Source organism: Nuphar pumila, chromosome 8 (assembly GCF_984573655.1).
Source record: "Nuphar pumila chromosome 8, dmNupPumi1.hap1.1, whole genome shotgun sequence".
NCBI lineage: Eukaryota > Viridiplantae > Streptophyta > Magnoliopsida > Nymphaeales > Nymphaeaceae > Nuphar > Nuphar pumila.
The window spans coordinates 110,110,545-110,174,224 of record NC_143256.1 but is presented as its reverse complement, the minus strand read 5'-3'; the positions used below and the strand labels follow the sequence as shown (position 1 = coordinate 110,174,224).

The following is a 63,680-nucleotide window of genomic DNA, read 5'->3' as shown; positions in this document are numbered from 1 at the left end:
TCATCGATCTTCTTTGGTTCAAGTTGAGAAATGAATGCCATGTTTGCAATCTGTTCAAGCCGAGCTCTAGTTTGAACCCCCTTTGTTAGTTCTCCCAAAATCTGCTTTTGAGGATGATCTTTGATATCGACAAAGGTTCTTTGATGATCATCTTCATTAGACTTAGCTGTGTTATCTAAAAATAAATCTGTACTTTCAACATCATCATCATTAGTTTGTATATGAACAGATTGATCAATAGATTCACAAAAACTAACATGCATAGATTCTTCAATAGTATTATGACTCTTATTGAAAACTCTGTATGTTTTACTATGACTTGAATATCCTAAGAATATGCCTTCAACAGATTTAGCATCAAACTTATCCAGGCTATCTTTTGTGTTTAGGATAAAGCATTTACATCCAAAGAATTTGAAATAGTCTATTCTTGGAGTTCTGTCATAGAATAGTTCATAGAGAGTTTTATTTAATAAGGGTCTAATGAGAACTCTATTTGTTATGTAGCATGCAGTATTAACAGCTTCTGCCCAAAAAGATTTTGCAAGATTATTGTGTTGGAGCATAGTCCTAGCAGATTCCTGAAGGGTTCTATTCTTTCTTTCTACTACACCATTTTGAGGTGCAGCTCTAGGAAAGGCAAAGTTATGAGAAATACCATGCAAGTTACAAAAATTTTCAAAGAGTTCATTTTCAAATTCTCCTTCATGGTCACTACGGATATTAACAATAGAACACGATTTTTCGTTTTGTAATTTTTTACATAAGATTTCAAACTGACAAAACGTGTCACTTTTGTTTTTCAAAAATATTACCCAAGTAAATCTTGAGTAATCATCTACAATGACAAAAGCATATATATTATGATTAAGGCTAGCTACCCTAGAAGGACCAAAAAGGTCCAGGTGGAGAAGCTCTAAAGGTCTTTTACTTGAAATGACATTTTTTGATTTGAAAGAAGATTTTGACAATTTTCCTAATTGACATGCATCACAAAAATAATCTTTTTTAAAAGATATGTTGGGTAACCCTCGTACTAACTTATCTTTAGCTAGTTTAGACATGTATTTAGAATTGACATGGCTCATTCTCATGTGCCATAGATGTTGAATGTCATTATTAGCTATGAGGCAATGTTCTGTGATGTTTTCTAGGTACAATTCATATATATTATTCTTTCTTATACCTTTTAAGATGATGTTTTCATTGGTGTCAGCTATGAGGCATGCATCATGATTAAAGCTAACATTATAACCTGTGTCACACATTTGACTGATACTTAGTAGGTTATGTTTTAAGCCTTTAACAAGGAGAACGTCTTTGATAAGAGGTTTGTCTATGTTACCAATATTTCTAATACCAATTATCAAACCTTCGTTGTTGTCTCCAAAGGTGACGGTTCCTCCTTCTTTATGATGAAGAACAGCAAAAAGGTCTGGATGTCCTGTCATGTGCTTTGAACATCCACTATCTAGTATCCATCTGTTCTTCTTCTTTGGAGCCTGCAACACATTAAGTAAATCTTCTTTTTGGTACCCAATCGGGTCCTTTTTTGTTAGACTTTGGAACCCATATCCATTTGGATTTGGGTTTGTCTATCTCTTTAGAGGAGTTAAAAAGATTATCATTATAATACTCCTTATTTGGTTCAGATGAACTTTTCACAAACGTGGTCGTTTGATTTATACAAGAAGGTTTTTTGAAATGAGAATAGCCAATACCATTCTTGTAAAAGGAGACCTTCTAAGAGGATAAGAGTTTATCCAAGTTCTCTTTACCTTTAGTAAACTTGAAAACCGTTTTCATGAGGTTCTCAGTTTTACTTTTTAGCTCTGAAATTTCTACTTGCATATTTTTAGTTTTGAAGCTAGTAGAAGAAATTTCAGACATAAGCAAAAGATTTTTCTTTTTCAACTCAGAATTTTCACTGCTGAGTTTTTCATTCTCTTGAGAAAGCTTTAAATTTTCAGATTTTAAAACTTTATTCTTGAAACTCAATTTTCTAGATTCTTCAAATAGTTCTTGAAAAGCATCTAGAAGTTCTTCAAAGGAAAAATCAGAGATTTCACTTACCGAACTTTCGTTTGCCATGAAGCACATATTTGCAGTTTCGGCTTCATCATCATTTGACTCTTCACTAGTGGATGGTTCTGAATCATCCCATTGAGCATGCAGAGCCTTTTTCATGAAGAACCTCTTCTTTGGTTCCTCAGTTCTGGACTTTCTTTTGAGAAGGGGACAGTCACGTTTTAAGTGGCCTGGCTTATTACACTGAAAGCACATGGGATCTTCTTTAAGATCTTTTCTTTCCTTGTGCCTGTTTGGAAGCCGGTTCCTTCTCATGAAGCGCTGGAATTTTCTGGTAAGTAGCGCAATTTCTGATTCTTTATCTGAGTCTTCATTCTCAGATAGGGCTGGGAAAGCTAGAGTTTTCTTTACTGGTTGCTCTTCTTCCCTTCTTTCTTTCATGTGGACTTCATAGGCCATAAGATTGCCTATTAAGTCGTCAAATGTAAGTTTAGATAAATCTTGAGCTTCTTCAATAGCAGTAGTCTTTTTCTCCCAATCAGTTGTGAGAGATCTCAAGATTTTCTTCACCTTTTCAGTCTGGGAATATGTTACACCCAGAGATTTCAGATCATTGGTGATGTTGGTGAATCTGGTAAACATCTCTGTGATGGGTTCATCTTTGTTCATTTTGAACAACTCATATTTTCTAACAAGAGATGATATTTTGGCTTCTTTTACTTTGTTGGTTCCTTCATGAATAACCTCCAAAGAATGCCAAATGTCATATGCAGATTCACATATAGATATTCTGTTGAATTCATTCTGATCAATGGCACAATATAAGGCATTCATAGCCTTTGCATTTAGGTTTGCCATTTTCTTTTCTTCATCAGACCATAAGTTATAGTCTGCGGATGGAGATGTGTATGGATGCTCAACAATTTTCCATACAACAAAGTCTATGGATTTGAGAAAGATAGCCATTCTGCACTTCCAATATCCATAGTTGGAGCCATTGAAGAAAGGAGGACGAGATGCGTGTTGACCTTCAATATCACGAGCATAAGCAGTAGATGTCATTTGTGCTGGAAGACTTGTTACGTCGAAACCAGCAAACCTGCTCTGATACCAAATGAAATTCCACTAGAGGGGGGGTGAATAGTGAAATATGATAATGATCGATAATATAAAATAATTAAGCAATAAGGCACAACACATAAAACACAGAAGTTATACTGGTTCGGTCAATATCCTGACCTACATTCAGTCTCCAAGCAAACCACTTGAGATTCCACTATAACATCCGAGTTACCGGATAAATAGTACAACACCCTCTTCCCAAGAGGTCTTCTTCTCTCAACAGAGAAGGGGCACACCCTCTTCCCAAGAGGTCTTCTTCTCTCAACAGAGAAGGGCAACACCCTCTTTCACAGAGGTCTACTTCTTTAAACAAAGAAGGAATACAGTGAATAACAGAGTTACAATACTTCCTATAAAACCTTCAGAATGATATGAATGCACGAATGAAGGATTCTAAGAATGTTCTGTTTGTCACTCAGAGGATACTCTTTGTCAAAGAGCTAGACTTGACTTTTTCTCTTTTCTTTCTTTTTCTTTTTCTCTTTCTTTTTCAAGGCTCTCTTTTCAAATCACGAATAGAAATTTTTCTCTTTGTAAGCTCACACGTCTATTCCATTTCATGTTTGAATAGTTTATTTGAGTGTGTTTATATAGCTTTTAAAAAGTAGTCGTTACATTTTGGAATTGTAACTTTTTGAGATGTGAAATGTTATGTCATTTCAAAAATATCTTTTAGAGAAGATCGAGAATGCCTTTTTCCATAAGAGTAAAATAGAGGGTACACTAGTCGTTGTATTGTTTTAGGTAATACATATTTTATGTAAAAAGTCTATTTCTTACAATAGTACATTGAACGTTGGGTTGTAGTTTTGTCTTTATTTTAATTAATGATTTGAGGTACATTAGTACTTCTTTGCTTTAAATGAGTGTAAGTACTATGAGTGTTTTGAGATATTTATTTGTACATAGTCATGTCAAGTGTTTTCTTTATGTTGTGTTTTTCAAAGTCTCCAGAGAGAATAAGGACCAAAAGAAGGTCGACATTCTTTGAGAAGGATATTAACAAGGATTTGTTACAGAAGGCATTTAATGCTTTGTAGAGAGAATGATGACTTCAAGTAAGTCGACATTCTATGGTTATGAAAAAAAAAGGTAACTAGAGAGAATGATGACTTCAAGTAAGTCGACATTCTATGGTTATGAAAAAAGGTAACTAGAGTCCTTTTTAAAACATATTTTATTTGTTTTTCTTATGTGTAGCCGATTTATGTTTTTGTCTTCTTCTTGTATTAAGAAACATTTCATTAAAGAAGATAACTAAAGTCTTTTTAAAAACATATTTTATTTGTTTTTCTTATGTAGTCGATTTTATGTTTTTTGTCTTCTTCTTATAAAAAATATTTCTTTAAAGAGGGAAACTAGAGTCTTTTCAAAAACATATTTTATTTGTTTTTCTTATGTAGTCGATTTTATGTTTTTGTCTTCTTCTTAAAAAATATTTCTTTAAAGAGGGAAACTAGAGTCTTTTCAAAAACATATTTTATTTGTTTTTCTTATGTAGTCGATTTTATGTTTTTGTCTTCTTCTTATAAAAAATATTTCTTTAAAGAGGGAAACTAGAGTCTTTTCAAAAACATATTTTATTTGTTTTCTCCATGTAGTCGATGTTATGTTTTTGTCTTTTTCCTACATTCCTTTTTCATGTTGTCTTGTATATAGTGTAAGGTACAATGACAAAATGTCTTTTTCATAAAAGGTTGTAAGAAGGTACAATTATTATATGACAAAATATCTTTTTCATAAAAGGTTGTAAGAAGGTACACTTATTGGTTTTCAAAAAGGAGCTTTTTGAAACTATCGTATACTTTTATGATATAGTGTTTATGAATGAGTATGTAATATGTAATATGCAAGTTCCTGAAGGTTCTGTTACATATGACTCTAAAGAAGAAAAAAATCTTCATCTTGAGGTAGACGATTTCTTCATTTGAACTTTAGGAAAGCATGGCCCATCAAGCTTTTTCTTCAAGGAGTATGATTGCACCATAGTTGTACTTGAACAGGAAGTCTCCATCCTTATTGGGTGAGATATCCTTGCATCAAATACTCGTTAGTTTTATGGCAACACATATTCAGTCATAATATAACATTATTTCAAGAGAACATATTATCATATATAAAATCAAATGAGACAGTGTATCATATTATGTGACATCAAAACCGAATTTCTCAACATATCTGATCTATCCAAACTATTTGATTCAAATCCAAACTTAAAGCTAAAGTAATAAAATAACATGCATATCCCTCTGAGGCCGACTAAATATTTTTTTTAAATATTCATATGGAGTCCACAAAATATTTTTATGAGATATTTATGTGGGCTCATGAAATATTTTGTGGGGCCTGTGCATTTTTGGGGTTGCGTCGATATTTTTTTGCAAAAAAATTGAGTATGTCATTATCTTCATCTCGACGAGACAAAATAGATTGGCTTTGCGAAATTCTCTCCATTGAGTGAAATAAGCCTCCTTAACTATTTTAGCATATATCTCTGAGGACATAAACATCGTAAGTATAATTGGCTTTGCAAAATTTTATCGTTTCGCATTCCAGGTTAATACGATGAATTTATATAAAATATTTTTTATTTTTATTCAAAAATTTACTGAAAAATTGCATATCTTACAATAGCCCTGGCTGATATAAAAATATAAATAAGAAAAACTACACCAAAACCCTTTTCTGAAGAAAAACATTTTTTGAAAACCTATATAACTGCTGGTTTGAGTTGTTATATTAGGTCTGACCTTCCCTCTCTCTCTCTCTCTCTCTCTCGTTGCAACCCTGCTAGAGAATTGGGAGGTTGACCTTGCTTTCTTGGTTTCTTGGTAGAAGCAACTGGTGTATACCTCCGCTAATCTTTAAGTGAGAGAGGAAAAACATATATGAAAATGCCCAGAACCAGATTTTCCTACATGCGTGATACAGTGTCGTGTTTTGTAGGAAGTAGGTACTTTCTCAGCTGTGGCCTTGGTCCTTACAATTTAAAACACACCATACCACAGAGAGAGAATGCCATTCTTTGTTTGCAGGGTTAGTAAATTATCTCTGTAGATTTCTAACTTTCCTAGGATGAGCACTAGGTGTTAATGGTATCGTGATATTCTGAGACTTCTGTTGCATATGTTAATTTAATAGAAACTCACTTAAGGTCTACGAATCATCCAAGACAGCAGAGGTTGTACCCTTAGAATATTGCTCGTAGATAGGGTCTCATACAAGGCGACTTGAGTGACATAACCATAGTAGACTCTTTTAATCATGTAATTGATTTTTTTGCTATCTTGTTTTCTGGTTTGTATAAAAGTGTTGTTCAAACATGTTTAGCCTGTATCAATTGATTCACAAATGCACAGATCAGATGCTTGGTTGAGTGAAAGATTTCCTAAAATTCTTAGAATCTGTGATGCAAGCAAGCATTGATATTATAATAGCAATTAGATATATAATAATTGGATCAAGATCCATCATTAAATGCTGTCATAGACGAGGAGGAGGGAGATAACTTGTTCTGGTTAGTGGAAGGGACCTCCTTGATTAGAATCAAGGATCACTATGATGACATTATATTTCCCATTCTGCTTGATCATTTATTCATGATTCATAGTGCAGTCACTTTCCCATTTCAGGATATTTATTTTCATAGGAGACAATGATTACATGGTTAAAGATTCCCACTGTGAGCTAACATGCAACCATGTATTGTACAGGATGTCTATGCACAGTCCTTTGTTCTCTTTTCTCTTTGGGTTTACCCTGCGTCAATCCTTGAGTCATTGCACACTTTATGAGCATGTCCTTGAAAAAAAAAATGTAACAGACGCTCTGAAGGTGGCAGGAGCTGTTACCTTGTGGAGGGACGTTACGAGTTCAAAACTCAATAACAGTTGGGGGTCGGCCTAACCACAACCAACCTGTTTAAAAATAAATAAATAAATATAGAATATATATATATATATATATATATATATATATATATAAGGACGTTGCTGATTCAAGACCCAATAGTATAGCTTTATAACTGGTAAGGGTCGGCCTAACCCTAGCTTGCCTATAAAAAAAGGAGGGTGGTTTACAAATTTAAAATTGGGTCGGTTTAACCCTGGTTGCATATCCTTTGTGGGTCAGACCGAGCCAAAAGTTATACTTCTGTCATGTTGTTTAAAACAATCAGCAGTTCATGAGTTGATGGGTATGAAAGTCAATATCTAGGTATTGCCCTAGAGTAAATTTTTGGAGTCGATTATGCTCGCAACATGTTTTAGTGAATTTTTTTTCCCAATAAATATATCCAGTCCCTGGCGAGGGACATGAATTATGTGGGTAATACATGTGTCAAAATACCATGTAAATGTGACATGATAGTATGCATGATTGTTAAATGTACGCATTCATGACAAGTTAATGAGTCACATAATCCAATGAGCAAGCATAATATGGTAGATGCATGCATCATATGATAGTTTGCACGCATGGTTTATGAGTAATGATGTGCTGTACATGTTCATGATTGCATGTTTTCAACGTGTGGCATGTAGTAGGTGAATAAGATTTTGTGATATTTATGCATTCACATGTATTTGGCTCCAAGGTGAGCCAATGGTTAAAAAAAGAAACATTGTGGTGCTTAAGTATAGTTGGTTGTGTGTGTTGCATTATGTATGATGGTACAATAAGGCATGATAGTATGCATGTACCGGTAACATCATGATTGAGCTTACCATTATATTAAACCCTTAGGGTGTTACAGTTTACATCAAATAATAATAATTAGTGAATTCATGCATAACCGTGAGTTGAGACTCTATGTATTGTTGTATTGTTTCTCTATATTTTGATCAAGAAATAAATAATTGGTGAATGCACACATAACCATAAGTACAATTTTGTGTATTGTTTCTCGGGTTTTGGGATTTTGTATATCATTTTTCTGGTTTTGGGATTTTGTGTATTGTTTTTCTGAGTTCTAGATATATCTTAAAGATGATATATAGCACCAGACACTTGGTTTACCTTGAAAAGGATGGATGGTACAAACTCCATGGGACCATTTTGTTTTTCTCGTAAGAGCTAAGCATTTCAATGGGTCTCCAGTCCTTAGATTTAGAAAACCAAGACTACCAATGTATCTTAGGTTGTAGATCCATGTATTCTGCGGAAAGTCTTGAGATGCAACCTTTTTTGGTGGCTTCTGAAAAATTCTCTCTTGATCATTGACCATCCTCTTTGAATTTAGTTTCATCAATCACTTGGGCATTTAAAATATAAAGCATAATAAACCTCATATGCGCTCGGTTTGATTTGTGATCCTATCTTGTGCATACCCGCATGAGAAGTTAAATAAAGAAATTTAAATGTTATAACCGTGTAGTTCACTTTTACGTAATGAGATGTTATGCCTTAGATTTGTGGATGTATTATATTTAGATTTTATCTATGCAATGAAATATTTTAATTTCAGAATTTGTTTGCTTAGTGAATTAATGGTTATATTGTATGTCATGTATATGATTTGCATGGGTTAATAAATAAAATGCCTATTGTATACTAGAAAGATGTACGCATATTATATACCCTTGATACTGTGAATATACATATTGCTATTGTGTTTTATACTCATTCTGGTTGCAGTCTGACTCTTATATTTTATAAAAAGGGCTCTCATTTTTGAGTTGTTTGAGCAATTTTGAAATAAAGTTGACCACACAGTAAACAGAAGCACTTATTTGAGCAATTTTGAAATAAGTTTGTGAATATTTGCATTTTTTGATAGTACAGGTTGTAATTTGTAAAATTTCCATACCTTAGGTAGTTAGCTTATACTTAGGATTTCACAAATTTTTTAGCAAATTTTGCATAAAAGAGCCAAGATTTTGTGCCTAATTAAAAAAGGCCTCACATTTTTAAATTTCAAATATGAGCTGGTTTTCGATAAACAGCCAAACAAGGGCCTGCATTTAGTACTGTCCTTTAACTGAGGTTAAATCATAAACCAAATTGCCTTCATAATTAAAAGTTCAAACGGTTTACCTTTCCTTTTTATGAGAATGAATATTTTTCAATTTTCAAACGACAATACAAGAAACTAATATGGATCACTTTCAAGATGATAGATGTTGACCCGAGGACTCTATTTGATTTTTAAAAAAAAAGTATGCTCTAGAAAAGTAAGCTCCTTTTTGAAATTAGGATCAAAAGGTTGGTTGTATATAAAATTTCCTTTTTCTACGACTCTTATTGTACTATTTTCACATGTAAGATTCTTTGTTTTCAGTGCTTTTTTATTTAAACGAGATATTATTGTTAATTTTCATATCTGAATTCAACTTCTTGTCCCCAACTTTAGAAAAGAACTTCATGTTTCTGAATTTTCCCATGTGATATCTGTTTGGATGGAAATTACCAAACAAAGACCTACTCTTAACATTGACCAGTATCTTAATTAAAAAATCAAATTAACAATAATACCCTCAAATAACTAACAATTTAAAATACATACACTTATCTTGTCTATAAGGGTATAATAGGTATCTTTCAAGCTAAAGTACAATATAAAAAACTCAAAAAATCACGTCTCATTGAGTGACCCTTGAGACCTCTTTGGCAGTTTTCAAGAAAAAAATGAGAAAAGCAAGTCCTGTTCTTGGGATTAGAAGGTTGTCAACTCTCATTTGTTGGCAGTGAGAGAGACTATAAGGCTGGGGTTGTAATTGGGTCGGGTCCAATCCAAACTCAAATTCTGGCTTTGACCTGAATATTATTCTAATTGGAATAACCCAGCTGGCTGGCTCAAGTAAATATATGGATTGGGTTCGAGTTATGTTTTTTGTCGAATATCAAGCTCGAGTTTACACCCAATTGGACTAGTATTTTGTATGTATTTTAAAATGAAAAGATATGAACATTTGAAATGCTCTTCAAATTATATGATTCAAGTTTGGGCTTTCAATTTTATGACCCGGCATAACATGAACCCAACAACATTTAGGGGTGCAACTAGGGGTGTCAACGGGCCAGGTTTACCCAAACACGACCCGGACCAAATCCTATAGGATATGGGTATGGTGATAAATAAGAAGACCTGGGTCGGGATCTGAAGGTATGATTAATACATGGATCCAAGTACAGTTTATGAAATTGTTTATCAAACCTGGGTCAGACCCGAGTTCCAATTAAGACTCACAAATTTTCAATGTAAAAATGATAAAAAATATTATTTTATCGGGTATGGTACGAGTCTAGTTCATGTAGTTTTTATCGGGTCTGGGTATGGTTTCTCTTATCATGGACCCTATTAGACTCAGATTCAAACATGATACCATACCCAAAAATCGGGTCCAAGTCTGGTTCTACGTGGGTCCAAACCAAACCTGACCCGTTGACACCCAATGATAAATAAGAAGACTTGATTAAGACCCAAGTCCGAACCCAAATGTCTGATTAATACATGAACCTGGGTATAGTTTGTGAAATTTTATACCAGACCCGGGCCTGGCCCGAGTTTCGATTAAGACCCACATTTTTTCAATATAAAAATGCTAAAAAATATTGTTTTACTGGGCATGACCCGGGTCTAGTTCATGTAGTTCTTATCGGGTCTGCGTATAGTTTCTCTTATGATTAGGGATGGCAGTGGGGCGAGGCGGGGCGGGGGACAAGGTTTCCACCCCCGCCCCGCCTCAAAATTTTATCCTCCACCCCCGCCCCGCCTCTGCGGAGGGGATGAATTTTATCCTCCACCCCCGCCTCCATCCCCGTTTCATACCCTTCATCCCCGGTCCAAACGGGGATGAGGCGGGGCGGGGATATTGCGGGGAAAAGTGGTCGGGGCGGGGTTGGGGCGGGGATTAGGCGATGATCGTGGCAGGGACGGGGCGGGGCGGGGAAAAGTGCACGTCCACCCCCGCCTCGCCTCCGCAGCGGGGATGGATTTTATCCTCCACCCCCGCCTCCATCCCTGTTTCATACCCTTCATCCCCGGTCCAAACGGAGCGGGGCGAGGCGGGGAGGGCCCCGCTTTCCCCCGGTCCACTGCCATCCCTACTTATGATGGGTTTGTTTAGACCCGGGTTTGGACCCGATACCATACTAAAAAATTATGGCTAGGTCTGGTTCCACCTGGGTTTGAACCAAACCCGACCTGTTGACACCCCTAGGTGCAACATGATGAGTTGGGTACCTGACGTGTTGACAGTTGTACACAAATGGATAGTGGGAATTGTTTCCGGTGAGATTCGAACCCAGGATCTCTCAACCTATGTCACAGGAACACTTAGGGCTGTCAACGGGTCTGGTCAGGGCCAGGTCAAGGTTGACTCAGACTCGCCCATATAAGTAATAACCGGTTCAAGTAATTGTCAGGTCAAGGTCAAGCATAAAAATAACCATATCCGACTAAATGCATTTTTTCAAAATCCCAAGCCTTGGTTGATTTGTTAAGGGGCAGATTGGGTTTAGAAAGTGTAGAAATAAATTTTGTTCCTTGTATTCATAAAGATAGGTGTGTTGGTGTGTTGGCCAGTATACTGTGTGGGAAGTATGCGGTTAAGGGTTCAAAATGAGAGGGTGGTGTATGTTCGCCCCCGATGATTCACTGAATCCCACGTCTGTGTTCGGGGCTTTGAATGAGCACCACGTATACAAGCACATGAGGCTCGTATTCCCGTGTATGTTGACATAACTTTGCATCGAACTCTGGTGTTGTTGCAAAGACTTAAGTACCCTTTCTTGCTATTCTTCTCATAAAGTGATGGTTTGAGAAAATGACAAAAATGCCCTTCATTCAAAAAAGAAAAAACAAACAGTTCAAAAAAGGACAAACATGTCCTCCATCCAGAAAGTCGAGGATGATGTTGACTCTTCAAAGTCTTCTTCTTCTTTCTCTGTTCAAAAAAAGGACAAACATGTCCTCCATCCAGAAAGTCGAGGATGATGTTGACTCTTCAAAGTCTTCTTCTTTCTCTGTTCAAAAAAAGGACAAACATGTCCTTTATCCAGAAAGTCGAGGATAATGTTGACTCTTCAAAGTCTTCTTCTTCTTTCTCCGTAAAACACTGTAAAACCCTCTTTCTCTCTAGAGAAGAAATCAAGGGAGGCAAAGAGTTCTTCCTGGAGAAGGCCATGAACATCAACCCTCTCACTCTCTCTACTTCTGTGCACATCCAACACACGAACCTACATTGCTCCATCGCCATCTTCTTCTTCTTTCTTCTTCGTAAAACACTGTAAAACCCCCTCTCTCTCTCTAGAGAAGAAGTCAAGGGAGGTAAAGAGTTCCTCCTGGAGAAGGTCATGAACACCAATCCTTTCACTCTCTCTCCCTTCTCTCTCTACTTATGTGCTTGATTTAGAGTTTTTGCCCTTACAGAAGGGGGGTTCGGGGGCTCCCCCCCGGCGCGAATCCCGCTGCGCGGTCAACGGGCGAGGGTCCAGGGGGGGCCGCCCCTGGCGGGGGGCTCGGGGGGCAGCGCCCTCCGGACCAAATTTTTTTTGGGCCTTCCAACAATGATTTGTAGTATTATCGGGCTTTCCTACAACAATTTGTAGTATTTTCGGGTCTTCAACGAAACACTATAGTGATTTGCGGAAGACACTACAAATCGCTATAGCGATTTGTAGTGTCTTCCGCAAATCGCTATAGCGATTTATAGATTCTTCCGCAAATCGCTATAGCAATTGTGTCTTCCGCAAATCGCTATAGCGATGTGTAGTGTTATTCAATAAGCAAATCACTGTAAATCGCTACCCGAATTAGGATCAACTTGTCAGGGCCATATCTCCCTAACCGGAGGTCATATTCCAAATCCGTAAAAAGTGATGTCTTTGTTATTGAGTCTAGTTTATTTCTGTAAATTTTCAGCGATTTCTATTGTCATTTCATTGCCCATTTTAACTTCAACGATACATTATAACCACAATCATCAAAAGAAAGATTGCCCAAGCTAAGAGTCTTGAGAGTGTAGAGGAGGGCCTCACCACCCACCGAACAACAAAAAATACAACGACTCAACTTCAAGTGCAGTAAGGACCAAGAGTCAAATAAATTTAGAGGCAGCTCATCAGTAAGAACCCACAACAGTCAATGTGCAGGTCAGTCGGTGCTTGATGGAGCAATGTAGGATCTTCTGATGGACCTCCCTCCTGTAAGGGCAAAAGGTCATGAACACGCTGGGAGGAGCCCTCAGACCCCCCTTCTGTAAGGGTAAAAACTCTGAATCAGACTCCATAACTCTTCAAGTTGAATGATGCTACTCACACTGGGAGGAGCTCTCAGACCCCCCTTTTTGTAAGGGTAAAAACTCTAAATCAGACTCCACAACTCTTCAAGTTGAATGATGCTACCCCAGACCCCTCTCATTTAGTTGAATGATGCTACCCATGCTGGGATGAACCCCCAAACCCTCCTCCTGTAAGGGTAAAAACTCTGAATCAGGCTCCACAACAGTCAATGTGCAGGTCAGCCGGTGCTTGATGAAGCAATGTAAGATCTTCTGTTGGATGTGTATAGAAGCAGAAATAGAAGGGAGAGAGTGTGTGAGAGGGTTGATGTTCATGACCTCTTTCAGGGGAGATTTCTTTCTCGGATAATCCTCCAGTGCAGAGACTAGGTCTTAAATAATCATCTTTGGGGCACTTAAGTCTTTACAACCACTCATTTTCAAGAATCATCATTTTTTTTGGCACCAATGGAGGAGAGGGTACTTAAGTCTTTGCAATCGCATCAAACTCCAACGCTAATTAATGCTGACAAACATGGGGATACGAGACACACATGCTTACATACGTGGTGCTCTTTGGGACCCCCCGAGCATGAGATGTAGCTAACTGCCCTGTTGGGGGGGGGAACATATAACCTGCTTTGGTTCAAAACCCTCTGTACGTGTTTATCCTTTTTTTTATGTAAGACATAGTTGACCTTTATGCTGTATCGGTAACCTGTCTGAAATAAACCTGACCCATTGACAACTCTAGGAACACGCCTCTTTGAGTGTCTGTGGTCCTGGGGTGTTTGATTACACAGACAGCGGTGTCTGGAGGTCGCTACTGTCTGTGCTCCGCACCCCCAACACAAACAGCGGACGAATGAGCTTTGCTCACATACATGGTTTTTCAGTGTTTAGAATGATAAGTGATGGACTTTTTCAGGGTGGAGACGTGGACGAAGATTTTACTCATGAGGTAGGGGTAGAAGTCCAGAGATGGAGGACAAAATTTTAAGACAAGCGGAGTTAGGACAATTTTTTTTTTGTAAAGTCGAACGGGCATTCAGTGAAGAAGGTTATTGATGTCCTTGACTCATATGAAAGGACTATTTTAGTAAATTAGCTCCACTCATGCTCAGTAGGGTGATAGGGCAGCTAGCGCAACCAACCTTTGGCTTCAGCGGGTCTCTATCGTCAGGCCAATTTTTCGAGAGTCCAAAATATCGGATTTACCCTTTTCAGCCGCGACCCGTAACGCACTCGCCCAAGATATCATCCCGAGACCGACGGCAGAGTACTCACCATCAGAACAACCGTTGAATTCGGGTCGTCGGATCGACTCCATCTACCTTCACCGTCCGATGGGCCCACGACCGACGATCTCACCGTAGAATATTATGAATTCAATTTCAAAAGGCTGAGAGGGAGGAGAGAAGGCATACTGGTGCTTCGGCTCGTTCCTCTTTTTTTCTCTCCTCCCTCTTTTTCCAAATTTCGACGCGAAATCCCCTCCCTTTTTATCCCCGCCACGCCCCTCCGTCGATCGGAATCCGCCGGCTTCCGGTGTTTCCTGCCGTTCTCCGGCCTCATTTTCCGGGATTCCTGCGAAGGCCTCCCACCTCGCTGCCGGATTGTTTCCCTTCCTGCCCCCCTCGCTTTTGAGCGATCGCTCAAGGAATTTGGGTTTCCGATTGCCGTGCTGTGAATTCTCACCTTTGGATGAGAGAATCGTCCGTGCCAGGCATGCGAATTCGGCCACCCCGCTGAGGTGGAGTCTTGATGGAGCAAGGGCTCCAGCAGGTGGATTTCGGAGGGAAGAAGCTAGCTGCTAGGCAGCTGGACTTCACCGGAATCTGCAGCACCTCCGTTGCTGTGTCCGAGCCGCTGTCTCGCCCTGCCGCGATTCCCGTGTTGTGAGTACCCTCGTCGTCCTGCGTCATCCTCGCTCAATTTCGTGTGCATCGTGTTCTCTTTGTTGATGGGGGTTCAATTCTTTGATTTAATGGAGTTTCTTTCTATTTCCATGTGTTTTTGGGAGATTCAGAAAGTATTATGGCGCAGAGATTGTCGGGGATAGCTGCTTTGCTTATCTATTTAATTTTTTTGTTTTCCTGAGGGAATTTCTGGATTTGTGCAATCATTTTGATCTTTAGGTGTTTTTATAATGTCGGTTTGTGTTCCTATTTTTCTCATATGATGGCTATTTTGTAGCACTTATTTTGCATAATTTGATTTAAATCGTTGCTTTGTTTCGGTCTTAGATTTCAAACTTACTGAAGGAAATGCATAGCGAATTGTGTGAAGTTTTTTACCGAGATGAATGTCTTGTTTTCCTCCATCTTCTTCGTTATCTCCTTTGAAAATTTATTTCTTCGTTTTTTCTCCTGGAAATTACTGCGATTAGCGTAATAAGATTATGAATTAAAAGAGAATTGATTTTTTTATATGCATCACAGGCGGACTTCTTCCTCTTCTCGTTTTATTTGCTACAAATTTCAAATGATTTTTTTTCTTATTTTTTCTTTTCTGCTTTGGTTTTCAACTGACAACCCTTTTTTAATAATTTAAATGACTAGAAATATATATTTATTCTCTTTTGAAAATCCTTAGCGTGGATAATAATGATGTAATACACGCCTCTGAAGATGTAATTTGAAATATGCATCTCTGTCGTATCTCCTTGTCTTGTTTTCCCCCTTTTTTCCTATTTGGTTTTCTTTCTGTACTAAAATAATATGCAGTGTGCTTTTTGAAGCATGCTGGTGGTGGTCAAAACAGTAAAGCTTTCATGGTAATTTGGACATTAGAGGTTAGACGCATTGAAAGCATATCTAAGAAGAGAAATCGTTAACTATTGTTTGAGTATGATAGTGTTGAGTAGTCCCCATGGAAAGAATTGATGTTGCTTTGCGAAGATCGATAAGCATCTGTTTGATTGGATTCATAAATAGGCTCCCATTGATGAGAAGTTGCATCTTGACCAAGGCAATATCTGGTTTTATGGACCATCTTATATTCATATGCAATTAGTGTGATAATTATAAGGATGAAGTTGGTCCTTGTCAATGAATGTTATGGTTCACTATCAGAGGAGTTATTATTTACTAATTACTATAAGCAGTGTAAAAGGTGTGGCTTTGTAGCATACATGTGTCTTACGCACTAATGGTGGATAAAACCTACCTAGTTGAAGTACTTGCCCTGTAAATGCCGCTAGAGTGTCAAATGTTGGTCTTTTTATTTTCCTATATTTCATATGCCCTTTTGAAATTTGTGCCAGATGTTCCATCATGGTTTGTTTTAGTGTTGCAATATTAGATGTGCTACCAACAAATTCAATCAAATCAACTATGGTCACAGATATTACTTGTATGTCCTTGACTTGGATCCAGCAGACCCAGCCTAGAAGGAAACATTATTGTGACCCTCAAGGAAAAATCCTGGATCTGCCACTAATCTAGTAGGTTGTATTGTTGCACACTTCTCATTTCTCAATTGAAACTGCATCTTACCATTGCCTTGTTTTGTGATGCATGCTATTCGACAACTTATTTCCAAACAGAGATAAATATTGTATAATTGGTTGGATTTAAATGAAAGTGTTAGTTAATCAGAACATCTAGGAATGTCATTTAAATGGTTTGCACATGTCTTATAGTGGCATGAAACCATTTCCTACACAAAAGGATGTCTGAGATGCACTGGATGGAACTAGCAAAAGGAGAAGATGATCAAAGGAGTGGAGGGAGGCGAGGTGGCACAAAGGAATATAGAAAGGTTGAAAGTTTAACACAGATATACAAAAAATGAAAAAAAAAACATTGCAAACCTGAGCGAGTGATGATTTCTTTAATTTCTCAATCAAATAGTTCTGTTACACCAGTTTCTTATCATTTCCTTTTTTCCAACAATCTATCTTTTGGTATTATTGTCAATATATTTACAATCTTTTCTCTCCATTTTGTTAATAATTGTTCTCATTCACAGTTTGCTGAGATTTTCCCAAGAAAAACACAGAGTGCTTGCTTGTCAGTCTGAAATGAAAAAGTTCTATACTTTAGACGTTTTCTGCAGAATAGCTCACATAGATGCTTTGTTTCTTTTGTTTGTTTGAATCCATAGTTTTCTATTTGCTGTTAATATTGTCAGTGATTATTTGGCACTAATATTTGTGTTGTAGGTTTTCTCTATCATGTATTGGAAGTAATTATTAAGGTATTTTTCCAATTAGGCAGCAATTGGTTGTTTTTCTTCGTAGAGCCATGAAAAAGGCTGTTGAAAAACTTTAGTTTTTGTTTAAAAATGTAAAATAAAAATTTGTTTTCCTGATCTTTTTCTTTTCATTTGGTGTTCGTGATATGCCATCTTTTTGCATTCTGATGTTCTTTTAATACAGAAAGCCAGAATCACCAAGATCTTCAAGACCTCCCCGCCCGATTTTTGATTCAAAAGATGGTACTCCAAAGAAATCAAAACAGTGCAACTGCAAGCATTCAAAATGCTTGAAATTGTAAGTGCCTCGTGTTTTGATATGTTTCTACAAAAGTAATTTTTTGTACTAAATTAATTTTTTGGTCATGTTGTGCAAACCTATGCGTGTGTGAAAGCTGAAATCCGAAACAACTGAGGATGCTGCATGTGTATCTGACACTGTGAGTTTGTAGAGACTGGAAACTGCTGAAGAAATGGTTATCGTAGCACATTGAAAATGCATAGGAAATGATTCCGATTTTTTTTTGTCCATCCTGAAGTCATTTGATGACTTTGGATCTCATGTCAAGGATTTGGAGCCTCCATGAATCCAAAACAAACCAAACACAGGATCTCTAACCCCTAGAACTAAGTATTTTGATTTTTTAGAAGGCTTTTCGTCCCCATTTTTTTGTCTTTTCCACTGGGATTTAAAAGCCAATGATCTCTGAACTCATTATATGAGACCCTGGATCTCTAATCACTGGAGTTTTAAGACATGAGGTAATCAGATCCACCCTTGAGGAAGCATACTTGCGTCAAAAAGAAGCACTTTCATAGGAAGGATGATTTTCTTTAGAAGGGCATGATATTTTTTGTATGATTAAAAATCTCCCCCTTCTGTGCATACAAATTTTTGCTCCTTGTCAAATTTTATTTATCATGATTTTCTTAACGAACGCATGCTTTACTGTTTGATATTCATGTTTTCTGTTAAATTGAAGTGTCAGTAAAAGGTAGTGCAGTTGAGAAGTGTGTTGCCTGATTTGAAAACTGTGATCTCTTTCATGATGCTTCTAGTGCACTTCTCACATTTTCAGGAAGCATGGTGAGTGCATGGTCCTTGTCAGCATGCACTTCCAGGCATACTATAATGCTCACAGTGCAACTTTGGAGTATACTTTTATATTCATATCTTTGACTAAACATTTGATTTAATGTCAGTCAGCTATCTATGTGTATTTATTACTAGACAATTGCTTTTCTTAAGCTGTCTTACTGCTGTTAGAATTCTGCGCTGAATTTGCAGTAAATACCATTAACATGGTGACTGCTGAAATATAAGTTCTGTTTTCTTTTTCCACATGTGACAATTGGGGTGGTACTGCTTGATTTCTCCAAGATTTGATGATGGGTGCTTTTAATTTACTTTGGTCATGTTGTTGCTAATTCAGAATATGAGTATGTGAGACTTTGTGTCAGTTTTCTCGGTTGAGTTTACTGAATCATGCATAGGAGTGACACTAATTTATTTTCTCCCTCTGCCAGGTACTGTGAGTGCTTTGCTGCAGGAATATACTGTGATGGATGCAACTGTGTTAACTGTTGCAACAATGTTGAAAATGAAGCTGTTAGATATGAGGCTGTTGAAGCTACACTAGAGCGTAACCCAAATGCATTTCGGCCAAAGATTGCTAGCAGTCCTATTGCTTCTAGGGATAGTCGGGTATACCTCTTGCATTTCACAATATTCTCAAGTATAATTGCTCAGCTTGCCCTTTTGAAAAAAAAAAGGTGTCTTGTGGCTGTTTTCTTGATACTTTTGGCCATTGTGTGTGTATGTGTGTGTGTCTGTGCCTGCATGCGTATGTGCGCTGGGGAGGGGGGTGGGGGCGTGCTTCCTGGCATGTGTGTGCGTGCATGGGGGATAAGTCTCTAGAGTGGATATGAGTGTTGTATCAATGTATTAGCGTGGTTTATTTACTAAAATTCATGTTTCACATCTAGTAATTTGGTGGGGAAAGTCATTTTATTGGAAGTTTCAATCTAAACACCCATTTTTTACTTTGAAATATATTAGTATTTAAATTTATTGATCCAGAGCACTTTCATGGTAAATCAACCATGACAAATCCATCTATATGGTCACATCTGCATAAAAATACATTAGTAAGATTCTACCAATTATATATATATATATATATATATACGGAATCTTAGTTAGTGAAAATCTTGCAATAATTTGAAAATTCTAGTTTTTCTTTAGAAATTCTCAGGAAAATATTGGCATGCATTACAATATAGAATATATAAATATATGCATAATATAAGAGCACAACAAAAATTGTTCTTATTGTATTAGTAACATGATAAAAAATGTTGATATTTTCAAAATAGATGATATCCTAGGAATGTCATATTTTTTAGGTATTATATCAGCCTTCAAAATATCGATTAAACAACAATTTTGAAACATAGGCAATATTTGTGTTTGTGTGCATGCGTGCGTCTAACTATATATATGTATATTGCAAATGCTGTCAGAAACTGACTTTTGTAGTTTTATTGTTGGATTTTGAAAATTCCTTGCCCCATCAATTGCACCCTTATAGTTGTGATTTGTCATGAAGTATCAGAGTCTGTTGTCTAAGTGATTTGACCTTTCATCACTCCACTTGTAAGTAGATGTTATCCTTGACATTTTGTCAATTGAGGAAACACCTCATGGAAATCAGCTTCATATGACAATAAGCCTTCTATTCAATGGTCCATTTGTGTGTTAGTTCAAGAAAGGAAAAAAATTCAGGCCTGAAGAACAAGTTGATTGGAGAATTGAAGGCATGGAGTTAACAACCTCTGTGGGCAAGGAAAATGGAGGAATAGTTGATGATGGTGGTTCTTCTAATTAGCTTCTATCAAGTATTTCTTTGAACATGTTTAATTCTTCATTATAGTTATTGAGGAAGAACGGTGCCCATTTGTTGAAGTTTCTTGTACGGGGCTTATCTCTGGATGTGGTTGTGGATTAGAGGAAAAAGTGGTACACAGTTGACATTGTTGGCTGTTTACTGCTTGGTGGAAGTCATAAAAAGTGAAAAGGAAGACCTTTTGGTGGTAGCCCTTCTAAATTAGTTGCCTTTTGCATGGATTCATGCTTTGGCACAAAAGACCTTGGGATGACATCAAAGCCCCAGACTTGGAGTAAATTTTGTTTGCTTATGCCATATAGGTGCAAGTTTCTGATTTCATAACTTTAGTTGCTCCAGACTCCTATTTTTTCATTATCTGTTTCATATTGCAGCAATTGACATGTCACCTCTCCACCCCCTATCTTAATTAATAATTAATGGAAATTCCCCTTGATTGAAAATAATAAAGAAGAAGAAAGAATGGGACAGTTTCTTCTTCATGGTGAACCTGTTTAGGTATGATCATGAACTGTAAATTATATTTTTTATCTGTGGAACTGTGTTAGGTAGTAACTAGAACTTGGTAGCAAGTAATTGCAGTTAAATTGTCTCGTGGCTGCGATATTGTAAGCATTTCACTAGCTGTTCACGTTTTGCTTGCTTTCACATAGTGGTTGTTAATGTCTTTTTTCTTTCATTGGTGCTCTAATCTTATACTTTATGCACAGCTTACATTATAAGCGATTCTTGATGCTCTATATTTTTGGAAATTTGCAACAGTTTTAAAAGGACTGCTATTTGTCATGAAATTAATTCCACCATACTTCTTCATGCTAGAACTTAAGTAAATGGTTATGTCAGGGATTTTAGCTTTCGCAGATGGTAGACTTATTGAACTGTTGATGTCTTAGCCAACAATAGAAAACTCATTGTGACCAGTTCATCTACTTCCTGCAAGAGCTTCATTCATTGTTCTGAACTTAGGCTGTCAATAGATTCTCCCTTTTTTTCCCTATGTATCTCACTAATATACTGCATGGCTTGACATTGTTTCAGGAAGAAACAGGGGAGATGCCTCTGGTAGGAAAACACAACAAAGGATGCCATTGCAAAAAGTCAGGGTGTCTCAAGAAGTACTGTGAGTGCTTCCAAGCCAGTGTTCTTTGCTCTGAAAACTGCAAATGCATGGATTGCAAGAACTTCGAAGGTAGTGAAGAGAGAAGAGCTCTCTGTCATTCTGATCCCAACATGGCCTTGAACTATATCCAGCAGGCAGCTAATGCTGCCATCACTGGGGCTATTGGATCATCAGGTTTTGCCTCCCCTCCACTGAACAAGAAGAGGAGAAACCAAGAAAATTTCTATGGCATGGCACTTAAGGATCCTTCTAATCAAAGGCTTGCTCAATTTCCTCAGGTATGTTTGAACTGGAAGGCCTTTGAAGATGTGTCTTTTTTATCTTTTTTTGTTGCTGTTGTTTCTGCTTTAATTGTCGAAAAGTTTGCCAATCAGGTAGTTGAGAAAATGTGATGATCAACTCCTCTAGTCTTTATGTCCTCTAAGGGGTGTTTGATGGCAAGGAGACAAACTTCCTTTTTTCTTGAAAATGGGTAGGCCCACCTAAAATCCAAAAACTTCTTCTCATAGAAGTAACTCATCCATTTTTCTCTGGAAAAGTCATAAGAAATGTGGGATCTCCATCCATGTTCAGATCCAAATAAATACAGTTTTTATCTATCCTATTGGTCTGCCATGCATCTGTTATTTTATATATATATATATATATATATATATATATATATATATATATATATGTGTGTGTGTGTGTGTGTGTGTGTGTGTGTGTGTGTGTGTGTGTGTGTGTGTGTGTGTGTGTGCGCACTTAAGTAATATATATATTCTTTCAGTCTTGTAATAGTTAATGCTTTATAGGGGCATTTTGGTCATTTTACATACGATAGTAACTGTTTACTAGAAACAGTATTTTCTTATTTTTCTTTTTCTTTTTTGTCATTTCATTTGGCCATTGGGGGCTCTATGGTCTTTTGACCATAGAGTACTCCCCAACGGACATAAATATGACCGAGCTCCCAATGGCCTCCCTCTCTTGTGTGTTATGTATATATAGGGGTGGTATTCCCCCTATTTCTTAATGCTTTTAGCTCAAGCATTTACTCAATAAAACCCTATTTTTTAACTCTTTGTGTTGCCATTATTGGCTCTTGTATTGTCCCATTGTGGACTTGTGCTTATGCATTTTGTAATTGTGTTCTTGTAAACCCTTAGAGGCCTTTGTTTACGGTTTTCACATATCTCATTACAGCATCCTATGTTCTATAGTCTCTGGAGTCTTTTTTCAATCTGCTTTCAAAGAGAGAGGATGCTTTCACTCGACCCCAATCTGTTTTTTCAGTGGAACTTCATTAGAATTGGCCACATCTTCCATTCACCATGTTACAAATTGATTATATGTAAATTACAGTACATACACATATATATTTATATATATATATATATATATAATATATAATCTGCTGAAGTACAATATTATATATGCTGAAATACAATGTATATAATATATAATATAACTGAAATACAGTGTAATTAACAGGAAGAAGAAGAAAAAAAAAGGAAGAGGAAGGAAAACGAATAACACACAAAAGCACAGTAACATATATATATATATATATATATATATATATATATATATAATATAAACAGAGAGAGAAGCACAAAAACATATCAGTATAATCAACAAATTATGAATTCGGCCTTTCACAGAAAAAATCACGAAAAACACACATGCATGTAATATATTACATAATAAGTAATGCTAAACATGCTTTGGGGCTTTTATAGAAAAATTCATAGAAACAAATAAAAATTCAGAAAGTAATTACTATGCATATATCAACAAAATTAACATGCTTCAGGCTTTTATATAAAAAATTAATCAATAAAATTAACTATGCATGCTTTCAGAGAAAAATAAAAATCAAACTAATAAAATTCAGAAAAATAAAAACATACAACTAAAAATCAAACATATATCAGAGGCGGAGGAAGAAGAACAGGGGAGAAGAAGAAAAAGAACATGGGAGAACAAGGGAGAAAAGAAAGAAACACGGGGAGAAGAATAGACAGAGGAAGAAGGAGAAGAGAAAAATGAAGAGGGGGAGAAAGAAGGAGGAAGAAGAGGGAGGAGGAAGAACAAGCGAGCGGAAGGAAAGAAGAACTAGGGGAGAAGAGGAAGAAACAATGGGGGAAGAAGAGGCGGAGGAAGACGGGGAAGAGAAAAATGAAGAGGGGGAGAAAGAAGAAAGGAGAGAAAGAAGAGGGGACGAGAAAAAGGGGGAAGGATGGAGCGGAAGGAAAGAAGAACAAGGGAGAAGAAAAAGGAGAGAGAGAAAAGCATACGCCACCTGTAGGTGAGTCGTGAGCTAGGTTTTCTTCTTCTTCTTGCTGAGAGAGAGAGAGAGAGAGAGAGAGAGAGAGAGAGAGAGAGAGGCGCGTACGACGTACCTCCTCCTCTTCTTCTTCTTGCTGCAAAAGATGAAAAGAAAGAGCGAGAATGAGAGAGAGAGAGGAGCTCATACGGCGTACCTCCTCATTTTCTTGTTCTTTGTCTTCTTGCTGTGAGAGAGAGAGAGAGAGAGAGAGAGAGAGAGAGAGAGAGAGAGAGAGAGAGAGAGAAGCATGTACCTCCTCCTCCTCTTCTTCTTCTTCTTCAGGTTGTAAAAAACTGAGAGGTGGAGAGAGAAAGGGAACGCGAAAGGGCGACAATGGGAGAGAGGGTGAAAAAACCCTCTTTCTCCTTTTTATAGGGTCCACCGTGGTCAACAAAAAAATAGGCAAAAAATGTTACAGTGCCTAGGCGGTAAAGTAGGGCCTCATTGCCCAAACCTAGTTGCCCAGGCGGTGGGGCTGTGCTTAGGTCACCTAGGTGCCGTCTTTGACAACCAAGGTAAAACTGGATGATATTAATTACTTATTTTGGTTTGACTTTATGCTGGCCATTGTTGATGGCAAGGGGTTGTGGGGCTTTCTTGATGGGGCTGTAGTGAACCCCAAATCTGGAGACCAAAACTATGAGAATGCAATCAAGGAATGAAAAATGAATAATGCTAAGGTTAAGTCATGGATTCTTGGCTCAGTAGAGCCAAGAATTGTTATGAATATCTTGAAATTTGTGGAGGCTAAAGATGCTTGGGGCTAACCTCAAGCAGGTCTATATGCAAGAGAATTAGGCAAGGCAATATCAGTTGATGCAAGACCTGAGAGCTCTAATACAAGGAAGCAAATCAGTCGAAGAATATCACTCTGAAATGCAGTTGATCTAAGACTCCTTGGTTTTGATAGACAATAATAAGAAGTGTGAAAAGTGTATGGACTGCAAGGTATGTATTAAAGCAGAAATACAATCCAGGGAGACAATGAGAGTGATTGAGTTTCTTATGGGATTGCGTACTGAGTTTGATAGTGTTAGGAGTGCTATCATTCACCGAACATTTCTTCCTTAGGTTACTTAGGCTCTTTATGAAATTATTGCTAAGGAGATTAAAATAAAATCACTTTAGTCCTACTATAGTGACTTAGTCATGGTTGCAGCCAAGCAGTTCAATAACTATGGTGGAGCAAAGATGGGAGCTCCCAAGTATGATATGAATAGTGTGCGTTGTCAGTATTGTAAGGAGATGGGACATATGAAAAAATCATGTCCCATATTAAGGAAGAAGGGAATGAAGATGGGAGGGAGTGCAAGAGTGTTAGGGATTGCAAGGGGAGAAAAGAATGTTGCGAAGGAGGAAATTCATGTCTCGGCTGCAACTTCTACCTCCACTGCCTTTTTTTGATGCTCAGGCCTCTGTTACCTCTAGACTCGAATAATTAGCTTAACAAGTCCAGCATCTTCTCCTCTTATCTACTTCCTTCAGCTTTGTCTGCTTTCACTGGTACATTTGGTTGTGCCTATGCAAGTATTCCTAACTTGACTTCGAGCTGGTTGATAGACTCAGGAACATCATGTTATATAACTGCAAACGAGTATGTATTAACCAATTGTAAACCATGTTGTGGTGCCTTTCGCATTGCAGATGGCTCCTTAATAACCATTTTAAATGTTTTATGTTACCTTTGAGTGTATTATGTGTGAAAAACTTAATGGTTTGAAAGTATTTCTTGTTTCTTCTCTTGTCATGAGCTTACTTTCTGTTGGTAAAACTACCCAATATAACTGTGATGTAAAGTTCACTCCTGATGTTTGTTATGTGCTTGATCGGTCATCAGAGAGGAGGATTTGGACTAGGCATAAGTGGGGCTATATTTACTTTCTGGATCAGTTGGATTAGAGTCCGGGAGTTGTTGGTGGATGTAAAGATGGTGCTGCAGTTTTGGATTCTTTGGGATTGTGGCATTGACGGTTGGGTCATGTTTCTAGTTCTAGGCATCAATTTATGTTATCCTTTGGTTTACTTGAAAGTATTTGTAAGTATGATGTTTGGATTGATGTCTAGTGTTGTGAGAGCTGTAGGTCGTCTAGAAGTCATTCTCTCTCATTTAGTTCTAAGGAAATTAAGTTTGTACTTCCCTTTGATATAGTTCATTCTGATGTATGGGGTCCTTCTCCTCTAGTGTCCAAAGAAGGGTCTGCGTATTTTGTGACATTTATTGATGATCTTACCAGATCTACATGGATATATTTTATGAGAAATCTAAGTGAATTGTTTGATATTCTTAAAAGATTCTATGTGTACATTGAGGCCCAGTTTGCAGCTAAAATGAGAACCCTACGTTTTGCCTCAGGGGGAGGATATATGAATAATGAGCTACATGATTTCATATTTGAAAAAGGGATTGTGCATCAGAGGACCTGTCCTGACACTCCAGAGAAAAACGGGGTGGCAGAGAGGAAGAATAAACACATATTGGAGATCACTAAAACATTGCTATTTAATAGTGGAACTCCTAAGGAGTTTTGTGTAGAAGCAATAAGAACAATTGTGCACTTGATAAATCGAATGCTCTTCAAGGTGGTTGGGAAAGTTTCTCCCTATAAAAGACTATTTGAAAAGGAACCAAATAATGACATATTGATAGTATTTGGGAGTATATGCTTTGTTAATTGTCCCCTAACGTTCTGAAGTGTTGTTTTATAGGATATTCTGAAGGACAAAATGGCTATAAATGCTTTGATCCTGTGAGCAAGAAAGTATGGACATCAAAACATGTGGAGTTCTGGGAACATGTGCCATTTTATAGTCAAAGTGATCTATCTAAGGAAGAAAATGAAGTCTACATTTTCCTTCTTTATACCTTTTTCAGAGGCTTTAGATAAAGACAATGACAAGGAATGAGTTATGTATATCAAGAGACCGTTGGAGGTTCATACACAATCATTTCTTGATCAACATGATCCAGAGGAAGATCCCTTGCCTGAGTTTGGTCCCAATGTCTCTCATACTGATCCTAACGAGTTAACACCTCCATCTTCTCCTATTCCTCAGGTGTATAGAAGTTCTAGATAATTTATTCTTCCTTCTAGATTTGTTTCTTATGAATCTTTTTCTGCTACTCATCAAGCTTTCCTGGTCATGATTCAATCTTATTATGAGCCAAAATCTTATGTGGAGGCTACGTTGGATCTAGAGTGGCAAAAGGCAATGACAGAGGAATTGAAGGCTTTGAAAAGGATGAAAGCTTGGGAGCTAGTCAAACTATCATATGGGAAAAATGTGGTTGGATGCAAGTGGGTTTATAAAATCAAGACAATGGAAGATGAATCCATCGAAAGATATAAGGCTCGTCTTGTATCTAGAGGTTACAGTTAGTAATATGAGATAGACTTTGCTGAGACCTTTGCATCGATGACACACATAACTACAATTGGAACCCTGATGGTAGTGGTTGTAGTCAAGGAATATGAAGTTACCTCAAGGGGTTGTCGATGAGGAGGGCAAAATGTGCAAATCGAAGAGGGTTTTGTATGGGTTGAAACAAGCCCCAAGGGCTTGGTTTGAAAAATGCAGTGCAACAATAGTGAGATTGGGATTTAGACAAAGCTATCATGAGTCGGTTTTGTTTGTAACATCTTCTGATAGGGGTCCACACCTTCTTTTGCTTTATGTAGATGATATGATCATCGTTGGAGATGATAGGGTAATGATTGCCAAAGTGAAGACAACTAGCCCAAAATTTTGGGATGAAAGAATTGGGAAAATTGAATTATTTTCCAGGTCTTGAAGTTGCATAATCCAAGCGAGGATATTTGTTGATTCAACACAAGTATGCACCCGATTTGATTAGTAAAGCAACACTTGCAAATGATAGAAAACAAGTGGACACTCCTATGAAAGCCAAATGTAACTTTAAGCATACTGATGGTGAATTACTCAGTGATCCTACAATCTATAGGCAATTAGTTGGGAGTTTGATTTATTTGACTATTTCAGGACCAAACATTATTTTTGCAGTTCACATGGTAAGCCAGTTCATGAGTACTCCTAGGTCATCTCACTTGGCTGTTATCCTAAGAATTATCAAATATATTAGGGGTACTATTCTCTATGGCTTGTTATTTTCTGCTACATCATCATGAGAGTTGAAAGCTTACTGTGATGCAGATTTTTGGGGGAGCTTCTCAGGATAGGCATTTCACCTCTGGATTCGGTGTAGTTTTTGGTGAATCTCTGATATCGTGGAAAAGCAAAAAACAACAAAGGATTGTTCTATCAACTACTGAAGCAGAATATCATGCTATGACTTAGATGACTGTCATTTGGTTGAGATAGTTGTTGCAGGATATGGGAGTGAGCATAGCAATTGCAATTACTTTGCATTATGACAATCAAAGTGCTATTCACATTGCCAAAAATCTAGAATTGCATGAGAGGATTAAGCATATTGAGATAGATTATCACTTTACTCGCCAAGTATATCAAGATAGAATCATCTCTTTGGGATATATTGGGACTTAGAGTCAGATTGTTGGTTGTTTTACGAAAAATTTGCCTTTAAAGGCTTTCCAATAATTCATTTTCAAGCTTGGGTTGATTGTGTTTTCATCACCTCAAGCTCGAGGGGGAGTGTTGAGGAAATGCCGAAGTATCATTTTGTGTAATACCGCTCTCAATTAAGTATTGTGTACATGCATTCTAATATAGGGGCATATCTGTAAAATAGCTTGTACACCACTTCAGTAGTTTTTGTCTTTTAGTGTACTTTATGGGGGTCGATCCCTACTCTTAATGTTGTAACCCTAATTAGTTCTCATTGAATAAGCTTCAAGTTCTTCCTCTTTTCTCTTCCTTCTCCTTCTTGAATGTATGTATGCCTCCATAAGTGAGCTCTATCACTAATAGGAATTGAGATCTTAACACCATTGGAAACACTTGTTCTTGCCTCCATGTTCTATCCATGAGGGTGAACACATGCTCCTGTGAGGTTGGTGCTGAATCCCAACTCCTTGTAATAGACCTGGTGTCAAAGGTGTCTTTTGCACATAATAGGGTTCACATGATGAATGGACCATATCTAAGCAGGCTTTCCTTTGTTGGAGAAACACTTAATACCTATTTGATAGTGAGTTGGTTTCCTCACCATAGTAATGCTTTCTCCAACTTATCTTGTGGGTCTAGAATCTGAGGTGACTGAGTTTTAACTAGCTTTTAAGGGATAAGATCATGTAACAGGCAACCAACTTTGTTGGTGATAAGAATTACTTGCTACTCAAGATTATGGAAAGTAATTTATTTCTTTTTTACTTGTTGTTCAGGCAAATCATCCAAAGGTGTCATCTTCCCCAGCATCCTCTTCCATGGTTTCTGCTTCTGCTTCTCGTGTGGCTGCTCCTACGGTCTTGGGCTCTTCAAAAATTTCTTACAGGTAGTGCATTTTTTCTTGTTGTCTTATTCTTTGTTTTATTTCAAAAGGTAATGGATCCAATTTCAAGGGTATTGGCAATTCATGTCTTCTTGTACTGTATCTAAAATGTGGTTTGTCTTAACCTTTGATTTAGGTCTCTGTTAGCAGATGTTGTCCAGCCAGAGGATGTGAAGGAGCTCTGCAAGCTTTTGGTAGTAGTTTCAGGAGAAGCTGCTAAAACATTTGCAGGTATTTAAAATGCTTCCCTATAAGTTTGTCTTCAAAATTTTAGGTTGTTTAGGTATGGTGCAACTGTAAAAAAACTCTAGGATTGGCTATATAAGTGCAGAAGTATGCACATTTCTCTGCCACTTCTCTAATGTGTTTATAGTCTGGAGCAACTCTATTGACAAAGAGAAATTCATGATTACAGCAAGCAACAAGCTGCACTTTGCATGAAATGGTGCTGGTTTTCCTTTATAGTTACTGAAGCTAAGCATAGTCTTGAGTTCCAATGCTGTTGATTACTAATTGATCTGAATTTTACAGGGAAAAATAACCAAAAGGGAAAAAAGATAGAGGTAGGTGGTCAGTCTCATAATCCCCAGGAGTTGGCCACAGAACCACAAGATGATTCTTGCAAAGCAGCTGAGGGCTCAAGTGCAAGCCAACCGGATGAAACAGGAGCAGATGAGTCAGGCTCAGATGATGCTGATGTGCAGAAGAGCAGGCCTATGTCACCTGGAACGCTAGCGCTCATGTGCGATGAGCAAGACACTATGTTCATAGCACCAGCATCTCCATCTGGAGTTCCAGGCCACGGCAGTAGCATGGCTTCACGGTTCCCATACAATGAGGGATCTCTGGAACTTTATGGAGAGCAGGAGAGGTGTGTTTTGACAGAGTTCCGAGATTGCCTTCGAAAGCTCATCACATTTGGAAGAATGAGAGGTAACCCTAGAGTGAAACTTTGTCCTGGAATTTGATGATGGTTGTTCAATGGTTGCTCAGAAATCAAATTTCTACATTTGTGCAGAATCACAATACTCTATGCATGCAGAAAACTCCGAGCTTTATGGAAGTCATCAAGAATCAGGGACTACAAGAGCTGCAGCATCAGCATGTGCCGAAATGCCCCAAACAGCAAACCTGGTTCCTCCGGCAAATCCGGTTACAGCAGTTCATAGCAATGGTTTGCCCATGAAGGTTGGGCGTCCTGTTGAGAACGGCGAAATGCATATAAAATTGGAGACACCAGATCAATGAAGGTCGGTTCATTAGCAAATTTGTTATAGTCTCCTGTTATCTTGAGCTGCTGTGTTTTCTCATCAGCGACTAACAGAGTATGAGCCAATGATGTTCGCCAATTGAAGGACCCCTTTTTTGGGGTCCATTTTTTTTCTCTTATTGTCATTAATGTATTTATATTTTTCTTTCAAGTTCTATATTTCAATCTTTTTCTTTTATATTTGGTCGACAAATAAAAATGAACAGAGAGGTACAGGATCAAGTTGAGTTTTGGCCTTGAAAGTGTCAGGATCGTGGTGTGTCCTGCCCCACTTTGATGTCTTGGGTATTATTACTGATTTTGCTGACCATGGACTTGTCGGTGAGTTTCCACACAGTGGCAGGCCTTTGATTGGTAAAACCCTTGATATACTTAGCTTTGACCTTGCAGCAAGAGATGCCCCTATGGGTTTCCACCCATTCAGGTGAGAAACCACGGCCACCTCTAACCAAGAAGGTGGAGCCCTTGTGGGCATGAATGAGTTTTTTGTTTGTGGTAGCGTGACTTAGTTGCACCATCGTGAAACTGCATGAAAAGAGAAGGAAAGAGGCTCGCAGGACACAGAAATCCAGAAACGAGTGGCTCAGGTGGGTTTGGTTCCGAAGTGGATTTGACTAGTGTGCGCCCAGGCCAAACTGATGCCATGCTAGTGAGCGTTGGTCCGCTGAACCTCATTGATCGAGAAGCGAAGATAGATCGAACGAGTGGAGGGGCGATAGCTTGAACGAGCATTGGGTGAACCACCTTTCTCGCAGCGCTGCAATCGCCACACAATAGAGTTGGTTCAGCGAAATGTTGGTCGTCCATGAATGAGTTCAGCAATTGGGGTGGACTCCATGGAATTATCTGGTTCACTGATTGGCTTTCTGTTGTATGATATCTGGTTTGGCGGATTTTGTTGTAATTAGTGGCTGAGCCAGAGATGTGTATTGCTCTTGAAATTTTGATAGTCTAAATTTACCTGTCGTTGGTGTGCTTGAATCCAAAATTGAATGGGGCGTTTGGTTTCAAGATCACCTGTCCAGATTGTGAGCTCACTAGATATATAGGATTATGGAGGTTGATATAGCGCGCTTGGAGAGAAACTTAATGAGCTAAGTTTTGCGATTATGGAACAGAATTATCACTTCTCTTTGTAATTAAAGCTTGTTAGATGAAAATGTCTGCCCACTAACCCAGAAAGAAATAAAATATGGGTGGCCTAGAGTGTACCTTTTATCAAGCCCACTGGTCCTGAAGCTTCATAGAGGATCCAAACTTGAGCAATCACACAATGAAGCTCATAATGGGCAATCACATGGCAGCATTGCATGGGGTTCACGGTATCTCAATGTGGGATCCACTCAAATAGATGCCTGGTGATTGACGTTATGAGCTTGCTTATGAGATTCCTGAGGATTGGATCCTGTCATGTCTGGGTTTGAATTTGTTGGGCGCTATCTCTAAGCTTTGCTTATGTTCATTAAGCCAACAAATGTGCTTTTGGGGTCAAATTTTACATTACAAACATGATCTAAAAACCTGTCACCATGTCATGTTTTTCAAAATTTCATCGAATCAATGTCACGTTTACAAGTCACGTACATGTATGTATCCATATCTTTGTGGCATGGGAACCACCAAGTCTCATGTGCTCAGGGGGTATGCTATTCTAGTCTAATGACTGTCAATGGATACTTGGGTACCTCAGATTGGACTTTGTAGAGATGGACACTTTTGAGATTTGAAACTCCAATTTGCATCACATTTTTCCTGGTCACTTTGGTTGGAATCATAGTGGCAGATATCGGCGATGTTTTCAAATATCACGATATTATCACTGTATTTTCACTAATCGATATTACAGATACAATATCGTGATATTTTGAAAATATCACCATTTTGATAATATTATCACGAGAATATCATGATAATATCAATTATTGTTACTGTTTTTATTTATTTTCTACATCTCAAATGTGGTTTTCTTCTTTATTTTGTATTTTTTACTTTTTTTATTATATATTTATTTTATTATCTAAATATAATAATTTTTATTTTTGTTATTTTTATATATTTTTATTTTTTAAGCCTTAATTTTTTTTTGACATTTTATCACCAAACCTATAATATCACAAGAAATAGCTTTGCCCAAATATAACCAATACCAATATTTGTAACTATGATTGGAATTCAGAAACTATAGGGTTTAGAAAGTCTGCTATTCTTTAACACATCTATGGCATAGCTCATCATGGTTTTTGCATTCACCCTGAATTAGATCTAAAGTGACCCAGTTAGTGACAATTCATATTCAAAACTGGAGAAGCCCGTAAAAGTGGACGAGCTTCTCATCTAACGAGAGTTGAACGATGCTCATTAATTGATTTTTAACAATATATAGTCATTAGCCACGGTCACGACCATCATTAATGACCTGGGCAGAAAAACAAGTCTGGTGACAAGTTAAAAAATGGAAAATAATCATATTGTATGCCAAAATTGTTGTGTTTCCTAAAATGCCCTATAATTTTCAAAATGCACCTAATGTTCAAATCCATAATTTTTTGGTTGTAAAAGAATACTTTTACCCTTCACACAAGCCAACTTCTTCCATATATGCGACCTTCCTCCCAAATATCCAAATATGTGAATTTTTTCACACATGAAATTTATTTCTTAAAATATATGAATTTTCTCCTAAATATGAGAATATGAAAATTTCCTCTCAAATATGACAATATGTGAATTTTTTCTCAAATATGTGAATTTTCTATTAAATACATGAATTTTTTCCTAACGGCTTTAACAATGCTTTTGAAGGGTGGTTAAAGTTTTTTTTTTACCTTTAACGTCACTTTTGCAAATACCAGGCACAAGGTCTTTTGCCTGTCAAGTTCTGACATTTGCAAATACACTGCGACATTTACAACCATGAGTTGCAAAGGTCCCTAAAATGTGCTAAATCTTTTTACTAAAATTACATAAATGACACAAGCAGGTATACATTTGCAAATGTGAAAGTATTTAGTTAAAAAAGGTGCACACATTTTGGAGACCTTTGCAATTCATGATTGTGAATGTCTCCAAAATGTGCAAGTCTCTTTTTAATAAAATTGAATATTGGGCACAAACATGAGAATATTCACAAATGTATAGGAGAAATTCATATGAAGAAATTCACATATTTTAAAAGAAATTCACATATCTGAATATTTGGAATAAAGTTTGCATATTTAAAAGAAATTCACTTGTATAAGGGGTAAAAGGGTCCTTTTATATATCTTTTTGTGAATTTGAACATCAAGCAGATTTTAAAAAATATAGGGTATTTTTGAGAAACATGTTAATTTTGTTATACAATACGATCCAATTTTGTAAAAAAAATTGTAGCCGCAAATCCGCACAAAATCAACGCCGCAGAAGCGTCCACTAACAGTGGCGGGCTACTCTTCAAAACAAAATCAGATCAATAAGCTAAACACAAAATCAGATCAATAAGCTAAACTTGATTAAGGCTCTCCGTTTGAGAGTTGCGTTGGAGATGAAATGAGAGTGAAGATGAAAATGGAAGATGAGGTTAGAGTTGTCAACTGTATCCTTTTGAGAATATTCTCATCTTCCAAAACAGGGTTCCCAAACATCTATAGGGGCTGTGAAATTAGTTGACAATTACTTATGCTGATACAGATTAGATCTCAGGGAGCAGCGAAGCAGAACTCATGCAGGCACTCTGCACCCCGTCTATTGGCGCAGGCGTCGTCCGCACCGTAACATCCCTCTCTCCGCTCGTCCTCGGCCGCCCCTGCAGAAATCCCGTTTGGGGATCTCGCAGAATCGCGCTCTGCGAATTCCGGTCCGGTGCGAGGAATCGATCTTCGCTACTCTTGCAGACGATGGAGACGGCGAGTCCCGAACGCTTCCGATCGGAATTCATGGAAGCGTTGCGCTCCAGGCGTTATGAAGAAGGCTAGATTCCCAATCCCTCTAAAAATCCTGTTTTTTTCCTCTCTTTTTTCGTCCCTCAATTTTTATCCTGATTTTCTTTCATGAATTTCCAGATAATCCGAGATCTTAATCGCGAAATTTTCATTTTCTTTTCGCTTTTTTAGTTCCTCTTTGTGTGGAGCACTCGTCTCCCGTGACTGATCCGAACTACCAGGGGAGTTATTTGGGATCTCGCGAGGTCGGGAACTCTTCTTATCTAGAAATTGTTGTAATCTGTTGCAGATTTCCAATTTCTTCTCCTTTTTTCCGCTTTTTCTCTTAAGAAGTCGATGATGAATGCAGACGATGAAGTCTTTCCCTAGGAAGGACGCAGAGGATCCAAAGGAAGCGTTTGAGGAGGAAAACTTTTACTTGTTTACCGAGGTAATTTCTTATTTCCCTGATTTAGATACTGTTCTGTGGCGGATTGGGTAATGGACAGGCTGGTTTATCGTCGTGGAGAAATTTGGATGAATTTCATAATCCAGATGGTAGTTTTAGTGATTATGAATGCTGAGCGGGTTTCTGAGTGAACACGTGCTTTAGATTTCGTTTCTTCTGTTCGATCTTGATTGGATTATTGACATTTCAGTTTCAAATTCTGCTATTTTGGATCAATTTATTGCACCTTGGATTCTTGAGTGAAAATTCTTCACATAAGTTCAAATATACATGCATAATTGGGTTTAATTTTTGTTGAGAACAAGAATTCTAGCATAGATATAGTTGCATGGAAGGTGAATTTTACACCCTACCCTTCCTGTAGACCTGGCTTTCCTCATATTGAGTACCATTAGTGTTCTTGAATGCTATGATCCATCTCTTGAACTGAGTGTGCTGCATTAGTTTGCGAGAATGTGAATTAGTCCCACAGTTTGTTATATCATGATCAAAAGTGTTGCTTCGATTTTGGTTGTTAGGCAGGTGAACAAGGGAAGATGTCAGTGCTGGTTGTAAGATTGAGAGAGAAGGTGGAGAAAATGCCTGCTATTGTAGTTCTTCATAGCTCTAACAAAACCAAGGAGTGGGTGCAGCCATTGCTTGAGGTAAATGTTAATTCCCTATGTGTTGGTGATTCATTAAAATGTTATAGTGGCATCACCATGTGTGACAGGTCCGATGCCCATTTATAGGCTTATGCTTCACAGGGTTATGTTGCTGTTGCTGTTGATTCACGCTCTCGTGGTGAACGGGCTAAAACTATAACCTTTTATCGAGATGTATAATATCTTTTTTTATCCCCTATGTTTGTTTTATTTGGACACACATATTCTTAACCAAGAGCTGATTTTCTGTATCTTGAGTCAATTCATTTTCTATCTCATGCAGGCTCTTATATCTGCATGGAAAAATGGTGATACCATGCCTTTCTTATTTGACACGGTATGTAAATTGTTTCTTTGTAAAGTTCTCTCTTTCTCTCCTTTGGCTACAAATTCCACCATCAAAATAGACATACAGGGTAATCTTATTATTCACCACAAGTAGCAGTATATCAAGCTTGAAGTGTAATCTGGTGGACTGTAGATTGGTAAGGCCAGAATCATGTGGGTAGTGTAATGAAAGAGAAAAAATGATAAAAGTAGGTGCCTCTTATGGGCTTACAAAAGCACAAGAACATAACCAAACAAGGATGAATACATAAACACATGCACACAAGCCACTTAGGGGCTAAACACAAGTAAAAAATATGATTTTATTGAAGGTGCTTGAGAAAGGATAACCCAACCAAGGAGGAACACCCCTTTATATACACACATGAGGCTCTATAGAGCCGCGGGGAGCATCCCAACAGCTATAAATATAGCCATTGGGAGCTCCCAACGACTATAAATAGATATAGCTGTTGGGGGCTCCCAACGATTATAAGTGGCATTTGACAATAATGCCCATTACAAAAATAGAATGTACAAAATCAGAAAAATAAAGAAAAAAAAAATAAAATGACATATGTGCCCCTAAGGGCAGTGTTGCCAGTATTGGTGCACATCGGCGTGTATCGGCCTACAACAAACAACAACAACAACTACGCCTTCATCCCAAAACAATTGGGGTCAGCGATATGAACCAAAAAAGAAATTCATTTTGGGTCTTCCACATGAATCCTTTTCCTCCAATCATTTCTATCCAACGCCATGTCCTCGGTGAGGTTCAAAGCATTCATATCCTTTCCTATCATCTCCATCCAAGTCTTCCTAGGCCTACCCCGACCTCTTTTAACTAATATATTTTCCCATTTCTCCAACCTTCTAACTGGAGCATCATTAGGCCTTCGCCGAATATGTCCAAACCATCGTAAACGATTCTCTCGCATCTTATTTTCAATGGGTGCAACACCTACCTTCTTACGTATCTCTTCGTTCCGAATCTTATCTTTTATTGTATTTCCACACATCCATCTAAGCATCCGCATCTCAGCTACACTCATTTTTTGAATATGATGTCTCTTGGCAGCCCAACATTCCGTACCATATAGTAAAGCGGGTCTAATAGTCGTCCTATAAAACTTTCCCTTCAACCGCAATGGCATTCTACGATCGCACAGCACTCCAGTAGCACTTTTCCATTTCATCCACCCAACCTTTATCCTATGATTTACATCTCCATCAATTTCTCCATACTTTTGAATGATGGATCCCAAATATTTGAAATAATCATTCACCGGTATATCTTGCTCACCAAGCTTCACTACACTCCCATCACTACTCCGTTGCTTACTAAACCGACATTCCATATATTCAGTCTTACTCTTACTCAACTTAAAACCTCTAGCTTCCAATGTCTGTCTCCATAATTCTAACTTAGCATTAACCCCAGCTCTAGACTCATCAATCAAAACAATATCATCAGCAAACAACATACACCACGGTACATTTTCTTGAATTGATCTCGTAAGCTCATCCATCACAATCGTAAATAGGAAAGGGCTTAAAGCAGATCCTTGATGTAACCCAACCGTTATCGGAAAATTGGTTGTCACCCCTCCACAAGTGCGGACATTGGTTACTACTCCTTCATACATATCTTTAATTATACTAATGTATTTGAGAGAAACACCTTTCTTCATCATAGTCCACCAGAGAACGTCCCTAGGTACTCTGTCGTATGCCTTCTCTAAATCAATAAAAACCATATGCAAATCTTTGTTCCTCTCTCTATATCTTTCAATAAGTTGTCTAAGAAGATGTATAGCTTCCATAGTTGATCTTCCATGCATAAAACCAAATTGATTCTCCGATATCATGACAACCTTCCTCAATCTAGACTCAATCACCCTCTCCCAAAGTTTCATAGTATGACTCATGAGTTTTATACCACGATAGTTTGTGCAATCTTGTATATCACCCTTGAAATGAAATAGGGATCTTCGAAACACGAGCTTTGATTAACAAGAGCAAGTGTCAAGAATGACACTAAAGCATAACCCTTAAAAAGGGTATAACTGGAAACAAAATAAAAATAAAAATGTATTCTTTATTGATATGAAAAACCAATTGCTTAAGAAGCATTGGAGTGAAATACAAGAGGGGCTGCACCCCTTTATATACACAGCTGAAAGAGGACTCAATGGAGCTGTTGGGCACAGTCCAACAGCTCTATTTAGAGCTGTTGGAATGTGTCAGTCCAACAGCTCTATTAAGAGCTGTTGGACTGTGTCAGTCCAACAGCTCTATTGCTAGTCAAGTCTGGACAGGACTTGACTAGCAACAGTCATTCTAGTTCAAACTGAACTAGATGACATAAAGACAAAAAATAAAAATAAAGGAAAAAAAATACAGAAAAGAAAGAAATTAAAAATGTATTTATATATATATATAATAATATAATATTATTATATATACATATATGTACAGTTTTACATTTTAACACTCCCCCTCAAACTTACGGTACAATGAGCGAAAGTTTGTCTAAGAGAAAGTGAAATCGGGGAGCAGCGAGAGGCTTTGTAAAGAGGTCTGCTAACTGATATTCTGAAGTGACATATGGCAGATCAATTATCCCGTGTAGATATTCCTCTCTGACGTAGTGACAATCCATTTCGATGTGTTTGGTGCGTTCGTGGAATGTTCTGTTACTGGCAATGTAGATCGCACTTTTGTTGTCACAACACATTTGTGAAGCCTTTGTTGCTTCAACTCCCATGTCAGCAAGCAGTCGTCGGAGCCAAACTACTTCCATGGTCGTGGTTGCCATGGCTCTGTATTCAGCTTCGGTGGATGAGAGAGATACCTTCTGCTGCTTTTTACACCTCCACGAGATTAATGATTCCCCTAAAAAGACACAAAAGCCAGTGGTTGAGTGTCTGTTATTGGGATCACCTCCCCAATCAGCATCAGTATATGCAATTAAATCAAGAGAAGAGGAGGAAGATAAGAAAAGTCCTCGTGAAAGAGAGGACTTGATGTATCTGATAATACGCATGACTGCTCCCATATGAACAGAAGTAGGAGCATGTTGAAATTGACTTGCTGTATGAACAGCATGTGCTATATCTGGTCTGGTAATGGATAGATAGGAAAGTGCCCCGACAAGCTGTCTGTAAGGAGTAGGGTCTGCAAGAAGTTCTCCATCATCAATCTTCATTTTAACATTAACAACTTCTGGAGTGTCAACTTTCTTATCATCAGTAATACCAGACCTGAAAACAATATCAAAAGCAAATTTAGTCTGAGATAATAAATATCCTCTAGGAGAATAAGCAACTTCAATGCCTAAAAAATATCTCAACAAGCCCAAATCAGTCATTTCAAAATGAGATTTAAGAAGTGTTTTGATTGTTTCAACTCCCTGTTTATCGCTTCCGGTGATGATCATATCATCCACATAAAGAAGAAGCACAATGATTCCTGCATCAGAATTCTTAATAAACAAAGCAGTGTCAGTTAAACAGAATTGAAAACCAATATCAATCATAACACGACTAAACCTATCATACCAAGCTTTTGGTGCTTGTTTAAGTCCATAAAGAGCTTTTTCTAAGCGAAGGACTTTACCCTTAGGAATACTTAGACCAGGAGGGGGTTCCATATATACTTCTTCAACTAGCTTTCCATTTAAAAAAGCATTTTTGACATCCATTTGAAAAATAGACCATTTTTTGATAGAAGCTAAGGCAATTAAGGTTCGGACAGTAGTCATACGAGCCACCGGAGCAAAGGTTTCTTCATAATCAATCCCATATTCTTGGGCATAACCTTTGGCTACTAAACGGGCTTTATATCTTTCAAGAGTACCATCACTCTTGGTTTTAATTTTATAAACCCATCGACATCCTATAGTTTTCTTCCCTGGAGGAAGATCTTGAATATTCCATGTAAAAGCCTTTTCAAGTGCATCTAATTCAACTTTCATGGCTTCTATCCATTTGATATCATTTTTTGCTTGAAAATATGTGGATGGTTCTTCATATGAGTGAATTAATGCAATAACTGCCCTATATGTGGGTGGGAAAGACTCGTATGATACAAACTTTTCTGGAGGCCTCGAGATTCGGGATGATTGTCTAGTTAGAATGTTAGAATATTTCTCAAGTGCACATGGAGTATTAGACTCTTGTCGCCTGGAATATTGAATACTAGTATCTCTATGAACTTCTTCATTTTCAACATTAAGATCAATAATTCTTGGATCATCATCAAAGTTACAATCAAGGTCATATTCATCAGATGTTGATGTTAGATCTAGCAAAAAGGAGTACTCAGTGACGTCTTTTAATTTTCTAAAATCAAAGAAGCTCTCCTTTTCAAGAAAGAAAACATTTCTAGACACATATAGTTTATTATTTTTGAAGTCAAAACATCTATAACCTTTCTGGTTTTCAGCATATCCTAAAAAGGCACAGGGAATTGCACGAGGGGAAAGTTTATCATTTTTGTCAGTAAATATGAAACATTTGCACCCAAATATTCTTAATCTAGAGTAGTCTGGAGAAATGTTCATAAGTTTTTCAATGGGAGTGATATTTTGTAACGAAGAAGATGGCATCCTATTAATGAGATAGGTGGCAGTTAAGGCAGCTTCTGCCCAAAAGTCTTTAGGGACTTGATTTGCTATTAATAAAGTTCTAGTGGTTTCTATAATATGGCGATGTTTTCGTTCTGCCAGTCCATTTTGTTGAGGTGTATAAGGACAAGATCTTTGATGTGTGATGCCATGCAATTTAAGATAATTTTGAAAATCTGTGGATAAAAACTCTCCCCCTGAATCTGTGCGAAAAATAGTAATATCATTTTGAAATTTGTTTTTAACCATATTATGAAAAGTTTGAAAGTATGAAAATACTTCAGACTTATGTTTGAGAAAGTACATCCACGTATGTCGGGAGAAATCATCGACAAAAATAACATAGTAAACAAATCCTCCTTTAGAAATTACTGGTGCAGGACCCCAAACATCCGAGTGTATTAATTCAAGTGGTCTTGAAGAGAAAAAGGTTCTGTTCTGAAATGGTAATCTTTTCATTTTGCCGAGAATACAATCTTTACAATCAAATGATTCAGAGTTACAAAATTTCCCTAGATTTGGAAAATGTTGGATTTTGGCTATATGTGGGTGACCAAGTCTCTTATGTCACAGTTCCAACTCTATTTTTTGAATATTATAACAAAAAGCTTTCTTCGGCATTTCCAAAAAATCCATGTAATAGAGTCCTCCTTCTCTATGGCCTTCCCCAATCAGCTTGCCTGACTGGCGATCCTGTACCCAACAACCATGAGAAGAAAAAGAAATATTACACCCATAATCAGAAATTTGAGATACAGATAAAAGATTTAAATTTAATTTGGGAACATGTCTAATTTCTGGAATAAAAAAATTTTTTGTTTTATAAATTTTTTCAAAATCTCCTATTCCTTCTATTTCAAGAGAAGTCCCATCAGCAGTAAAGACCTTTGACACACTTGTTTTATTTTTAACACATTTGGATAGACTTTGATTATTTGGGGTCATATGAAAAGATGCACCAGAGTCAAGAAGCCAAGAAATTTTACCTAAATCAGAAAAAGATGAGGCTGCTGCGCCGGTTGAAGCTTCAGATGAGGAAGAGGCACCTTTGATGAGAGGCTGAAGGATCTCCATTAGTTGGGCCAGGGAAACTGGTGCATCCTGATCTTTAGGCTCCGATCCAGCAATTGCAGCTCTTTTTTCTCTCAGCTCCTTAAGTTTGGGACATTGTGGCCTGTAGTGTCCCGGTTCATGACAGTGATGACAAATAATTTTCTTCTTATTATAGTCACCATTTTGTCGGTTAAAGTGAGGAGGCCTATATGATCGAACATGATTCCCTGGTCTAGACACGGCTAAAATGGAATCATCTTCAATTTTTAAAGAACCTTTCCGGAGACGATTTTCTTCCATTGTTAACTCTTCAATAGTTTCAACAATAGAAGGAATTTTTCCCCGGTGAAGTAGGGCCGATTTAGTGGTTTCAAATTCCGGCCTTAATCCAGTGATAAACTGGTAAAAATGTTCAACATCGAGTTGTTTCTGACGAAGCTCGATGTCTTCGGCACAATGCCACTTTGGTTCTAAAAGGGAAAGTTCTTCCCAAAGTTCGGACAACCCATTGTAATATTCACGAATAGTTTTGTCTCCTTGTGTCATCATTCGAACTTTTTCTTGGAGGTTGCACACGTGTGCAATATCTTTAAGGGAATACATATTCTTAAGGTATTCCCATGCCTTATCGGCATGATCAAATTTGGCAAGACTTGAGCATTTTTTAATGTCAACGCTATTAATAAGCCATGACATTATCTTCGCATGAGATATTCTCCATTCTTTCCATTTCTTCTCGTATGAGGCAATAGCCTTGATTTTCTCTTCTTCCGATAGAGGGACGTCTTTATCTCCCTCATTTTTAGTAAGAGATAGCTTAGGTTCCGAATCGGAACCATCCACAATCCCCCATAAGCCTTTTCCCCATATATGGTGCTTCATGATTGAAGCCCATGTTACATAGTTCGTATCGCTTAGTTTCATAGGCATGATGGTGACTTTATCATTGTCATCCATCGATTACAAGGAGAGAAAGAATAGGGATAGAAGAGAAACAAGAAGGAAAATGAGAAAGAAAGAAAAAAAAAACAATACAACAAGATGTGAAATCTTCTCCAATGAAGTGATAAAACACTTCTCTTCAAGTGGCGAACACTTTTGCAAACGGGCACGGAAACCGAGGCAGCTTTTCCTCAAGATTTAGTACTTCCGCGGCTCTGATACCATGAAATGAAATGGGGATCTTCGAAACACGAGCTTTGATTAACAAGAGCAAGTGTCAAGAATGACACTAAAGCATAACCCTTAAAAAGGGTATAACTGGAAACAAAATAAAAATAAAAATGTATTCTTTATTGATATGAAAAACCAATTGCTTAAGAAGCATTGGAGTGAAATACAAGAGGGGCTGCACCCCTTTATATACACAGCTGAAAGAGGACTCAATGGAGCTGTTGGGCACAGTCCAACAGCTCTATTTAGAGCTGTTGGAATGTGTCAGTCCAACAGCTCTATTGCTAGTCAAGTCTGGACAGGACTTGACTAGCAACAGTCATTCTAGTTCAAACTGAACTAGATGACATAAAGACAAAAAATAAAAATAAAGGAAAAAAAATACAGAAAAGAAAGAAATTAAAAATGTATTTATATATATATATATAATAATATAATATTATTATATATACATATATGTACAGTTTTACATTTTAACAACCCTTATTCTTATATAAAGGCACCAAAGTACTCTTCCTCCACTCATTAGGCATCTTATTTGTTCGCCAAATCAAGTTAAAAAGATTTGTCAACCATTCTAAACCTTTCTCTCCCAAGCATTTCCAAGCCTCGATAGGTATACCATCTGGGCCAACTGCCCTTCTTGATTTCATTTTCTTCAAAGCCTCTGCAATTTCTTTCTTTTGAATCTTGCGCATGAAGTCACGATTTATCTCATGAAAAGGAATGGAGAAGTCTCCAAGATCTTGAGCATGACTATCATTAAATAGCTTATCAAAATAATCTTTCCATCTCTCCTTAATCTCCTCATCTTTGACTAAAACCCTTTGCGTTTCATCTTTGATACATCTAACCATACCCAAATCCTTCGATTTCCTATCTCTCATCTTTGCAAGCCTATAAATATCCTTCTCGCCTTCTTTGGTATCCAACTTGTCATAAACCTCCTTATATACCTTAGCCCTCGCGTTTCGAACAACTTTTTTAGCTTCCTTCTTTGCTATCATATACTTCTCCAAATTCTCATTATCACGACTCTTACTTAGATTTCTATAACACTCTCTTTTAACCTTAATAGCTAATTTGACATCCTCGTTCCACCATGATGTATCCTTACCTAGTGGTGCACCGCCTTTAGACTCACCCAATACCTCCTTAGCTACTTTTCTCATACCACCCGCTATCTTATTCCACATTGATTCTGAATCCTCCTCGAGACACCAATCAACTTCCTTAACTACCTGCTCTACAAACATTCATTGTTTAGCTCCTTTCAGTGCCCACCACTTAATTCTAGGATCTATCCTATGTCTATCCCTTTTGCGGCATTGTCTAATTCTAAGATCTAAAATTAAGACTCTATGTTGTGTAGCTACACTTTCTCCTGGTATAACCTTACAATCGATGCAACAACCCCTATCTCTCTTTCTAAGTAGGAAAAAATCTATCTGACTCGTATTAACCCCACTTTTAAATGTTACTAGGTGAGACTCCCTCTTCCTAAACCAAGTGTTTGCTAAGATCATATCATAGGACAAACAAAAATCTAAAATCCTTTCTCCACTTTCATTTCTTTCTCCTATACCATAGCCTCCATGGATATTCTCAAATCCATCCCTACTAATGCCTACATGTCCATTAAGGTCACCGCCGATGAAAAGCTTTTCTCCATAAGATGTCTCTTGTACTACTCCATCTAAATCTTCCCAAAATTGATGCTTAATGGAATCATCTAAACCTACTTGAGGTGCATAAACACTAATAATATTAATAATATCCGTACTTAATACTAATTTAATAAGTAAAATTCTATCACCCTTCCTACGGACCTCAACTACATTATCTATAAACTGACGACTCATAACAATCCCTACTCCATTCCTATTCCTATTTATTCCTGTATACCAAATCTTATATCCCCAAGGTTCTATCACTTTAGCTTTCTCACCTACCCATTTGGTCTCTTGAAGACATAAAATATCAATCTTTCTCCTACACATAACATCTACTAACTCTACCAACTTACCAGTTAAAGACCCTATGTTCCAAGTGGCTAACCTAATTTTATGGTCTTGGACTAACTTCTTTACCCCCACCCGTCCAACAAAGTGAGGGAACCCTTGCCTATTTGACACCACACCCGGGCGCCGGTGTGACGCGTCGCTTCTGGGCGACGACCTAGCAACCCTTGCACATTTATCACTGCCTCCGGGCCTAGAGAGTACAGCGCGTCGCTCAGTAGGGAACGCCCCAACGAAATTCTTATATTGGTTCATTTTCATAGGATATGACAAAGTTTTTATGCTGGCTGTCACAGGCCTACCGCAACCCTCCTCCTTTATCCGGGCTTGGGACCGGCAGTGTATAACTACACAGGCGGAGTTATCGGCGTGTATCGGCCTATACGTATAATATTTGCAGAAATCGATATGCTTCACTCCTGAATCAACTATTTTTTAATAAATGTAAAAATACTAAAAAATATTTTTTAATATTTTTTAATGGTTTTAACACGTCATGTTATGATTGACACATAATATTTTTTATTTATTTTTTGGCCCATACAAAATGATTCACTTGAGTATCGGTATCAGCCGATAGAGCTGAATCGTTGGCCAAATGATTCAGGATATCGATACTGACAACATTGTCTAAGGGCACAACCTATTGCATATCAGTGAAATGGCTAAAATACCCCTAATGGGTATTACTTATTACAAATATATATATATATATATACTTATATGAATACCTTTTAACACTCCCCCTCAAACTTATGGTGTGATCACCGAAAGTTTGTCAAGTAAGAAATGAAATTGGAGAGGGATAAGCTTTTGTGAAGAAATCTGCCAACTAAAATTCCGATGCTATATAGGGCAAGATGATAGTCTTCTTAAGATATTCTTTATCAACATAATGGCAAACCATCTCGATATGCTTGGTGCATTCATGAAATGTGTGATTGTCGGCTATGTAGATGGCACTTTTATTGTCACAACATATTGTATATGCACCCGCATGTTTTCCAACAATCTTCTCAACTATATGATTTCATATGTCGTGGTAGCCATGACGCGATACTCAACTTATATTGACGATAAAGACACTTTGTGTTGCTTCTTATATTTTCAGGATACCAGTGAATCACCTATGAACACACAAAAACCCGTAGTTGAGGGTCTATCATTAGGATATCCTTCCCTGGTTAGAGTCAGTATATGCAAGTAATTCAAGTGAGAAGGAAGATAATAAAAGTCCTTTAGAAACAAAAATTTGTAAATATCTAATAACGCGCATAAGACTCATGTGCACGGTTGTAAGAGAATGTTGAAACTGACTTGTTGTATGCACTCCATGAGAAATGTCAGGTCGAGTAATTTTCAAATAAGGGCCCTAATCATTTTTCAAAAAGGAGTGATGTCTGCAAATGGTATTCCATCATTGATCTTCATCTTTGCATTAATTACTTTAAGAGTGTCCACCCTTTTTTCATCTGTAATGCCAGACTTGTCAATAATCTCGATGGAAAGCTTATATTGAGTTAGTAAATATATGTTACCTCAATCCCTAAAAAGTATTTAAGAAAACCTAGATCTGTCATTTCAAATTTTTATTTTAAAGAACTAACTGTAATGAAATAAGAACAAAAGCAGACAAATTCCTCTTGTGGGCTTACAAGAACACAACCAACTCACAAAGAACACAAATTAATCAATTCACACCACCCACACAAGGGTTAAGAGAATAAAATAAATGCTTTTGTATTACACAAATGCCTAAGAAAGCATTGAAAATATACAAAGGCTTAAGGCCTTATTTATAACAAGTGAGAGAGATAGGGAGCAACCCAACTAGCTCTTGGGTTGCTCCCAACGGTCACATTTGTGACCGTTGGAAGCAACTCCAACAACTAGTTGGAGTTGTCCCAATCGATTACATTAAAAAGACAAAATAAAAAAAAATATGAATAAAAAATTATACAATCAGCCCCTAATGGGTTGACTTATATTGCAAGATAAAATGACCGAAATATCCCTGATGGCTATTTATATATATATATATATGTATATATATATATATTAAAAGCACATCTTAATACCCTCCTCAAAATCACTGCATAACAATCGAGAGTTTACCAAGTAGGAAGTAAAATCTAGGTGATAGGAGCACTTTAGTGAAGAAATCCGCCAGTTGATACTCAGATGGAACAAAAGGCAATGTGATGGTCTTCTTCATAAATTCCTCTCAAACGTAGTGACAATCCATTTCAATGTGATTGGTTCTTTCATGTAATGTATTATTACTTGCAATGTAGATTGCGCTCTTGTTGTCACAACATAATCTTGAAAGTTCTGTAATGTGAAATCCCAAATCTTCTAGCAATTATCTCAACCATACTAACTCAGACGTAGTTGTCGCCACGATACGATACTCTGCTTCATTGGAAGAGAGGGACACATTTTGCTGCTTCTTGTATCTCCAAGAACCAGTGGTTGAGCGTAAAGAAACACAAGAACCAGTGGTTAAGCGTTTATCATTCGCATGCCCTCCCCAATCAAAATCAGAATATGCAATAACTTTTAATAGGAAAGGGGATGAAAGAAATAGCCCATAATTAATAGAATTTCAAGTATATCTAATAATTCTCATTACAATATTCCTATGTATGATAGTGGGAGCATGTTGAAATTGACTAACAGAATGAATAACATGAGAAATATCATGACAAATAATAAAGAAATAAGACAAAGCTTCAATCATTTGTCTATATAGAGTTGGATCCTTTAGAGGTTCTCCATCATCTTTCTTTATCTTTGCATTGATGACCTCTGGAGTATCTACTCGTTTTTCATCTGAGAGTTATGATCGTTCGATGATGTCTGCTACATACTTAGTCTACGATAACAAATAACCATAATGTGAGTAAGCCACTTATATTACAAGAAAACATCGTAAAATCCAAGATTTGTCATATCAAAGTTGACTTTGAGCATATCTTTGATATGACTAACTCCCTGCTTATCACCTCCTATGCTAATCATATCATCAACGTAAAGAATTAATATCATCATTCCTATATTAGAAGACTTAAGAAACAATGCAGTGTCAGGATAACAAGATTTAAAGCCAAGTTGTATAATCACACTACTGAATCAATAATACCAAGCCTTGGGAGCTTGCTTTAGGCCATACAATTCTTTTCATAATCAATTTTTTTTTTCATGTGCTAAACTTAAACCCGGTGGGGGATCCATCTAAAGTTCCTCATTGAGATTACAATTCAAAATGACATTTTTATATTCATTTGAAAAATTGATAAATTTTTAATCGATGCTATAGATGGGTTCTAACAATAGTCGTTCGAGCGACTGGAGCAAATGTCTCATCATAGTCTATTCCGTATTCTTGGCTATATCCTTTGGCTTTGTATCTTTCTAATGTCCCATCACTTTTAGTTTTTATCTTATAGACCCATCTACATCCTATAGCTTTCTTTTCTCTAGGTAATATTTGAATTTCTCAAAAATTTTCCTTTTCTAAAGCTTTTAGTTCGTCATTCATTGCCTTAATCATTTCTTGATTTTTAACATCATAGTAAGATGATGGTTCTACGTACGAGTGTATAGCCATGAGGCAAACTCTATATTTAGGTTTAAAGGAATCATAGGATACAAATCTATTAGGTCTTCTAACACTAGAGGAATCTATATCTTGATTTTGAGAGTATCTTTCTAAAGCACACGGTGGATGGTCTTCGATACGTCGAGTATATGTTTGAATTTTATTATGAGATTGGTATATATTATCAAGACTTTCATTCACATTCCTATGTGCATCATGAGTGTCTTCATTGTCACTCATGCATATCATGAATGTCATCACATCTTTCATGCTCATTGACAAGGTCGAAAATAAATGAAGTCACAATGCTCTTGGATTTTCTCTTTACCAAATCCATTTTCATTTTCAACAAAAGTAACATTTCTTGAAACATATAGTTTGTTCCTTTTAATTTCATAACATTGATACCCTTTTTTTAATTTCAAAAAGATAAAATACAAAAAAATAAAAATAAAAAATTATACAGTCAGCCCTTAATGGGTTGATTTCTATTAAAAGATAAAATGATCAAAATACCCTTGATGGGTATTTCCATTTATATATATATATATATAAGAAGCACATCTTAACACTAACTCCCTGTTTATCTCCTCCAGTAATGATCATGTCATCAACATAGAGAAGGATAACGACACCTGCATCCGATTTTGTAACAAACATAGCAGTGTCAATATAACAATATTTAAAACCAAGCTTAATAATAACAAGGCTAAATCTATCACACCAGGCATTAGGAGCATGCTTCAAACCGTATAAAGCTTTTTTTTAAGTGAAGAACCTTTCTTGTTGGGATTTTATATCCTGGTGGAGAATCCATGTATACGTCTTCTTTCAATGCCTCATTTAAAAAGGCATTTCTTACATCCATCCGGTAGATGTGTCAGTTCCTAATGGCAGCTAAAGCTATGAGGGTTTGAATTAGAGTTACCGGAAGCTTCTTAGATAGGTGGGAAGCTCGCTTCCCAGAAACTCGCTTCGGATGCACGATACTCCACCCTTTCGAAACTTGATGAGAACCTCGATTCCCCCACGCTTCTCCTATGCTTTCCACATGCTTCATCTATTCTTCTTATATGTTCTCCTACTCAACTTTTCATGTTTTTTTATGTGTTTTCTCTCACTCTTCTCACTCACTTTCGTGTGTTTTCTCTAAATTGGTAGTCATCATTTTTAGATTTTGTTAAAATTTTAATTATTACACTAAAAAAATCATGAAATTTAATATTAGTCACTTTATTTTAGTTTTTATTTGTGTTTCATTTTGATTTTCATTCAATTCATATATTTCTTTTTTAATATTCCTCGCTTCCCGCTTCCTATACATTTTAAAATACATCGATTCTCGCTTCCGCTTCCCGTATCGTTTCCCGCTTTCGCTTCCTAGTCTGGCAACCTTGGCTTGAATTGAAATCATCCTAGCTACTGGCACAAAGGTTTTATCGTAGTTTATCCCTATTCCTGTGTATAACCCTTGGCTACTGACTTAACTTTATATCGTTCTAAGAAGCCATCACATTTGGGTTTTACCTTATATATCCATCTACAACCTATGGTATTTTTTTCTTGTGAAAGATATATTTTTCACGTATTTGATTTTTCTAAAGCTTCAAGCTTAATGTTCATGTCATCTATTGATTCAGGATGATTTTTGGCTTGTTTATATGTAGTAGGTTCGAAATAGGAGACATTTTTTGCTAGGCATGCTCTATATTGAAGGAAAAAAGACTCATAGGATACAAATCTATCTGAGAGTCTAGATTCCCTAGTGGATTTTCTAAACGTACTAGATTCCTGTGACTGAAGAGTAGAATATCTTTCTAAGGCACTAGGCTGACTATCATTACCTCTTCTTTTATACTGAATAACAAATGATTAATCTATAACATGGTTCTCACTCATGATCATGAGTACTTATTTGAGGTTCTTCATTCATAACATCAATACTAAAATAATCTTTCTTATCTTCAGGAAGAAATTCAAACAAAAAAAATAATTATTAGCTTTCTTAGGCACATTTTGATCAAATGAACTTTTTTTTCCAAAAAAGTCACATTTCTAGAAAGAGTTTGTCATTTTTTAGTTCATAACATATAAAACCTTTCTGTTTTTTCACCGTATCTAAGGAAGACATAAAGTATAGCTCTAGGGGACAATTTGTCATTTTTATTGGTGAGAACAAAACATTTGTAACAAAAGATTCTCAATCTAGAGTAATCAGGGGAATTTTTAAAGTTTTTGAAAAAGTGTAATGTTCTATGTCACATGGGTGCGTGTGCGGGTGCGACACGGGTGCGGCGCAGTTTTAAAAATTTTGGACACGGGGACTCGGCTATATATATATTTATTTATTTAAAAAAAAATCGTGACTGTGCATACAACACAGTCTATGCACAGTACAGTCACTGTGACTGTGCACAGTCACTGTGACTGTGCATTGTGCACTGTGCACAACAGTCTCTATATATATATATATTTTAAAAAATATATAAAAAAACATTTCTTTTAGTTTTTTCACCCTAAAATAGATGAATATAGACTCGGTCAATATTGACCGAGTCCAAAACGAGGATGGACTCGGCCTCAATTCGTTGACCGAGTCCGACTCCTCGTTGACAGAGTCTGGGTCGTGTCCTAAGCCGCACCCGTGTCAGGGCGTGTCGACTCGGGTGCGGTGCCTCCCTAGCCGAGTCCGTGTGACATAGGTAATGTTTTAAAGTTTGACAGATGACATTCTATTTATGAGATAGACAAGGGTAAGTGCAGATTCGACCCACAATTCTTTTAGGACATTTTTTGAAATGAATAGAGTTCTAGTAGTTTCTATCATAGTTTAAAAACTTGCTGGGTTGACTCGGCTCGGATCACCCAGTCACCACGTCAAAAAATAGGTGTGACCCGACTTCAACAAAACTTGGCCGCCAAGTCATGGGCGAGTCATGCATATATACATATCTAATAGATTTTATGTATAATTACATATATTATATAAAATATAATATAAATACTATGTATATCACATATAAAAATATGATTATACATGTATTAATAAAATTATACATTAAATATATTATAAAAATATCATATAATGTATATTATATATAATATATTGGTAAAATACTATAAAATATAGATAATATGTACATATATTTATATATTTTATATAAAATATAAAGTTAACATGACCTGCCCGAGTCACCGAGTTGAGCCGACTGAGTCACGAATCACTCAAGGACAAGCCGAGTGATGAATCATCGAGTTTTAAAATATGCTTCCTTTCTACCAATCCATTTTATTGAGAGGTGTTAGCACAAGATCCTTGGTGTCCAATACCATTCATTTCCAAGTATTATTTGAAATCATTGGACATAAATTCTCCTCTTGAATCAGAGCGAAAAATAGCTATATTAGCTTCAAATAATTTTTTCAATAAGTTGTGAAAATTTTTAAAAATTTCAAATACTTCATGTTTGTGCCTAAGATAGTAAATCCATGTGTATCGAGAATAATCATCGATAAAGATCACATAATAAGCATAATTGGTGTCGGTCCCCGTACATCCGAATGTGTTCATCACCATGAATCTACCCTCGTTCATCTGTTTCTTTACCTATGTCCATCAGCCTTGTTGAACCTCCTCAAAGTGAGCCTATCACTGAATCTAGTACGACCCCTTATAGAACCTGTCTTGTCTCCTAGTGAGTCGGCTTCTGAGTCCGGTAGTTCACCTTCATCTTCGGGGATCAATCCAGTTGTAGATCTTGGACGCATACCTCGGGTGTTTGCTCAAAATCCATTTGCTCCTCAGAGGACTCACCACATGATCAGTCGTGCCCAAGACGAAACTCTTAAACCAAGGACCTTTATTGCCTCTTCAAACTACTCCTTCCCAACAGCCTTTGTAGCCTAACTGACCAAAGATCAAGAATCAGCTTGCTTCAAACAAGCATCTCAACTTCAGATTGATGAATGCCATGAGAAAAGAATATGTGGCTTTAATGAAAAATCAGATGTGGACACTGGTACCCGCATAGCCTTCTTAGAATCTTGTCGGGTGCAAATGGGTGTATAAGGTCAAAAGAAATTCTAATGGCTGGCTTGAACGATATAAAACAAGGCTTGTTGTGAAAGGGTTTCATCAAGAAGGATTAGACTTCTTTAAGACCTTTAATCCTGTGAACCAACCACCATTTAGACAGTTTTGTCAATTGCGCTAAGCTTTGGTTGGCTGGCGAGACAGTTAGATGTGAATAATGTTTTTCTTAACAGGACTTTAGAGGAAACTGCATATATGATTCAACCTTCAGGCTTTTAAAATCTAGATTTTCCTAATCATGTGTGCAAACTTAATAAAGCTCTATATGGATTGAAACAAGCCCCACAAGCTTGGTACCAAGAGTTGAGTGATGCCTTGATTAAACCTGGTTTTGCAAGTTCCAAGACAGGTCCCTCCTTGTTTACGCTGTGTAAAGGTGACTTGCGTGTTTATATTCTAGAATATGTTTATGATATCTTAATTACAGGGAACACCGATGAGGTTATACAAAGCTTAGTAGATTTTGTTGGGAAGCGATTTGCCTTGAAGGATCTTGATCAACTTCGTTACTTCCTTGGAATTGAAGCAGTCTACACAGCCCAATGACTGCTGTTGTCTCAGAAGAAATATATTACGGATCTGTTGTTGAGAACCAACTTGGTGGATGGCAAACCCATCTTCACTCTGATGGCTGCATCAACTAAGCTTGCTGCATTGAAGGGTAATGAGTTTAATAATCCCACTATGTATCGGAGTGTTGTTGGTGCACTCTAGTACGTGACCATGACCAAGCCAGATCTTTCATTTAGTGTTAACCAAGTCATCGTCCAACAGTTGAGCACTGGGCGAGCTGTCAAGAGGATATTACTATACTTAGTATACTATCCAATATGATTTGTTACTGAGGTTCTCTAAGTTCAAATCTATCTGTCTATTCCAACACTGATTGGGCTGGTTTCCCAGATGATCACATATCTACTTCAGGATATGCTGTGTTTCTTGGACTAAACCTTATTTCCTGGAGTTCAAAGAAGCAATATGTGGTCTCTCGCTCTAGTACTGAGGCCGAATTTCGGGCTGTTGCCAATGATGCTGTAGAAACCTCTTGGTTGCAGTATTTACTTCAAGAACTCAAGGTGGGCGTTAATGACGTTCCCACTATCTGGTGTAATAGTGTTAGTGCTACCTATGTTGCAGCTCATCTTACGTACCATGGTATAAGCAAACACATCAAAATTGATGTGCATTATGTTCGAGAGAAGATAGCTTAAAAGGCTCTTCGAGTTCTTCATCTGTCCTCAAAGGATAAAATAGCCAATATCCTCACCAAGCCTTTACCAGTGGGTCAATTCATTGATTTCAGGTCCAAGCTTAACGTCACCTATGGGACGTCTGGCTTGCAGGAGGCTGTTGAAGCACATGGTGTCGTGAGAAAGGTCTCTCTAGAAGAGTCAAGAAAATGTGAACATAAGGAGTTTCCTTCCCAATGTGAGTGAACGTTCTGAAACCAAATCTGATTGTCAACGTGTGAAGAGTCTTATTGGAAGGATGCCTAGAGACTATGTAGTCAAAAGCGCTAGGCTGTGCCTAGTTGGTGGACTCCTAAAAAGCATAGTCGGAGACTGGGCAGACTAGTCGGTACCTTAATTAAAAAAATAAAAGATATAAAAAATATGCAAATGAACTATTAAATTAGCAACAAACATATATACAACATAAAATCAATCAACAATAAGCAATAGACCAAAAAAAAACATGATTACAAAACCTGCCCAAATATTAAAAACAATTGAATAAGCAAAGCAAACAGCTTCAACAAATACCAAATAATTTAAAATAAAGTGCTAAAACTAACAACAAACATATATGATGTATCCAATGTAAAATTAATCAACAACAAATTCATGAAGCATAAAATATTTCTATCGTGAAGCATAGTAAACATGCTATATTACAAAACCTGCCCAAATATTATTAAGACCAACAAAAAGATGTATCAAACATAAAATTAATCAACAAATGCACAAAGTACTAAATACCATTATCATGAAGCATAGCTGCATAGTAAACCTGTTATATTACAAAACCTGCCTAAAAATTAAGAAATAAACAAGCAAATAATTGCCAATATCAACAAAAGCTATGCAATTTAAACATAATCTGAATTCTTAAAATAAAGTTAATCAACAATTTGAAACAGATGCAGATAATCTAGATGTACCTGACCTCAACTAAACTGGGTCCATACAATATCTGTGTACTGTAATAGGGATGCTGTGTAGGGTTAACTCCAAACCAGCTGAGATTCAAGCTGTTGTCATCTGTTTATTTCTATGAAAAAGTGCAATTGTTCAATGCCAGATCATTGTAGTGTCTCTATCTGGTGAAGTAGATGCAAGGCATTGTTTCCGATTCCACATTCAGTCAGTCTTTGGTTGATGCTTCTTTCGAGACTTCTGCACCGATGACAGGAAGTTAGCTATGTGAACAAAATACAGAATAAAACAGAAGAAAGAGAGTGAAAAACACACACAAAAGCATATCAAAAGAAGAAGAGGCGGAGGATGGGGGAGAGAAGAAGAAGAAAAAAAAAGAGAAGAGAAGCAGAGGAAGGGTGTGAAGAAGAATAAGATGAGTCGGGGAGAGAGAGGAGAAGAAGAAGAAGAAGAAGAAGAAGAGAGGCGGAGGAAGGGTGTGTGAGTCGGGGAGAGAGAAAGAAAGACATAGAAAGAGAGGAGAAGAAAAAGAAGAAGAGGTGGAAGAAGGGGGGAGAAGAAGAAAAAGAAGAGAAGCGGAGGAAGAGTGTGAAGAAGAAGAAAAAATAAGAAGAGAGGCGGAGGAAGGGTGTGAAGAAGAAGAAGATGAGTCAGGGAGAGAGAAAGAAAGACAGAGAGGAGAAGAAGAAGAGGTGGTGTGTGTGTGGGGGGGGGGGGGGGGGAGCATGCATACCTGAGGGCGACGATGGTGCGGTGAGGGCGACAACGGAGGGCAGGCGAGGGCGACGCCGCGACTTGCGAGTCTGCGACTGCAAAAGTGAGCGAGAGAGCAGAGAGCAAGGGAGATCGAGAGAGCAATGAGCGACAAAGAACAGAGAAAATGAGAGAGTAAGAGGGGAAGGGTTTTATAATCCTCCCCTCCCCCTCTCGTCTTTTCGTATTAAAAAAAAAGGTCTTTTGCCCTCGCGCAAGGTCCCTTAGCGACTAGCCCGACTAGGTGCCTAGTTGGTGCCTAGTCAGCACTTTTGACTACATAGCCTAGAGTGAAAGAATCAATTAAGGCCTAGTCAGCACTTTTGACTACATAGCCTAGAGTGAAAGAATCAATTAAGGAAGTTAGTCCTAAGAGTAAGTTGGAGTCTGCCATATTGAACAAGGAGGAAAGACTCCTCTTACCGTATGTAAACCTCAATACAATATTATAAATAAAAAAATTCTCTCTATGAATTTGATGAGTGAGAGAGAGACCTAAAGCAAGATCTTCAAGCTGTAAATAAACTGAGTTTATGTTTTTCTCAATTTTTTGTTTTTTGGGAATGAAGAATGATATTTGAGAAGAATTGGGTTAAAACCCAAATGGGGACTGGTGACCATAGCGTGGACAGTGGATAACTTTATATGGGATGTGAGATTGGGTAGAAGGTTCAAAGAATTTTATGTTTTAAATAAATGGTTAACATATATGTTTAACATACTTAGGCTGATATTGTAGAAGACTAAGGTTTCCGCCTCAAGTACCCAATTACTAACTATGATTTCCTTAGGGTTTGGCAAGATCCTGCTCACTTTTTTGAAGCATGACATGACCCTACTCATGAAACAACCAGAAGGGTATTTAGTGCTTTTATTTCACGGTAATATTTATGCTTCTACATCAAATGGATCTCTGATCAATGTTCTATGTTTACTTAAACGTGGAAGGTCTGGGACTTGATAAAATTAGCCGACTATCTAACTCAGAGGGAAGATGTTGATCCTTCTAAAATTGGGATTACTGGTTAATCACTTGGAGGTGGGTGCTTAAGTTTTATTTTTATTTTTTTAATATTTAGTGAGCCACTTGCAATTGAAATATGCAACTGATACCTTAGTTTGAGGCTACAGGAATTCCTGCTTGGTTGGCTGCTGCTGTCGATGCCAGGTATGCAGTGGTTGTGCCAATAATTGGTGTTCAGGTATGAACCTTGTTGCCTACTGTTTTCTTTTCCTGTATGATTTCTGTAATTCTTTGAGGCTTGGACTATATTCTAGATGACACTAATCAACTTGCCAGAATTATTACAGGGATTTCGTTGGGCATTGGAAAATGATAAATGGCAGGCTCGAGTTGATAGCATAAAGCCCGTTTTTGAAGGTGGGCTTGCACACTGTCTGCTGAATCTCAGTTCTTGTTAGGATGTCCAAGTTGTCTATAGGTTATATCATGATTTTATTAATCTTCCAGGCTTTAAAATGTGTATTGTTATTAGTTGGAGCCTTAACACTAGGATATTGGTGTAAGTTTTCCAAGTTGTTGAACCTACGAGATTGTAAGGTTACCTAATATGGTAGTTTTTGTTGTTTAGATTTGATAAACTAGAAATGCTTTGTGCATTTCCTCGTTGAAAAATTGTTTTTTTTCATATGCATTTTTGTTGTTTAGATTTGATAAACTAAATGCTTCTTATGTTTCCTCTTGTTTTACAATTACTTTTTTTCATATTCATTGTACAATATCACTAGCTTATAGAATTTCCCTTTTTTTTCCCTTTCTGTATCATGATCGTGCATTTGAAGTACTGTCTTCTTTTTAATGTCTGCTGTTTGCTACATAAAATGAAATACAAAACTTGGTTCTTGTTACATATCCATGCACACTGCAGGGAAGCTTCATTGCTTCCACTGGGTTATTGTTGTTTCCAATACCTTATTCAATTAATATATCTTCTTGTCACAAATCTATCTAGCCTTGTGTTTGTTTCAGAGGACACAGCCTAGACGCTGCTGATAAAGTTGATAAAATCATGTGTAACCTTTTGTTATTTTCATTCCTTTATGCATATGAATAGAGATGCAGCAGGACCCACAGGGGCTCATGCTTAGAGAAACTGGTTACTGTTTCTTCATGCATGACAAATGCATTTGGACATAAGCATGCATGACAGAACCCTTTGGTATTTTGTAATGTCCAAGGCAACATACCATTCTAGAAGCTTGCATGGTGTGTCTCCTCCCCTTATCTTTTCCTTTTTGCATTTTCAAAAATATAAATAAATTTTTGTGTTCATGAGATTTTGTTTGTCTAGTATTCATGCTTTCATCCCAGGGATATGGGAATCTATAGCCCAAATGGCAATTCAAGGCGATCAGTTAGTGACAGATGTAGTTCTTCTTCAACTGTCAGCATCAGAAAATCCAATTTTTTTTTCTGGTTGCAAGAGCCCGTGTTGATTTATTGATAGGGCAGTGGTGGAGAAGGTTTGTTTTTGTCATTGCACATGATGTAATTTTATTTGTTTCATTTTATTTTCATTTGTATTGATTATCAATTAGCTTGTCTTTTCCTGTCAGTTTCTTGATTATCATCCTGTTTTTTGTTTCAGGTATGGGACCGAATTGCACCAGGACTAGCTCATCAATTTGATGTGCCTTACTCTGTTCCGGTTATTGCACCGCGTCCTCTACTTACCTTAAATGGTATCTATTTCCAGAACTTTCTAGTTCTCAATATAAATATGCAAATTTCAGGTGTCCTTTCTTTTTCCTCTGTTCTCTTCTATGCAACAGGGATTCGGCTAGCAGGGTGCCGCACCCGCGTCGACGCGACTCAATGCGGGTGCGGTCAACCCGTCCCTGGGTGCGTTGACCGCACCCAGGGTCATTTCGGTCTATTTTTTGGTTTTTTTTTTTAAATTTGCCCTGTGAAATGGGCTGCGGAATTAAAAAAAATCTTTGGGGGGGGGGGGGGGGGGCGCTGCCCCCCTATAACCCCCCGCCAGGGGCGCCCCTCCCCCCCCCTCCCCAACCCGTGCCGGGGGGAACCCCCGGACCCCCCTTCTCTCTCTCTCTCTCTCTATATATATATATATATATACATATATATATTACATTTTTACCCCTGCCGCACCGCCGCACCCAAGGTTTTTGAAAGTGCCACACCCCCGCACCCGCACCCATGTGACATAGCTTCTCTTCAAAAAGATTAAAAAATAAATAACGCTACTTGAACTGTAAATAAAAGTTGAACTGCAGCTTAAATTTCTTCCTTCCTGTTCAAGGTATACTTTGATGATTGTCAAACAGTGTAGTTCTTCAAAGGAAAAGAAAAGAGAAAGAAAGGTGACAGTTTCCTCTTGATTTCCTTTTTTTCACGTGTCTGGCAGGTGCAGAAGATCCACGGTGCCCTATTGGAGGTTTAGAGCTTCCTATTTCAAGGACACATAAGGCTTATGAGAATGCTAAAACACCAGATAGTTTTAAGGTTGCGTATATGTTTTGTGTAGAGAGAGGGAGAGTTCTGGGACACTTTTTTTCCATTTCCATAAGGACCAAAATTCATGGAGAAGACTTAAGTGTAACTTTTCTTCCCTTGTTTCTGTTGCTTTGACAGTTCATAGCACAACCAGGGGTTGGGCATTTTATGACTACCGAGATGGTAATGGAAGCAAGCGATTGGTTTGATAAATTTCTTATGTAAGCCGGTATCCATACTGCTTAGGCTTTGTCTTTGTTAAATTGAGATGCAGTTGACTTTGTGGCTCTTGCGGCTTCCATGTACTTATACAGCTTCTAATAATTTATCTAGTCAATCTAAATGGCTAGACGATGTTTTCATGGTTGTAATTCTGAGATGGACAAATGCCAGTGATATTTGAAAATATAATAATTTTATCGTGATATATTGTAAAATATAAAATCCTGTTAAAATATTGCGATTTAATGATAGTAACATTAAACTGCAATTTGTTATATTGTTTTTCCTAGATTTCCCAAAGTAACAAACCTTTTAGTTCATCACAAGATTTTTTCTTTGCCAAGAAAATCCTGATATGGAGGTTTGCCATTAACACTGCATACCTTGACTGGAAGAGATCCTTTTGGGCTTTCTAAGTTGACCAAGCCTTTGCCGAGTTGCTAATGTTTGTGGTACGAGACTTAAACATAAACAGCCAAATTTGTGGAGGCAACAATGTAATCACATTAAGAAAATTCATGTTCCACCAAAAAAAAAAGAAGAGAGCACATCGGGAGTATACTTTTTTGATAACTAAGTTGGTGAATGCTCCTTTAAGGGCATGTTTGGATTCAGGTTTAGTGGTAGTGGAATCCAATGCCACCAAATCCTTTGAACATAAATCTAAGGTATGTTCAGCTGCTCCTTTCAAATAGCAACAGATTTAAGGATCTTCAACATTATCATGAGTTTTTGAAGAATCATGTGATCATGAATAACATTAAAATAAAATGTACGAAGAGCTGTAATAACAAAGCCACTATCATATGAATGAGAAATATCCCATAGACTATGGTTGATTGCCTTTGAAAGATCCATTGCACAAAGGTACGTGGAGCAAATATTTTTTTAGGTAAAAAAGTATGAAAGTGAGCATACATATAGTGGATCATTGGGTAACCTTATAGTAGAAAATATGTTTTACAAGTGAATTTCATATATTATTCACAAATGCATGCACAATCTCCCAAGGATGACTTCAAGAAAAATCATGAATGACATCAATTGTGAGAAAGGTGTAGAGATTACTTACAAATAGACATGACATTGATGAAAACAGCTGAGGGAGATACTATATGGTTCATTCGAAGAGTCTTTCAGGATGCTTTCAATCTATTTGAATCATTTGATGAAGACTAATCGAGGATTACTAAGGTACATTCAGATCGATCAAAAAGATCGCTTTAAGTACATGTTTTTATCCTTCTGTCCATGCACCAATTGATTTTTTAAAGAATTTTCTCTAATTCTTATGGTAGATAGCACATTCCTAAAAGGAAGATACATGAATATATTACTATCGGTCCATAATATTGATCCTTGTAGTAAGATATTTCTGCTAGCATTTGCAGTTGTGGATAAGAAGCTGAAGGATTTATGAGTATAATTTTGAAAATATGTGAAGGAAGAGTTCATTGTCTTTGACAAATATAAGAAGAGATTATAATTTATAGTTATTTTAGATAGGCATGAAGGTCTAAAGTATATTGTTCATCACACATGACCTACATGTCATATTGAATATTGTATAAAGCACTTGATGAAAAACTTTTCTAAGAGCAAGACTTAGTTGTATACAATTATGTTGTCATTAATGTGAAACCAAATCATTGGGCTAGCAATCACTTTTTAGCAAAAAACAATATGGGTGTTTAACATCTAATATATTAAAGAGCTCCAATTTAAAGATTTTTGTCATACGTGACAAGCCCCTAATTCATTTTATTGAAAGTCTTTGTCTCATGCTAATGAAACTTTTTGAGAAAAGAAAGAATATTTGGCAAAATATGTCATAAGACAAATTTTTGATAGAGCATGAATGTTGTATGCATGAAAGCAAAGAAAGTGATAGATACAATAAATTTTGATTTAGTTCATAAGACAGAATAATCAATTAGTGGTAGCAGTGATAACGTAGAAAGCGGAGAACATGATGATATCGATGATAAAACGATACGAGAGGACCAAAACACTAATAACATTGGACAAATAATGACAGTTGAAAATGTTGCACAAATGATAATTGAAAAGTCGAACCCTTGATATGATTGTATAAGCTATATGAATATTTGTTGGGCAATAGAATTATTTTATGTTTTTACACTAATAAGATATGGTTGAATAAGTTCTTGTTCAATAGATTCTCGTATAATGATGCACAATTTAAAATCATTGAAGTAGAGGCATCTCAGTTGTATGATGAGTTACATAATGAAAAATTTAATAATTATGAATATTTTCAGTGGCAAACAACTGAATCAAACAATCGAGAAATTGCTTTCAGTAAACGATTTATTAATCTTTAGCATTGTTTTGAGTTTTTAAAAGATCATGTGATCAAGAATAACTTTAAAGCAAAATTCGTGAAGACCTGCAATAATAAAGTCACTATCATATGCACGAAAAAGAACCTGCAGACTATAATTGATTGCCATTGAAAGATTCATTATACAAAGGTGAGTGAAACAACGTTCTTTTAAATGAATAAGTATAAAAATGAGCATAGATGTGGTGGATCATTGTGCAACCTTATAATGAAAAAAGTATTTTTAAAGTGTATTTCAAGTGTTATTCATAAACGTGTGTACGATGACCCAAAGATGACTCAAAGAAAAATCATGAATAACATCAGTCGCCAGGAAGGTGTGGAGATTACTTATAAACAAGTAAGGCATGAACATGAATGAATGATGTTGGTGTTATATGGTTCATTCAAATAGTTCTTTAGGAATGCTTCTCGCCTATTTGGATAATTTGATGAAGGCTAACAAAGGATCACTAGGGTACATTTAGACCGATAAAAAATAACGATTTAAGTACATATTCTTATTTTTCTATCTATTTATCAATAAATTTTTTAAAGATTTTCCTCCAATTTGTATGCTAGATGGTACATTCCTAGAAGAAAAATATATGAGCAGATTATTGTCAGCCCATAGTATTGATCCTTATGATGAAATGCTTTTGGTATCATTTGCAATTGTTGATAATGAGTAGAACGATTCATGGGCGTGATTTTTGAAAAATGTAAATGAAGAGTTCATTGTCTTTGGCAATTATAAAGAGAGATTTCAATTTACAGTTATCTCAAATGGGCATGAAGGTCTACAATATGTTGTCCTCCACACATAACCTATATATCATGTTGAATATTTCATGCACTTGATGAAGAACTTTTCAAAAAAATTTAGTTCACCATTAAAAACACTTTGGTATAGTGTAGCCCAAGTAGCCACAAGACGATAATGCAATTATTTTCTTTAAAAAGTCTAGGAGCAAGATGTAGTTGCATACCATTATATTGCTACTGATGTGGATCCAAAATATTGGGCTAATAATCACTTTACATCAATAAGATAAAATTCTCTTGTGAAGAGTGGTAGGTTAGCAAGATTTCATACGAACATGAAATTACATGCAATTTGTATAAGAGCAAGCAACCAGAGGATTACTGCGACATGTTCTTCACAATTGAATCGTATCAAAATGCTTATCATATATTTTTGTTCCTTCTGATGGCAGATAGCCTCACACATCGCTTCATCGACTTTTATTCCTGTCTATCCACCAAAAGTGGTTCATAAAGCGTAATGACCTAAGGCAAAATGACAGAATAAAACACAAAGATGTGCCATACAAGTGTAGTGTATGTGGTAAGGTTGACCACAACAAGCAGAAACACGAATAACAATATGTTTGTTTACCTATGTATTGCAAAATGTGTATTTGTTAAGAGTTGTTTAATGAATAGCTTCTTGGTATTTATTTATTTTTTTAATAAACTACATTGATGTATGATGTCTTATGTAATCTATTTATTAAGAGTTTAAAAAATTATTTTTTTGTATTTATCTATTATTTTTTAATGAATTACTCGAATGACTTATTTGTTAAGTGGTTCATTTTTTTACAAGGTGGTTTGCTTCGACTGCTACACCCATTGGAGGTCCTATTGTACATAGAATTGAACCTCGCAATATTGTAAAACATTGGATATAAATTTGATCAAATTGTCAAAGATTGTATGTAAATTTGACAAAATTGCCAAAGATTGAATGTAAACCTTACTGAAATTGTTTTATAAATATACTTTAAATATTCATTTCAGTTTTAATATTTTATATATTTTGTATGTTTAATTTCATACCAGGGAAGATGTGCAAGCATCACATTTTAATGATAGTATGGATATTCGCAAAAATATGTCATGCTCATATATTATATTTATTCAAAAAATAAACATGTTCATACATTGCATTCATTCATTTCATTTAAAAATTGAACCTACTCATATATTGCATTTATTAAAAAATGAATTTTCTCATGCATTTCATTCATTTAAAAAATAAACCTGCTCACACATTGCATTCATTCAATTCATTAAAAAATAAACTTGCTCATACAATCATTCATTCATTCAAAACTAAACTTGCTCATATATTGCATTCATTCTATTAATTAAAAAATAAATTTGCTCATACACTCATTTACTCATTCAAAATTGAACTTGCTCATACATT

The 63,680-nt window shown here is 36.9% G+C and overlaps 1 protein-coding gene and 1 pseudogene across 3 annotated transcripts; both read left to right on the top strand.

Annotated features, from left to right (window-relative positions):
* Positions 1 to 14,801: 14,801 nt before the first annotated feature.
* Positions 14,802 to 31,590, top strand: LOC149830197 (protein tesmin/TSO1-like CXC 5). 2 transcript variants are annotated; one of them, XM_090015735.1, is made up of 8 exons: positions 14,802 to 15,268; positions 17,752 to 17,865; positions 19,095 to 19,272; positions 21,512 to 21,871; positions 29,226 to 29,335; positions 29,469 to 29,563; positions 29,864 to 30,265; positions 30,351 to 31,590. In XM_090015735.1, exons 1-8 carry the CDS (start codon positions 15,135 to 15,137, stop codon positions 30,578 to 30,580), a joined length of 1,623 nt encoding a protein of 540 aa, XP_089871861.1. In that variant the 5' UTR covers positions 14,802 to 15,134; the 3' UTR covers positions 30,581 to 31,590. The 2 variants fall into 2 exon arrangements, with proteins under 2 accessions (XP_089871861.1, XP_089871862.1); XM_090015736.1 differs by lacking the exons at positions 14,802 to 15,268; positions 17,752 to 17,865 and adding an exon at positions 18,303 to 18,329.
* Positions 31,591 to 34,228: 2,638 nt separating this feature from the next.
* On the top strand, positions 34,229 to 59,305 carry LOC149830196 (uncharacterized; annotated as a pseudogene). Its single transcript, XR_016433641.1, has 12 exons — positions 34,229 to 34,550; positions 34,694 to 34,767; positions 34,872 to 34,952; positions 35,489 to 35,614; positions 35,702 to 35,788; positions 35,898 to 35,951; positions 56,370 to 56,460; positions 56,553 to 56,623; positions 56,733 to 56,802; positions 57,497 to 57,905; positions 58,031 to 58,124; positions 58,811 to 59,305. The product of XR_016433641.1 is annotated as an uncharacterized LOC149830196 (transcript).
* The last annotated feature ends 4,375 nt before the right edge of the window (positions 59,306 to 63,680 follow it).

Excerpts from the sequence above, each read along its gene's own strand:
- LOC149830197 (XM_090015735.1), top strand. The coding sequence starts at position 15,135 with ATGGAGCAAGGGCTCCAGCAGGTGGATTTCGGAGGGAAGAAGCTAGCT. Across the intron at positions 19,273-21,511 it reads TTGCTTCTAGGGATAGTCGG|GAAGAAACAGGGGAGATGCC; the intron begins GTATACCTCTTG and ends ACATTGTTTCAG. Across the intron at positions 29,336-29,468 it reads TCTTCAAAAATTTCTTACAG|GTCTCTGTTAGCAGATGTTG; the intron begins GTAGTGCATTTT and ends CCTTTGATTTAG.